Source organism: Mustela erminea, chromosome 6 (assembly GCF_009829155.1).
Source record: "Mustela erminea isolate mMusErm1 chromosome 6, mMusErm1.Pri, whole genome shotgun sequence".
Classification (NCBI taxonomy): domain Eukaryota; kingdom Metazoa; phylum Chordata; class Mammalia; order Carnivora; family Mustelidae; genus Mustela; species Mustela erminea.
The window spans coordinates 113,588,978-113,652,571 of NC_045619.1; the positions used below are offsets into that span (position 1 = coordinate 113,588,978).

Here is a 63,594-nt window from a genome sequence, read left to right on the forward strand (position 1 = left end):
TCTTTTGTATATATTTTTCTCCCTACTGGTGAAATTGAAGTATCTCATTTCCATAGCCACTGAGCTGATTGTACAAGAAAAACAGTTTGGTTGACATTTTAGGCATGTGGCAGCCATAAGCAGTTCTAAATAGGGAATTCTTGTGATCATAGAGCAAAAAGCCTATGACATCAGCCAACAACAATGCAGAAATCCTAAAGTAGAAAAGCCACAGGGCTTGTTCTTCTGAATGCTATACGGAAAATATCCCTAGGAAATAGAATTAAAATTTGTTTAGGAATTGTTCTCAGTCTAATTAAAAATATACATTTTAAAAAATATTTTATTTATTTGACAGACAGAGATCACAAGTAGGCAGAGAGGCAGGCGGAGACAGAGAGAGGGGGAAGCAGGCTCCCTGCTGAGCAGAGAGGCAGAGAGCCCAGGACCCTGGGATCATGACCTGGCGGAAGGCAGAGGCTTTAACCCACTGAGCCCCTCAGGAGCCCTGACATTTTTCTTACCAAGAAAATTTTTAGATATAAGTGAAGGCACTTAAATTCCAGTATGTAAATTGGAGGTTGAAATAAACAGCTCTAGGGGCTCCTGGGTGGCTCAGTTAGTTCAACATCTGCATTCAGTCTTAGGTCATGGTCCTGGAGTTCTGGGATTGAGGGACAGAAACCTGAATTGGGCTTCCCAATCAGCGGGAAGTCTGCTTCTCCCTCTCCCTCTGATGCCCACACATATTCTCTCTCTCTCAAATAAATAAAATCTTTTTTAAAAATTAAAATTAAAAAAAAGAAATAAAAAGTTTTAGTTTCTCTTTGAAGTTTATTTTACCTTGAAAATTAAATACATACACTCTAGTTGTGAGGTTTGATTACAAATTATTGTACTTTCTGTTCTACTTCCTACAGGCTAGATAGCATTGCAGTGAATATCTTGTTATAACAAAATATTGGACCTTTATTTGATGCTTAAAAATATGTTTTAGGGGCACCTGGGTAGTTCAGTTATTAAGCATCTGCCTTCGGATCGGGCCATGATCCCAGCGTCCTGGGATTGAGCCCCACATCGGGCTCCCTGCTTGGCAGGAAGCCTGCTTCTCCCTCTCCACTTCCCCTGCCTGTGTTCCCTTTCTCACTGTATCTCTCTGTGTCAAATAAATAAATAAAATATTAAAAAAAAAAGTTTTAGATAAGACTAATCAGTATTCAACTCAAAAATCCAGGGCAACAACAGAAAGTTCTTGTTTAGGCTCTTGGTCTATAAAAGGGACTGATCATATCTGGGCTTAAAATACTGATTCTTAATGTTTTGGGATTAAGATTCCATTAAAACCAGAAATACCTGCAAAAATACAGATCTATACGTATAAGGGAAATCCTGTCTACAACTTTAGGGGTTCATGTATTTGCGGTTTCCCATACAGAGGTGCACAAGCCTATCTCTGGCAGTTTGTTATGGGGGTTCATCTGGAGGAGGAGGGCACTTTTACTAACCAAACAAACATACCTTCTGCCTAAACTGGCCTTCCCCACTCCCTAATGAAACCAGCCTAAATCAAGCTACTCTTAACCCAAACTAGCAAATTTTCTCAATACTCGAAAGAAGTTAAGTGAGAAAAAGAGATAATGTTTTCTAATCACTTGCCATAGCTCATGGGTAGCACCATCATTTCCCGAACTGAATGACCCTGGTTCCCAAAAATAACTCCAGGGCTATTCAACTGCTTATACTTGGCATAGTCTTCATTCTTATTTGGGAAAGCACATTCCCTTCTCCAGCTGAAGAAACTCAGTGTCTGAAAAGAGCTGCCTAAAAACACTTCTCCCTCTGGGCTCTTAAAAATGTTCAGCATCTGAATGCTGGCAGGGAGAGCTCACACCCAGTGGAGGCCATACTCTGTGGACTGAGCAACAGAAAAATGGGGATGCTATATATGGAAAACAGGAAGCAGAACTCTTTGAGGCAGCCTCACTTCTAAGTGACCCTTATTTAAAGCCATAATCCAGCAACTGTTATCTAGAAAAGGGAAAGACTTAATAGCTTAGCCTGAGTTATAAGGGACACAGTGCAAATCAGGCCAGACCGTTCTGACATTTTCTACTTTACTTTTAAATAAGCAAAAGAGTTAAGTTCCAACTAAAGACTCAGGACAAGCTAGTCAAATACATGGACACATACGATGTATACAGAGTTGGTAGCTGCCTTGCAGCAAACTGAATTTTTCACGGTGGCTCTGGCAATTAGGGTATTAAGGACTGTTCATGAAATCAAAGTCTCCAAGCCAAAAAAACAAGTTGCAAAATAAAAGCACTTCCAGTTTCTCTGCATTATAGAATTATTTGCATGTTATTTGTCTATTTGGAGACAGAAAAAGAAGGAACTGGAAGGACTGTCTCACTCTTTCTTGTTTTTCTAAAAGTCAGTTAATTCCCAGGGCCACTGCTATTTCTTTAACCAAAGCACACAGATTCACATCTTAATAGAGTGATTTTAGTTTCTTTTTATCTTTTCTTAGGAAAGAAGGTGGGTTATTTATGATTAAGAAGCTCTTCATAAGATTCATAAGATTTATGATTAAGAAGCTCGTCTACATTAGTATTATAAGACAAATCACCAGTGACTTTTATTCCTTCTCTCCCCGTCTGCTCATCTTTGTCCCTTTTTTAATATTTAAAGAGGAATTATCTTCTAATTCACTGGAGGTGGCAGGTGAGGAAAACATATCTAGGTCTCTGCAGAAATAGTTCTTAGAAAAGTTGCTGTTGACTTAGCCACTGTCAATCAATTTGTTCCAGAACCCATCACATACATTTATAATGATATTTAAAACACAAGTCTTGGGAAGCCTGAGTGGCTCAGTCAGTTAAGCGTCTTCCTTCAGCTCCTGTCATGATCCCAGGGTCCTGCAATCTAGCCCCGTGCTGGCTTTTCCCTCCTCTCCCCCGACCTCCCTATCTCTGTCTCTCTCTCTCTTTCTCTCTCAAATAAATAAACAAATAAAATCTTAAAAATAAATAAAACACAAGTCTTGTTGACCGACCAGCCTACTTTTCAAAGATTTTCCTCAATTAAAACTCCATTGGGGCACTTTCATTATTAGGAACCCCTTCATTTAGCACACTCGTCCCCACAGTTTTCCCCCATCATTGATGTTAGAATTGGTTTTCACCTATAATTCTGGAACTTGATTTTTAATGTGTCCCCATGGATTCCCTATGAGTTTGTAAAATTATTTCTCATTCCTTATTATCTGGATGCTCTTATGTATTGGATGACCATAGAATCTACCATTCATATCCGGATGTAATTTTGGGAACGAAAGGGGTGCTATTAATAATTATGCTTGGACAACAAACTCTGAATATCTTGGGCATATCAGGACAGAGAGTCTCCCTGCTTATTTAAAAGCGATCTGGTGTGGATTGTGCCAGAGTGTGCCAGTCAACAGCCAACACCAAGAAACATTTGGTCTTAGGTATACTCCTGTTCTTACAATGCAAGTATTTATCCTTTGTTCTAACCACACAGGATCCTCTGATGCTTATTGCACTTTGAAAATGATTTATAACTGAACACATACTAAACTATTTGCCCATAAATGTTTATACTGTTTAAGGTTGTTTCCCCTGCCAAAGATTGAAAAGCCTTCAAGTAATCATGGGGTGATTTGTGGCTTACTGAACAGGGTCATGTTGAGAGGGTAAGTCCCAAGACTGCTCAAAGTGCAAAAGAAACACAGCTATCCACTCTTGAAGCCAAAATCGACTTACTCACTCCCCATCTTGGATTTCATAATCATGGGATTAAATATAACCTGCTAGATCTAAAGGTCAGTAATCAAACTGTGATCCCACTGTTTAAAAGAGATAATCGAGCTCCTAAGCACCTTTAGTTTGTTTTGTGCCTCACTAAATATTAGTGGTTCCTTTCATTTTTGTAAGCCTATCCTTTAATCATACATGGAAGTAGGGATTAAAGGTAGATTGAAGGGAAGCTTTGTATCCAACTGTCTTTGCCGGTGAGCAACATTGAAACTTCGCTTTGGAAAACAGTAGGTGAATAAAGATAATAAAGATACATGGCTTTCCTTTTAAGATTTATTTATTCTAGAGGGAGAGAGAGGGGTAGGTGAAGAGAAGAGGGAGTGGGAGGGAGAAACCCAAGCAGACCTGACACTGAGTGCAGAGCCCAACATGGGGCTCAATCTCATGACCCTGACATCAGGGCCTGAGCTGAAACCAAGAGTCGGATCCTTAACCCAACTGTGCCACCCAGGTGTCCCGAATAGAGAGGTACATTTCAAGGAACATATAGTAGTATGGTGACAAAACTAAAGGAAAGACCAACTTTTAATTATCAGACATAACAACTTATGAGATGGAAGAAGACAACTGATAACTGGGAGACAGTATAGCTACAATGTAATTTGTTTGCAAGTTATGGTACCAATAGATATCCTATCATGATACGATCTAGCAGTGTGACTTACACTATTCCTACTTACTAGGACTTCCTGTTCAGCATAGTAAAACAGACCAATCCTTTTTTTTAAGTAGTCAGAAATTTCATAGTTAGCCAACTATTCATGAATAGTTATATGAAATCACCTGTATAGCATACTCCTGACCAATTACTGTTTTTCTCAGATAACATGTTTTTTTTTTTTTTAATTTCTCTTTTTTTCAAGGTTCAGGAGTTCTGTACATAAATTGCTACTCATTCTTCAGTTTAGCCAAATGTTCTAACCTGGCCCCAAGGGAGCAAAAGGACCTTTTATGCATTTATCAAATATTAGCTGAGCCCTTACCATGTGCCCTGGAACAGTGTTTGATACTGGGATTAGAGAAATGATTCAACTGCCCTTGAACTAATTTAGTTTAGGGTTGTACAAATCTAAACCTCATAATATTGTTTTGGCAAAGATTGCCTCCTCAAATCACACATAAGGAAAAAAATTCTGGGAAATGTAGAGCAAATCAATTCTGTTTTATCTTTGAACTTCAGTCTCCCATGTTGAGACCAGGCTACTTCTGATTAATTTTGAACAGTGGTGTAACCAACAATCCAAGAATCCCAGATTCTTTAAATCCAAGAATGTTAAGGTCTTGTGGCAGCTTTACTATTGGAATAGTAATACAGAAACATCATTTACCCTCAAGTCCTCCATTAAGTGGGAAAAATCATGTTCATTTCTTCTTTAATCGCTTTAGAGATTATCTAACAGATTTGTTTTTCTGATGAGCAAAATGCAAACTTTCCATAGGCAGGATTATTTTATTTTCTCTTATTTAAAATTGGCAGCCAAATGGGCATCTCCGCTTCTAATTTCCTCCACGTGAAACACTACTTCTCGGTTTCACAAATCTTATTTGAACTCTATTCCCAGCAGGGTGCTGCAAGCTGGCCAGGTGGCAGGGCACAACATATTCTGTTCAGGGGATGGCAGCTTGCCAGCAGCATATTCTGAATTACTGGGTTTCAGTATGATGTTGGGTGGTACAAGTTTCAATCCTCTTATCAAAATGTGTCCTGCCTGTCTCATAATGAATGTTTCCCTTCTCTTTCAACTGTTCTTTCTCCCGCACTCATCTCCACCTACTAAAAAAAAAAGAGAGAGAGAGAGAGAGAACAGACACTCCATTCTTATGGAAGAAACTTTTCCTCCTATCGCTGTTCCCCATAAATGGACCTCCAGATTAATCCAACAAAAGCAGATCCCTCACTCACCAGTTTTTTTCTTTTTTCTCTAAAACTTTCCTAAAAACCCATCTTCCTTGGCATCGCCCTCCTTCCTGTCTTCACCACTTCATAGACTCAAGTCAAGCAAACGATCGCTCCAGAACACAGGGTTAACTTCAGCGAATTCCCTTCCGGAAGTGAAACGTTTTGGGCCCCACGAAGCCCTGTAGGGTAGGTGGCTGTCTCGGCTCCCGGGACAATCCCGGGCTAAAGGGACCTTTGGGTGTGGCTTTGGGGAAGTAGAATGTAAGCCCGGAAAGGAGTCCCGCCCCAGGTTCCCTGCGGCCCATCCAGTCTTCCCTCACAGGGGCCTGAGAGCTTGCCGGGGCCGTGCGGAGCCCTGGGGCTCACCCCGACGCTTCCGTCCTTGGCAGGAAAGGAAACTGAGGCACGGCGAAGGCCGGCCCAGTCCCACGCCCCGCCCCCCGCGACTGCCCCAGGCCCTCTCGCCCCACTCCTTTGTCCGGGCCGCGGTCTTCCTGCCTCCTCCTCCGCCCCGCCGCCACCTCCTCGCCTCCGGCGCGGCTGACGCGTCCAGGCAGGAATGCGTTTCCGGAGGGAGAGCGCGGCGGCAGCGGCCTGAGGAGCAGGATCGGCCGCGCGGAGGAGGCGGTGCCGCGGGGGTCGTTTCCTGCCGGGAGGCGGCTCCGGGCCGCCGAGTCTCCTCCTCCCACCCCCGAGGAGGAGGTGGAGGAGGAGGAGCCGCCGCAGCAGCCCGCCGCGCCCGAGAGCCTGGAGGCCGCGCCTGCCCACGGGAGAGAGCGAGCGGGAGCCGCGGAGCAGCAGGCCCGGACCGAGCGCACCGGGGCCTGGACGCCGCCCGGAGAAAGTAGGCGCCTTGGGGGGGGCGGGGCGGGCGGCGGCCGCGGGGCTCCGGAGTGCCGCGGGACCTCGGGCGGTCCGCCGCGGGCCGGGCCCCGCGTGGGGGGGACGTCGGGGCCGGGTCGGCCGCCCGGGCCGGGGCGTGGGTGGGGGCGGAATGCTTGCCCTGGGGCGGCAGAGGAAGTCCGGGCGGGCGGCCGCGCTCCCGGCTTTTCCCGCGGCCCCTCTTGCCCTCCCCAGGCGCGGGCGGCCCGAAGGCGCGGAGCCAGCCCCGCCGCGTTGCGAGGGGGGAGGGTCGCGGGCCTGGGCGCTGTCACGTCGGGGCCGGGGTCGGCGGGGGACCCGGGCGCTCGAGCAGCCCCTCGGACACCTGCCATTCGCAGCGAGCCTTCCCGGCTGGAGGCCTGGGCTCCGTGGCGCGGGCTGAGCCCGCGCGGCGCCCAGGTTTTCGTCCTCGCCTCCGCCGCGCGCAGGTGAGAAGGCGAGCGGAGGCCTCCCCGGGACTCGACGCTGTAGGACTTTGAACGAACCTTGACGGTTTCCCTTTGTTTCCATTCCTGTCGCCGGCTGCTTTTCTCTGAGCGGTGTGGAGTTGAGCAATTCGCTTCCAACTTCCAGAAGTTGGGCCCAGCCTTCAGGGCCTGTGGCCTGGGACGAATTGTAGGGTGGGCCCTGACAAAAGTTGGCACCCTGGAGCCGCTAGGCAAGGAAGGCGCGGTGTTGGCATACATATATATATATATATATATTCCCCCCCCCTTAATGTTTATGAGGCCGCACTTGAGTGTGAGGTCCCTCAGCAGTGCGAGTTCCAGGCGCTCCGCAAGATTCAGTGCCCGACCCGCTCCTGGTGCCATCTTACTACGTGTCAATTCTTGGGCTTCCTAACAAGTTGTGGTTTTAAGAACGCTAGTATTTTATGCCGAAGTCATTTTTACTTCACCAGATTTGTGCTTGGGAGTCGAAATCTTGCACAGTAAACTACCCTCTTGAGGCTTCCATTTCCTCATCTGTAAAATGGGAACAAGAATATCCACACTAATAATAAAAGTAGCTATTATAGTAAGGGCAGTGTGGGTCATGCTTAGCTTTAGGCACTTTACCTGTATTTTCTCATTTTATCCTGGGACCGATACAATGAGGTAGGTGCCATTTTTATCCCTGTTTTACAAATGAAGAAACTGAGGCACAGGAAGCCTAAGTAATTTGCCTGTGATCGTCCAGCTAGCGAGTAGAGAACCCATGGGGTCTAGCGGCTGAGCCCATGTTTGCACCTTCCATAACTACAGTATACTTGTGAAAATCCAATGTAATACATAAAACAGTTCAGAGTTGAGTAGGTGTTCAATAAATATGACTTCTTTTCATCTCTTCTTGATATATTAAAAAGATTTTTAGAAAAAAACTCAGGATGTAATTGAACATCATTAGCAAGGTTTCTTTGGGGCTCAGTCCACATAGATATTTATGTGGGTAGAATTACTGGGTTGTTATTTTTTGTTGTTTTGATGGTGCAAAAATAATGTGAAATGAATTTTGATTAGGCATCTTTTTTAATGTATACCCTTAGGTTATATTAATAGACCACATTTAGAAATGATTAAGAAATTTTTTTAAATTTTTTTATTTTTTTATATATATTTTTTAAAGATTTTATTTACTTATTTGACAGAGAGAAATCACAAGTAGATGGAGAGGCAGGCAGAGAGAGAGAGAGAGAGAGAGGGAAGCAGGCTCCCTGCGGAGCAGAGAGCCCGATGCGGGACTCGATCCCAGGACCCTGAGATCATGACCTGAGCCGAAGGCAGCGGCTTAACCCACTGAGCCACTCAGGCGCCCCGATTAAGAAATTTTAGATGAAGTTTAGCTTATTCTATATTTGGGGACATCTACATTCAGAGGGGTTAGGACATAAGAATTCCACTACAGTGTTCATATTTTTAAATAGTTTTTGTTCATTGATCAATATTAAATGAGTGACTTAAGATAATGAAGTGATACACAGGAAATGGAAGAAACAAATCAGTAGTTTGGAGACAGGTCTCTGAGGAAAGAGCCATTAATTTATCCTAAAATTCGGTATAAAATGGAAGATGTTCTGAGAATGTTAGCTAAAAAGACAGGGGATGTGGTTAATATTTCTGTAAATAGAAAGCAAGTCAACTCCAAATTAAGGCATCTATGTTGGCTTCACACACCTGAAATACTGTTTTTGTAATGTTAATGCTTTTTAAAAGAATGCTAAATTCTATATTATGATTATTTTATGTTATTATAATACCTTCAATAATCTGTATATGAAAAAGTATAGAATCAACAATATTGAAAACTGCTACATTTAGTAATTTTAACAATCATGTAGTTTTCCCTTAACTTTCTAGTCAGTATAATTAAAATCTGGCCCCAGTTTCCATCACTGAATGAAAATGGAGTTCTTTATTGTTAACGATAACTTCCTAACTCCGGGAGCTTCTCTGGGGACATCTGGTCACTTTGTAATAGAATTAATCAGTTTAATGTGCTAGTTTTAATGGAATGCTTGCCACATAATAGCTTTATTGTTCGGATTCTTGCCAAATAAATAGTGGCGTACAGCATGGGGGGAGTAGTATAATAGTCTACCTCAGAAAAATATTTTTCTTTAATATTCGGTTGGTGCACTGGTTTGCTCTTAACTACACTCCTGGAATGATGAGATGAAACATCTTCTGCCTGTTCAAAGTTGCAGAACTTCTGAGTGCTGAGATTTTCAGTTTCTGAATGTGTAACAAGCCGAAAGTGTCTGAGGATTTATATGGACTCTTGTTAAATTTAGAAGATTTCCCCACTATGCATGGAAAGTTAGGATGCATTAGGTTGTAGGTAGAACTCTATAGGACTGTATTGTGCAAATGTGTAAATGTCTCTTGTTGTATTAGCAGGTCTGTTCTAACTTTGGTTGTATATTGTGGGATTTTTGTCTTTTTTTGTTGTAGTGGGAGTCTTGGGGAAGGGCGATGGGTTGACAGGGATAGGAGTAAGGAAGAGTACATTAGTCTTCAGCATCCTGAAATGGTAGCAGTATATAGATGTAGAAAGCTGAAAAAATACTATGGTATGTACTTGGGTTAAAGGAGGTGCAGTCCACAAAACCCAGAAGATTAGCAACCTTAGTGGGTAGGTGAAAAAAATGCGGTATCTCTTCTTTAGGTACCGTGTGCAAAAGGAGCCAAACTGTACTCTTAAATTTCTCTTCTTCACAGAGATGGCTAATTGTAAGACTTACAGAGTTACGTTTATAAAATAATACAGAGTGAGTTTTTAGAAGTCAGCTACCTTTAAACTTAATTTTTCGTTTGTGGACTTTGATGGTAAGGTTAACTGTATTTAGCAATATGCTAAATTGTGTATATCATCTTGAAATATGTGTGTATGAGTAAAAAGAAATGGCTTCAAATATCCATGCTACATACCTAAATAAACACCCCCCCCCATAGAGATGTATATGTATATATGTTTTACTGCCTGGACTAGTGTCATTATACATCTCTAAAGTACAGGTTCCTAGACCCCAGGGATGTATAAAATGACTGATTGAAATATAGGAAGAAAATACAAGGCTTAATATCATATATACATATATATATACACACACATATATATACATATGCATACATATATATACACATATATACATATTTTTAGTCTTATTTAAAGTTTAAAATTTTTGTTATTTTTAATATCTTACTATATTGCTATAAAAATACATGTATTTTAACTTATAAATAAACATATACATATGTTTATAAATAAACATATAAATAAACATATACTTACAGAAATTTTTTCAATGATACAAGTGAGTGATCAAAAAGCTTTGGAAATCATTGATGTAGGGGGTGCTTTGGGTGTGGATACAAGCACTACTGTATTCAGGAGGGAGAACTGATGAGACTTGATGTCTCAAGTAAGAGAGGCGAAAGATACCCAGAGTGACACAGGTTTCTGGTTAGGTGGTGTCATTTCCCAGGACAGGCAGTATGATCGCAACGGGGTGGTACTGGTTGACTCGAAGGAAGGGAAATGATGTATTTATAACGCCCAGTGTTTTTAAAAGTGACATTGGTAGAGATGTCCAGGAGCTCAGTTGAATACAGAGATAATGAGCTCAGAACAAGAAGTCTGGTTGGGAGATTCAGATTCTGGGATTCTTAATCTGTAAGTGCTAGTTGAAGCTCTGGGCTGCTGCTGAAAACACCAAAGGAGAGTATGCAGAGTGAAAGGGGGCCAGGCAGAAGGCCTGGGAACACTTATAAACAGTCTAGGGCTGGTTGGAGGAAAAGGAATCCAGGAAAGCATTTCCTGCCCCCGTTTCTTTGAATTCCTAATTCCTTTGTGTGACAGTTTAGTGAGTGATTTGGGTCTTCGGGAGTTTTTTCTGTGATTGACATGTTTGAGGTAAAGACAAAAAGACTTACTAGTCATTTTAGACTCATCATTAGAAGAGCCGTTTGATGTACTAAAGGCTTTGTGATTGGGAGGTGGTAAACCTGGGTTTCGATGTAAGCTGTGCAGCTGAGTTCCTCTATGACCTTGGCTGGAATACTTTGCCTTCTGGGGCTTTGGTTTCTGCAGCTACACCATCAAGAAGTGGTCTGTAGTTTCCTTCTGTCATTCTGTGAGTTCAAGGATAGCTAGCACTCACCCCAGGCAGTGTGGAGTACCCCTCTTCTCCCACGATCATCCATTTTCTTGTGTCACCAGAGAGGAGGGGTGCTGTGGCAGATTGTTGCTTTAAGAAAACCTGCCCGCGTTGACCAGCCACATCTATTATTGTGAGCTCTCGTCCGATGTAACTCTGCTGTGTGTTACCTTTTAATCCGTCAGTGTACTGAGTGCCAGTTATTTGAAAAATGCTGTGCTCAGTGGTTGTAGATCAAGCGGTTGACATGGTCTTTGCTGTTGAGTATGTCATCTAGTTAGGATAAGTTGTGTTTAATCTAGGAAAACATAACAAGTACCAAAGAATATTTTACACAAGGTACTATACCAGATAATTTTCTGTAGTACATTTTGAGAAAAAGATCAGCCTTTGGCTTAAGTGGTTTTGGAATGCTTTATAAAGGAGCCTGGAATGGTATGAACAAAGATATGCACAATAGATGGGTGCCCTATTCCAAGGACAGTATAAGTAGAAGGCAGAATTCAGTCTAATTTAGCAAATACTGTTTGACAACTCGACGTGTGTGTGCTCATGCACACATGTGTACATGTGCACACAACTATCTGTGGAAGACCTGGATTTTGTCCTCCCTCTAGTCTTGAAGTGGTTCACAGACATGAGTACAATTAGTTATGATAGAAGTTTGTATTATTGAGCATCACTGAAACTGAGGGTTTGTCATTTACTATCCTAGACACTTAAGAAGATGTTTTAGTACCATAAAGAAAGGAGTAGTTAATTCTGCTTATTGTGGTTGGTAAAGAGATGAAGAGCCAGTGAAAGCCAAAAAAAAAAAAAAAAAAAAAAAAGAAGAAGAAGAAAAGTTAGCATTTTTATTTTATGGTAGGGAATGTAGTTTCAGTGGATGAGGAAGGTATTTACATGAAAAATTTATTAGGAACATTCAGTGTATAAATGTTTATTGGGTGAATATATGAGTAAACTTTCTTACTCTTTGTGAAACTCAGAATAGTAATTTAGTGGTGCTCAAATATTTTATAGTTAATGTATGATTTTTTTCATATTATTATAGTGCTTCTCAGGAGGAGGTCATGGTAGGTCATACTTCATTGCTGGAGGAGGAGGTTTTAGTTTGAAAAAGTACATTTGTTATATTAAGGAAAAAACCCCCAAAATACAATAGGGAATAGATTTGTACTTGTTAAAGGAGCACGGGTTTAAAATGATTGAAAACCGTTTATTAAGTAGTCACTCAGGTTCTTATCATTGGAAGCCTATGACTAGTGAATGAGTTGGAAAGCAGGAAGCAAATTCAGTAATTAAGTAAAATGTGACCAGCAGATCACCATAAAAATATGTATTGCTAAGAGCTTTTACACTGATGATCATATTTTACTTTTGGAACAGTTCTGAGGTAGGTATTATTTCCAGCTTTGTGCTGACTACAATGAGAGATTTGTTTCTCCCTATGTTTAGTTTTTAAAACATTTGTTATATATTTAAAATAGACCTAGCGCTGTGCTTGTTCCACTCTACAGGGCAGAGAGGAGCTGTGGCAAAAGGTATAGTCAAAAGTTATTAAGCTTTTGATCAAGTAAGAATTTTGGAGTGATCCACCTAAAAGTAGGTAAAATCACACAATTTGGGAACATACTTTACAGTTCTTCTTAATTAAAATAATGTAGAACAGATGGTAAACAAGTGCTTTTTTGATACCATTACCAGGATGGTTAACGTGTTTTGCTAGCTCCATTTACAATTATCTTTATAAACTTAACCCAAAGTAAAATTTCTCAAACAAAACCATTACTAACCTACTCTTTTCTCCATTCAGGGAAGGGCAAAATCTGTAGCTGTAGCAGGTGTAGAGAAGAACAGCTCACTAGGCTGGTTTGAAAAATATCAGTTGCTAGGTAATGTCCAGCGCAAGGGAGCTTGGAAGAATTAATTTCAGGCAACTTTCCATGCTCATTTTGAATCAGGCTTTAAAATATTATGTATGACTTGATAGTTTTGTTTCAAGTGTCTTCTTGTATTTTAAGTCTGCCCTTTAGATTTGAGTTTATTAATGCCCCCTCACTGAGTTTTTAGTTTAATACTTTTTTTTTTAAAAAAAACCAGGTTAGCAGTTTATTGTAAAAGGATGTATTTCGCTTCTGACGGCAGCCAGATGGAGGGGAGGCATAGGGCAGCCACCGGAAGTGCCACTCTCCCCAAATCTCCTCAGTTCACTGGCTGGGAAGCTCCCAATTCTTTTTTTTCCTCCCATTTTTCATGTAGGTTCTCCTTTTTGAGGGGTGGTGGTAGTATACCAGTGACCTGCTTATGAGATCACTGTTGGCTCCATCGTGTTTCTGACTGGCCTGAATTACTTTGAATTCTGTGTGGTTTTTCTCAAGCATGCTCGTTGTGTTGTGTTGTTCCTGTTCCTGGTATTTATGAGTTCTGTAAAGGATTTCAACTTAAGTTTCCTCCCTGAGTTCTGTACGCTTTTCCTCTAGTTCTATGATCTTACTGTTTTTGACTGATCCCTGTGACACCTATTTGAGATTTTTTACATTCCTTCAAGAGTATAATACATTCATCTCAGTTTTCTCCTATTTGCAGATAAGATTCTTCACTTCCCTTCATTTTTTCTTCTGTAGAAGTTTTTCCTAATTAAGTTCTGCACCCTCCCCCCCAACCGATTTATCTTTGAGGCGTTTTATGTGCCAACATGCAGTATATCCGTTCTTTATCTTTCCTGTGCACTTGTGGGCTGGATGGTGGGTGACGGTGATTGATCTTCCATATTCATGTTTCCTCGGAGAAGGTGGGTAGACCAGTTCCTAGTGATGAATTTTGCTTCAGTCTGTTATTGTCATTTTCTTAAAGTATCTAGTCCTGTTATGGGCTGTTCTCAGGTTTCAGATTGTTTTGTGAGCCTGTTGCTTTGGAGCAGCTTACTCTTTGCCTTTGAGTTCATTAGCTTCAGGTGGAGGTTGCTGTTGGGTAAGAAAGAGTTGGTGCTCTTAAAAAGAACGTTTTTTTCTTCTGGCAGGAGTAGTGAATTGTTGAAAGGTTTCTAGTTCAGATTGCTGTTCTATAAGTTGTATCTTTGCCTTGGAGAACTTGGCCTCTTTCTTATTTCCTCTTGTTTTTTCTTTCTTCTTCATCCTTTCTAAGTTTTGTTAATCATTAATTCTGCCTTCATATTTGGGTCATAAACACTTTCATGGTCATCAGCGCATACCTCTTCCTGCCAGAGAGAGGGAAATAAAATGCTGAGTTCTAATTGTTCTTCCTCTAGGGGAAAGATGCTCTTGCCCTAGAGGAATGCATCCCCACACTCACCCTCAAATTTGATGGACTAGAGATAAGTGGGATTTCTGAGCACCTTCCATTTGGGCTCCCCCATCTGACTGCCCGCCCTATGGGGAGAAGTGGGAAATGCTGCATGTAAATTCTCTGAGGCTTTCAGTTTGGTTCTGTGTTGTTTTTATGCTCTGTATTGATTTTTTTTTAAAGATTATATTTATGTATTTGAGAGAGAATGAGTGAGAGAGAGCATGAGTGAGGAGAAGGTCAGAGGGAGAAGCCGACTCCCCAAGGAGCTGGGAGCCTGATGCGGGACTCGATCCTGGAAGTTCGGGATCATGACCTGAGCCGAAGGCAGTTGCTCAACCAACTGAGCCACCCAGGCGCCCTGTATTGATTTTTAAATGTTATTCTTTTATAGGACTGTTTTTTCCCTTTTAAGAGCAGATATAGAAAATAATGATGGTGGGACAGGCTTGGGATGAATACAGCTTTGTTATATTTTTAGGAGAGATTTGTGATATACCTCAATGTAGTTATCCTAATCTTTTCTACTTTTAGGTGAAAAGATTTTAAAATGTTATGACATGAAAAAGGAAGCAAATTCTGTTGTCTAAAAGAGAGTATTTGAAAGGTAAAAACCATTAACCTTTTTTATTAGAAACCTACTTCTATTGAAAGCTTGAGCTCAGACCTAGGTTCATATCCTAGCTTTGTCACTTAGTCTGGCTTTGTCTGCACAGTAGATTTGCGATAGGTATTTGCTGACTTAAATTTAATAAGTTGTGTTAAATAAAAATATACCGTTTTGCAAGAATTTGATAGGAAGAAATTTTTTGTGGATGACTTCTTTTTATACTGGTTGGGTTTTGGGGAACTTATTTAAAAACTTGAAATAAATTTAACTCACCACATCTTTTAAAGTAATTTTTCTCTAAACTGTAATTGTTCAATTTCTACAAATACAGTACTTTAAAGTTTCTAAAGATTTTATCTGTAAATGTAAAAGGAAATGCCACATGAGTTACTTGTGGCAGTGTTAAAAATATTAAATACGTGTGTATTTAGAAGTTTGAGTAGTACATAAAACCACACTTTGGTGAATAAAGGTGAGTTTAGAGTGGAGATTAAAATAATTCTGTACAGTTTTTGACAATGGGAACAATGCACAAAGTTAGGCTGTTAACCACTAAAACGAAATTGTTTGGAGGAGGTGCTTAAGATGATTTATTGTTTAAGGAATGAATTATGACCCTATAGGTTAACTTGAATACGGTAAAAAGTAATACTAGGGTAAAACACCTCTGTAGAAATTGAGGCACAAAACCTATGGGTACACTCAATATTGTACTCAGTATTGAAATTTGCCAGCTAAATTAACTTTTCTTGGCCTCCATTCAGTTTGAAGGACTAAAAAATAAACTCACAGAACATTATAAACCCTTTCTACTTTTATGCTGTGAGTCTATTCTCACACTGGAAGGATGTTCTTTTTTTTTTTTTAAATAGTGACTTGAATAGGCCTTCAAAAAATTAGAGTTTAATGAAGCACAGACCAGGTGATAGCTTGTATGTAATTCAGATGGTCTGATTTCCCTTCCACCAGTGTGACCCTGGAGAGGTTATTTTACCTCTCAGTAATTTGGTTTCCTCATTTGTAAGCCAAAGGTAATATCATTTCTAGCTGCACAGATAATTATTTTTATCATTATTGCTACTATTGTAGTCATTTGAAAGTGCTGAAATAAAAATGAGATAACTTTCTGTTACAAATGACCCTAAATCCTCAAAACTCAGTGTACTGTGTTATTCTTGTCTGTGCCTGCTGTATGCCTACTGGATCTTTAAGCATACCACTCTTCCTCTTTTTCTTTGTAGTCTTCAGTGGGCAGCCACCCATGGCTGGAATCCCACTGGTACACAGTATTGGGATTCACCTTTTTAGTAGTAAGAGGTCTTTTCAGGGAAGTTTCCTTTCTTTTAGCCTCTCCTCTTTACTTCCCCTAGACAGAAGAAGCCTCGAGTCATTCTCCCTATATTTCTATTAGGTATGTCATCTCCTACCATGATCTCTTTTTTTAAGGTAGTCTCTCATACTCAGGTTCAGAATTATCTGTATTTTGTCTAATGTAGTAATAGAAAACACTGAGATTCTGCTCTTCTTATTATTTTACATACAAATTGTTAGAAAGCACATTAATTAGAATAATCCTTCCTAGATGTAGAACCTAAAATAAGACTCTAATTATATTATTAATATAATTGGTGTCTAATATGATAGTATCTCATTAAACCTTATTGTCATACAGTATAATGACCTTTTGATACTGTATCTAGATAAGTTTCTGAGTGACTATAACAATGAATGTTAACCTTGTTTACAGTTGTTTTATTTCTAACACATATCCTTTCTTCTAGATCTTGTTTATCCCCGAAGTGCATTAATCCAAAATTTTCTGGTTACGATTATAGTTGAAAAAAAGCAAAACCTTCAAATTAAGTTACTTCAGAGATTTGCATCCAGGCATTCTGGCTCCAAGTTGGTGCCCTCGGCTCTATGTTACCATGTTATGGTATACTGCTTGCCCTCCTTAAGCTTCCTGGTTTTGTTTTTGTTTTTTTTTGGATACCTTGGAATATTTTTAGTCATCTTTATCTTTAGTGTCTTTATTAAATAGTAAGATAATGTGCTCAATATAGAGAGAACACCGAGCACTGACTTCTAGGGGAGATGGCAATTCATAAGACAAGTCAGCCTCATGCATCTGTAGTCGATGGATAAGAGCTCCTTGTATCTTAAACACTAAATTTTGAAAACAAAGATTGTTTATATTTGATTTAGTTTATGTATCTGACTTAAATCACCTCCCCAGTTCTTGCCATCATTAGGAGTCTTCAAGAATACAGGCAGGTAATACCTCTCATATTCTGGTCTAGCAGTTTTCTTGACTTTTTCAACTCTGGTTGCCTTCGAGCACTGCGCTAGAGACCTCTGCTGTCCTTCTCACCTCCTCCTGGCTGCTTCTCTGATTCCAGCCACTGCCGCTGGGAGCAGTTAGTGTTATGACTCACTTTGGCTAACTGCATCTTGCCTCAGGCTCCTCCTGGGCATTCTTTTGGGTGATGGTCAGGCGAGAAGCTGGTGCAGACTTCTGGGCAGATGCCCCGTAGTTCTTGGAAGTGTGGAGGAAGTGAGTGCCCCTCGGGCAGACTTACCTGTGGGGACTGGAATTAGTAAATGTACTTCTCCACATAGACCCTCCTCGGAACAGACTCTCTGGGCACTTCTCAAAACTCAGCCAGGTCAAGCCCCCAGGGACCCACATGGCAAAGAAGTCTCCTGAATTGGCAGTCTGGGTTCACTCTCTTCAGTATCTATGTCTTTCCCTGGGGTCACCTTTGTATAAAAATCGCCTGCAGGCCTGTTTTTGTCTCAGCCTCTGCTTTCGGAAGGAACTCTGGCTCAAGTAATTGCCCATAGCTTATCCTTGCTTAGAACTTTTTACCTGTCTCTGCAATGTTAAATCCGTCCTTCCTTTTTGGCTCTGCCCTCCCCTGTGTGCAGGAGCCCCTTTTTCGCTCACCTACCTCTCCTGATCTCTAGTCCTTTGCCTTTGTCCTCTTCTGTGTTGTTAACTGTCCGCACAGCCTGTCCTCCTCCCCGCCCACCCACGCTTGCCTTGGAAACCAATGGATTAATTCAGTGAGTTCCAGTGGGAGTCTGAGGATCTGTGGGAGGTGTCTCAGCGATTTGAGCTACAGAGCTGATAAAAAATTTTGTGCTTTTGTGCTAATAATTATGGTAATAAGCGGCCAACATCTGGATTATCTGGTTGACTACCTTGTAACTGAGTTGTCATTATTTTGGTGCCGAGTTTTATTTGTATGTGTAAGTTAATCTTGGTTCATAACGTATAAGAGCCAGGACCATGAAGCATTTTACGTCTGGTTTTAAGTTGGCTGTATATACCTAAATTAATTGAAAATTGGTATTACTAGGGTGTCTATAGTAACTGTTTTCTATTTAAAGAGAGTCTGCAAAATAATTCTGAGAAACTCTTCTTTGCTGGGCTTCTGAGTAATGTTGGGAAAAAACATCATACAGTTTAATACAGTTCAGCAAAAATTTCTGAACATTGACTTTGTGCCAAGTGGTTCTGGTGCTTGCTGTCTCAGAATAAGACACACCAAGGCCCAGTCTTCTTGAAGCCTGGAACCCATCAGGAAAGATGGGGGTGAACACGTCATTCCCAGTGAGAGGAGTGGTGGTGCCTTTGTTAAGTCCGGGCCCTGAGTGCCGCTCTGCAATGCCGCCACCTGTACCCAGGACCTCCCCCCTGGAACCCTACCTCCTCCCCGCCCTGCAGTCGTCCTGGCTCTGCTTTCAGAACAAACCTAGGCTGTTTTGGCCTGCACCGACTGAGAGAAGCACCTCTCTTCAGGCTCACGCACTCCCTTGCGGGCTGGATGCTGTCCTCTCTGCTCCGAGGATGCCCCGGGCTCCATCCAGGTACCCTCTCCTGGGTCCTCACCTCGTGAGCCCGCCTCTTTTCCCGAGTATTCTTTCCTTCACGGCCTCCTACTTTCATAGTTTCAGTTGCTGCCTCTGTGGCAGCCATTCTGGGGTAATCTGTCATCTCTAACCCTGACTTATCTCCTGAGATCAAGACATATGTCTTACCTTCCTGTAGGTAACCTTCCTAGAAGTCCATCAAGCATCTCACCTTCCTGGGTTCTAAAACAAAGGCATTATATGCTCCTCTGACATCATTCTCCTTCTGCCTTCTTTGTTTGAAAGGGATGATTCCTTTTCTAAGCTGTGCTGCCTCCTAATCCCACAGTTGTCTACTCATCCTTGTCCACTGCTGCTCTGAGCCTTCAGATGTTTGCTGAGCCCCGGCAGGGAAAGCAGGCCTTGTTTTGCAGCTCTTAGCTTGATGCTCATCCTCTGCCTCGCGGAGTTCTGTCATGTCTGTATCGTGTGCTACCCTGGCCCATTTGTTCCATGGTTTCCTTGCTATTTACAAAGTAGAATCTAACCCTTTGAGCAGGGGTGGCCTTGAAGGCTCTCTGTGACCCAACTGCTCCAACCTCGCTTACAATTTTAGTCTCAGAAATGCTTAAGTATCTTAAGATTCTTTTCAGCCTTCATGACTTTAAGATTCTTAAAATTTATTTTAAGATTATAATGTAATTTTTACTTACTGTAGAAAATTACAGGGACAGGGGCGCCTGGGTGGCTCGGTGGGTTAAAGTCTCTGCCTTTGGCTCAGGTCATGATCCCAGGGTCCTGGGATCGAGCTCTCTGCTCAGCAGGGAGCCTGCTTCCTACTCTCTCTCTGCCCACCTCTCTGTCTACTTGTGATCTTTGTCAAATAAATAAATAAAATCTTTAAAAAAGAAAAAAGAAAATTACAGGGACAAAATAATCATCCCACAGACCAGCTTAAACTATAACGTGTGTGTGTGTGTGTGTGTGTGTATAATATAGATACATTTTTTTTTTAAAGATTTTATTTATTTATTTATTTGACAGAGAGAGAGAGATCACAAGTAGGCAGAGAGGCAGGCAGAGTGGGTGGGGGGGGAGCAGGCTCACCGCTGAGCAGAGAGCCCCATGTGGGGCTCGATCCCAGGACCTTGGGATCACGACCCGAGCTGAAGGCAGAGGCTTTAACCCACTGAGCCACCCAGGCGCCCCATACATACATATTTTTAAAAGTATTTACTTATTTGACAGAAAGGAGACAGTGAGGGAGCACAAGCAGGCGGAGGGGGTGAGGGAGTGGGAGAAGCAGCTTTCCACTGAGCCGGGAGCTTAACATGTAGCTCCATCCCAGGAGCCTGAGATCATGACCTGAGGCAAAGGCAGACGCCCAACCGACTGAGCCACCCAACGCCCTTAAATATATTTTTTCTAACCTTTTTTTCTGTGCAGATAAAGTGAGACAGTCCCAGTTGGGTTGGGGGTGGGAGTGGGGGTCACCAAACATGTATGTTTAGAAATGAGATTGGAAAGAAGTTACTGTAATTCTTCCTAGGACTCCACAGCTTTGCATTTATAAACCTCTTGCCTGGAACATTTCTCTTCATCTGCCTGCCTGTTTTGCCAAATCCATGAAGCCACTGAACTTGGCCAGGCCAATTTTGGTGTCCTCAGTGTACTTTTTCCTTATTTTCATTACAGAAACCATCACATCATATTGTAATCATTTGTATTTTTGCCTGAATGGAAAATTCCTTGAGACTGATTTTTGTTTTTCCAGATTGGGCACAGAACCTGACAAAGTTGGCTGAGGAAGGACTTCCAGAGAGGTGGGGGAGAAACCAGGAAAGCCCGAGAGAACAGAGTGGGTTAAGAAGAATGGTGAAATGGATTAAGTGCTGTGTGTAGATTCTGTGCATGGGAAATGGATGTATCTCCCCAGGCGACCTATTGTAGGCAGTCACGGCATTTTTGCCTGAATGAATGAATGCAGAGAGTAGTGGAAGGCCTGGAATGTTATTTTTTTGCACGAGCAGTTTCACATGCATGGTAGGAAGTGGACATCAATTACAGCCAGTTGGGGAGGGAGTAGGAGATTACAAAGTGGAGAATAGTGTAGATAACTACAACAGTGTAGACAACCTTTGAAGATAGGATCAGGATAATGCCTTGGAGGCACCTCTCGCTGCCAGCCCCTCAGGTTCTTCGAGGAATGCCCATGGTAGGAAACTGCTAAGCTGGGGAATCAGAGGAGAATAGATTCCGCCTACTGAGCCTGTGGGTTTTAGGTGCCCGGGTAGATCTGGCATCCAGGTAGACCTGAAGCAGATGTTGCCTAGATCACGCTTGGAGAAGAGCTGCCATAGGAGGAAAGGCTGCAGGGAGCTCTTGGTGCGTCCTTCTTCCCGCCCCACGTGCAGGAGGAGCATCCAGTACCTTCAGGGACTGTCCTCGTTGACAGGGAGGCTGCTGTCTCCTGTGCCGCGTCTTCTGCACAGCCTGCTGTCCTCTCCTCGGCCTCTGCTAACCCAGTTTCTTCCCAGCCTCGTCCTCGCTGCTCTTTATTCTTCTTTGCTGTCTTCTTCTGTCTCCAGTGGCCTCTCTGCTTCCCAGAGGGAAAGCCTGGCCTTTTATAGGCGTCACCAGCCAATGATGGTGCCTGTCTGTCTCTTGCCAGTGTGCTGACCAGTCCCAGGAGAGTTGACAAGTGTCTTTGAACTGTTCTTTGCGGCCGTCTTGTTCTTTCAGCTGCTCTTCCACACTAAAGCCTTGTTTTGCCTGCCTCTGGGTTTGGCAAGGGAGCTTCCAGAGCAAGGGAGTTTCAGAAGGCTAATCTTCGACTTGTCAAGGTTTACAGGAGGAGGAGAAGACGGGGCATTTAAAGTCTGTTTTAAAGGTGGGTGGCCTAAGGTTGTGAGGCTGCCTGAAACAGTGCTGCTCCTATCTCCTAACTCTGTCTTCATGGTAATTCTCTGAGTTGTGTAATATTTTAAAACGTTTTTCAGAGCAGTCTAGGGCCCTTGAAGTAGCCCGAGGAGTGTCCTGAAGAACCGTACTAGCCCATATATGGGACGGATATTTATTCTGTTTTTTTGTGTGTGAAACTGCCCGGATGATTCATTCATCACAGTCTTCATGTTCCAGGACCTTTTTGTCATAACTTTGGAATTGGTAATTTTATTTGAATTGCTTAGAATTTGAGTCTAATGGATTTATTGCATATAAACCTGTTGGAGAGGCCATACAAGGCAAACTGTAGGCATGTCCCACTTCTATGACACTCTGCACAGTTACGGTCTTTTGGGTGCAGTTACAAGTGGTGCGTAAACAAAACTAGGCTTGCTGCATAGTGGGACTTGCTGCTCTGAGCAAGTGTAGAGCGTGTGGTTACGTAAGTTACTCTCACTCCCCTTCTCTGGGAAGCCCCCAGAGAAAGCTTAAACATTTGACAGCAGAAGAGGCACAGGAATCTGGGATGCTCTGAGCACAGCTTTGAAGCACTCTTTGGGGGTTGTGGGAATAGCATCTTAGAATGGAAGTTTTTTTTTTTATGATTTTTTTTTATTTTGACAGAGAGCACAGGCAGGCAGAGCAGCAGGGAGAGGGAGAAGCAGGCTCCCCGCTGAGCAAGGAGCCTGATGTGGGGCTCGATCCATCGCAGAATCCTGGGCTCATGCTCTGAGTGGGAAGGCAGCCACTAAACCACTGAGCCACCCGTGCGTCCCTGTCTTCTTCTTTTTTTTTTTTTAAATTTAGTGAGAGAGCAGTGGGGAGGGGCAGAGGGAGAGAGACGGCAGATTCCCTGCTGAGCATGGAGCCCCACCCATGCAGGGCTGAATCCCAGGACCCTGAGATCAGGACCTGAGCTGAAATTGTCAGATTCTTCAGTGACTGAGCCACCCCGGCACCCCCACCATTGTCTTTATATTATGCATATAAGTCTCTGTCATCTCTAGGACTCCTTGGTTACTTTATATGTTCATGTACTGTTATTTTCACATACTTGTCATCTAAATATGTACTTTGCATTCAAAATTATTCTAACAACCTTTTGTTGTTACTACATTTTATTTTTATGACTCTACTAGTCCCATCTGGTTGATGCAGTTAGCTGTTTTCTTGTTACTGGGTAGAAGACATTTGTGTTTATGCCTGTTGTAAATAAATGAGTTGTGTGTGTATATCACCTTTTACATTTTTAACTATTTCCTTAGGATGAATAATAGCTAGATTGCAAGGTCAGAAGGTAGAAACATTTTTTTTTATCGCTTTTGATACAGGTTAAATTATTTCCCTAAAAATTATACCAGTTTATAGAGCCATCTCTGGTTTCTGTCAGCTATCTGCAGTAGTTTTGTTGGGTTAAACACCCCCCCCCCACCCGCTTTTTTCTCTTGCTGGTTTACCTCGTATTGCTTTAATTTGTATGTCTTTGATAACTAGTAAGCTAACTTTTTTGGGATTTTATCATATTTCTCTTTGTTTTTTTGTGTTCTTGTGGAAGAGGCAGATATTTATACGTGATTGGCTGCTAGTCCAAGAACAGTAAACAGTGAAAGGATAGGGTTCGTGAGCTATAGCTGGAGCCGTAGCTGAAGTAAGTATAGATCAATATTGTGAAAAACTGATTCACAGGAAATTGTCCTATACCTAATGGCTGCAGGTTGGGGTGATTCTCGATAATAGACAGATTACTTAATTTTTCTTTAGAGATTCTAGAAGACAACTCAAACCCCTGTCAGTCTTTTTAGGTGTGTCGGTCTTTTTAGGTTCCCCTCCTGTACTTTTTCTTTTTCCTTCTTTCTTTTTTTTCTTTTTAGTCTAGTTTGTAGATCTAGAGATGACAGGGGATTGAACTAAATGTTTTACTAATCCCATGCATAGACGTTATTTTATTAAAAAAAGATAACTAATTATAGGAGCTCAACCTCAAAAATTAAGTCAGGCCTTGGGCAGGATGTTGGCCTTAGCCCGAGGAGAAATAGACATTATTGAAAAGTTGTAAGCAGGGGGTTGAGCCATCTGGATTTTGACAAGTTCACCCAGACTGACCTGCAGTATTTAATGTGACTGCAGCATCTGGATGGCTGTGTGGCTCCTGGGAGCCACAGGAGGTAATAGACATAGCGATTCCATGCAACAAAGACTGTTTATGGCTCTTATAGTGTTTGGGAATACGTGACACGTTTTGAGCATTGTTAATTAGACATTAAAATCTATTTGACATGGAGAAAGGTGAGAATGGATTCTAGGGATCTGGTGTGGACATTAATTTAATGTAATTGACAGGTGAGGTAACTGGGGAGGGGAGGGGGAGGATAAAAGAGTTATAGAGAGGGATTGGAGAAGAAATGGTTTGAGAGGGATTATATTTATAAAATCAACAGAAGATAAGGTGAGTGGGAATGTTTTGTGTTTAATGTATTACTGTTTTTTGTTATTTTCTTAATATTTAGCAATGTACATTTTGTATTTCAGATGAATTTACAGCTGATTTTCTGGATTGGGCTGATTGGTTCAGTTTGCTGTGTGTTTGGCCAAGCAGGTAAAAAAAAAAAAGTTTTCAGTTGTCTTTTCATTTTAGTGTTTTGTATTACTTTTTGACCAATTAGATTCTTGAGCAAGTTTAAGCCGCAAAATACTGCTCCTTCTGAAAGCTGTGCAAGGGACGAATTTCACTTGGGGTAAAGGTTCTTAGAGTGGCCTGCGAGACCCTTCAACATCCAGCCCCTCACTGCTGCCACCCAGAACAGCGACAGGGCGACAGGGCAGGCCGGCTAAAGAAATGCTGAAGTGGTAGTAATACAGAACACAACAGAAAGGTCTTTTAAGACTGTAATAGAGTGTTGAAGTGAGCATAGAGAAAGCAAAGGTGTGTAACACATTTAGAAGAAAATAAAGTGAGTGTGTAAAATGGTGGATTATAAATAAACCGTTACTATCTAAAAAAATGAAACCAGGAACAACTCACTTTCTAGAAGATGTTCTTACTCTTGATCAGAAAGTCTTGCAAAGGGGTGCCTGGGTAGCTCAGTCATTAAGTGTCTGCCTTCGGCTCAGGTCAGGGTCCTGGGATCACCAGTATCGGGCTCCCTGCTCAGCAGGAAGCCTGCTTCTCCTCCCACTCCCCCTGCGTGTGTTCCCTCTCTTGCTATATCTCTCTCTGTCAAATAAGTATAAAATCTTTAAAAAAAAAAAGTCTTGCCAAATGTTGGCGTGATCTAGAAGAGGAATGAAACAAAGCCAAAAAAGATATTTAATCCTCTTACAAACCATGGTACATCCACATCTGGAATAATGGATTTGCAGTTCTCTTCTCCAAATTTCAGAAAATACATTGCAGAGAACACTTATTTAATCTTAGAATAAGAAGGACTTAACTACATGGAAAAGTGAAGAAAAACCTTAAAGGAAATTATTGATAAAGTTGATGATCTAAAACCAACAACATAAAAACCCAAAGTGTCTGGATGTCAGAACACCATCAACAAGATGAGAAACTAAGCAGAGTTTTAATTTGATTAGCATGTGTTGATATCCAGTAAAAATAGATGAGCATGACAGAAAAACAAAATTTGCTAAAGATACAAACAAAATGTATAAAAGATATGGTCAGTAAAATCTGGTAAAAATGAAACTTAAATAACTGACAATAGAATTGATATTCTAATTTATATTCATTAAATGAGTAAAAGATTTTTTATATTAAAAAAGTACTTTCGGGCGCCTGGGTGGCTCAGTGGGTTAAGCCGCTGCCTTCGGCTCAGGTCATGATCTCAGGGTCCTGGGATCGAGTCCCGCATCGGGCTCTCTGCTCAGCAGGGAGCCTGCTTCCCTTCCTCTCTCTCTGCCTGCCTCTCCGTCTACTTGTGATTTCTCTCTGTCAAATAAATAAATAAAATCTTAAAAAAAAAAAATTTAAAAATAAAAAAGTACTTTGTGTTTGTTGAAGGTTTGGTGAAAATGGTATTTGTATACTGCTTGTAGGATTATAAATTTGAATATTTCTTCTGGATAGAAATTAGTGTATACTGAGAATATTAAAAACATGAATACTCTCCAACTCAAGTATTCTCCTTTTTAGTTTGTGCTAAGGAAAGGATCAGAGTTTTCCACTGTGAGAATGGTCCTTAGAAGGGTGCATGTATGTGCACATATGTGTATACATGTATTTGGAAGGTTCGTGCGTGCATTGTGAGCAAATGTGTGGAAACTACGCATGCATGCAATGGAAACAATCTAAATTTGTCCAAGATCAAATAGGACACATTAAGATAATGAAATATATAATCATCAAGAGCCATTTTTTAAAGAATCTGTAATGAAACACTTAGGATTAAGTATAAAAATAGTATGCAAAATGTATATTCTCAATTTATTTAAATAATGTCTATATGTGTACTTTCTTGCTATTTTTTTTTTTTTTAATCTACATAGAAAAAGGACTGGAAAGAAATATACAAAAATGTTAGCTATTTTTGTAGTTATCCCTTAGTGAGTAGATTATGGGTGATTTTGAGTTTGTTCTTTATGTTTTTATGTATTTTGCAAATTTTCTTATTTTGAATATATGTTAGATTTATAATCAGAGCAGACACATTGGAGACAGTCCATGTTAGTGCTTTTACCACATGAAAGGCATGCTGATCTTTAGGTGGCTTCAAAGAAATGTGAGACATTCTTACCACATAGAGCCTGAAAAATCATGGGATTGTGGACTGGATGAATATGGGCTTTTTAAGTATTTACCTTCTTAAAAATGAAGGCAAGTCTTTTGCAGATGCTTTTGTGGGTATGGGTGTGGTAGTATGACTTAAATTAAAGGAAATAATATTATATGCAGTTGTAAGAAAACTCCAGATAGTTATGACTGTCCAACATAGTAGATCCTAAAATTATGCCTTTGAAGAAAGGAAGAATGTATAGATTACTAGTACCAGTACCTAGCCTTTGCTATAGAAGACAAGAAAGCTAACTATCTTTTCATGGCTCTCTATGCCAAGGTAATGTAACATCACCTCTTTGGGGTAGGTCTGGATCAGTGTATTAACAATTTTTATACGTTATTAATAAAATGTAATACATATATAATTGTAACAATACATGACATATGTTGTGTTATTCATACTTAAGGTTTATATGTATTGTATTTTGTCATTTTAATCATTTTTCATTATTTTCTTTCTTGAAACTTCAAGTAAAGTTGTCTATTCTTCGTCCTAACAGATGAAAATAGATGTTTAAAAGCAAATGCCAAATCATGTGGAGAATGTATACAAGCAGGGCCAAATTGTGGATGGTGTACAAATTCAGTAAGTAAAATTGTTCAAGGCCTTTCCATTTATTCTCTGGTCATTTACTATGATTCAATATTGTATCCCTGGGAAATGTTAGATAAGAATTTTCACTGAATGTTTATTGAGTAGGTATCAACTATGTGATGGTGTAGAGGTGTGCTGTTTAATTCAGTAGCCGCTAGGCCCGTGTCACTGTCGGGCACTTGAAACGTGTTCCACGTTGGTCCAAATTGAGAATTGCTATAAGCCTCAGATGTATCCTGGAGTTTGAAGACTTAATGATGAAAAAACAATCATTAATAATGTTGAAATAGTAATATTTTATATATATTGTTAAAATTAATTTCCTGTTTCTTTTTTCTTTTAATGTGGCTACTAGATAATTTTAAAATACATATATAGCTCACCCTTGTGGCATGCATTATGTTTCTATTATAAATGCATTATATTTCTATTATAATAGCTTCTCCAAATCCCTAGCCATTTAATTTGATTGTTTTTAGAGGGTTTTTTTTTTTTTTCAGGAGAGGTGTAAGCTAATCTTACTAATTATATCTGAGTTAGAACTAATATAGGATTGATTTGCATCCCAAATAAAAACCTGTTCAGGTTATGGTTTAACCTGCTTAACTTGATTCCTTTCACAAAGCCTACTAAATGTTAAATAAATAAACGTGTGAATGAGTGTCAACAGGAAGTACTGGGAAGTCATTCGAGGAAATATAATTTATTTTTAGAGTGAATAATATCAGAAGCTCAAAGGTTTATTGTTGATTTTTACTCAGGCATTGGACTTTATACATTTCAGCTGTTTTGTAGGTGTAACTAAACTGGTTAAATACCAGATACTTAGTATGGTTTGACCATACAAAAGACAAAATCAGAGGTTTTTCATTTGTTACTTCAAAATTTTTCCAGTGATACTTTTGTTCTCCTAAAAATGGTATTCTGGAATTCAGTTTGTCTCAGGAAGGGCTTAACTTGCCAAACTGTTCTTTAAATAATTTAGTCTTTGAAATTTGTGGCATGATTTTGGAATGTGTTTAGTGAAATTTTATTTGAGTTACAGTCTTGAAGGTTTCTACGCTAGGCTCCTGTGCTTTGGTGTTGTATTTTAGGTTTGATGATATGTAAAAGTTGTTCAGCTTTGAACTATCTGACCCTTTGTATTCCCTTCTAGTTGTTTTTCTGATTCCATAAATGCTCTCATTAGTGTTGTGTCCCTTCAAAATAACTGATTCAAACCATTGTGTATTCTTGTGTTTAAATATCCTCACTTAGGCATGAAAAAAATAGCATATAAAATTGAACACAAAGTGACCTCAGAGAAAAGACATTTCCTCATTTTTCCCAATGTCAAGATTAAAAAGAAAAAAAAAAAGAAATCTTTGGCTTAGTATAACTACATACAAAATTTATAGGGATATATGTGAAATAATCACATGTCTATTATGATAATTGATTACTATAGGTACTTGTTTAAAAGTGACACATACCCACACACTAATGCCATTGTTTTTCTCCACTCTCACATTTCATGAAAAACTTTTATTCAAAGGTTTTGCATCCATCTTAACAGCAGTGTTTTTGCTTTCACTAAGATACTTCTTCAGTCATCTGATAAAATTTTTATTTCCATCAAAGTTGGAGCTATAACACATTTTGAAATCATATCACTACTGGAAATTTTACCCCAAGCTACAAGTAGCATTTATATAGCACTCAGACTTTTTTATTTTTATACTAAAATGCACTCTATGGAAATATACTCATGACCTTTTCATGTGATCAGATTTTATTGATTACTGTTTCATATTGTCATGTAATCACCACTGTGATTATTGTTTTTCAAAATGAATTTTAAAAGCCTTATTTAAAGTAATAACCAACACTTGAAATTTTTTCATGTCTCCAGGAATACTTACTACCTCTGTGTTAAATTTCTCAGTCTCCTTTATAAAAATTGCGTCATTCACTGAAACACCTTCAGGGTAATATGTTTTCCCTAAACACTGAGTTGTTCAAAATAATGTGAGGAGAATGCTACATAATATGAGAGAATTATATAGGACTTTTTGGGTATATACATTATTTATTAGTGGCCATTAAGCATGCTGACTGTGTGATTTTCACTGCAGAATTTCTTTGATTTAGATACTTTGAATTTGAAGGTGGGACAGTTAAAATGTACACTTAGATCAACCCTATAGTACTAAAGTAATTCATTACTAGTAATATAGTAATTATAAAGGAATTACTCTTCTAGAGAATGAGTTCATTTTTTTAAAAATAAGAGCATATGATTGGGGTGAAGGGAGCATTTTGTTTAAAAACCAGAAATGAAGTATGTTAGTTGTGTCACTTGATTTTTTTTTTGCATTCTAATTGCACATATGCAATTATGATTACTCAGAATGTTGGACCATTATACTTATTGTTTATACCTATATTTTGTGTGTCACTTAGACATTTTTACAAGAAGGAATGCCTACTTCTGCACGGTGTGATGATTTAGAAGCTTTAAAAAAGAAGGGTTGCCATCCAGATGACATAGAAAATCCCAGAGGCTCCAAAGATATAAAGAAAAATAAAAATGTAACCAACCGTAGCAAAGGAACAGCAGAGAAGCTCCAGCCAGAAGATATTACTCAGATCCAACCTCAGCAGTTGGTTTTGCAATTACGATCAGGTACAGAAATCATGTATGACAACTTTTATTTCAGCTTGAGATTTTGACGACTATGTAAGCCTCTTTTGAGTTTTCCTTATAGGGCTCATTTTCACATATGGACCAGCACTCAAACAGAAATGTGGAATATGTCAAATTTTGGAAGTTTTTTGCAGACATAACAATTTGTTAGACACATATACTTGAAATAATGAAGGTTGCCTAATGTCTGAAGGAAATTCTGTGAAAGAGAAAGTATTATATTTAATGGGTTTTAAAAATAAAAGTGTCCATCCTGTGGTACAATTACCTGATATAAACACACTGTTCTAACTCGTGTTTTTCCTTTGTATATGTTTAATGTCATTAACATATTAAACTATTACAAGAGTCTCTGACAGTCTTGCATTGAAAAAAGAAAAGAAAAAAGAAAACAAACTCTTTTCCTACTCTTTCCAGTGTCCATCCCTTTTCTCTGAAAAGAATGGTACACAGTCATTGTCTCCATGAGTTCCCCTCTTGACCGCTGTTCAGCCTGCTTCTCAACCTCTTCTGACAAAGCTCTGCCTTCACCTTGAACCACCAAACCTCGTAGACTCTTGTCAGGCCCTTCCCCCCCGCCCTTCCCTTAACCTTCTTGTACCAAGTAACACCTTTGAACTTCTTGAAATGCTCCCTCTTGGCTCTTACATCACTCCTGGTTTTTCTTCTTCTCTCTTAACATTGCTTTCCAGTCTCATTCCCGTGTCTTTCTACTTCCTGCTTCTTTGCAGTCCACTTCATTGTTGGTTTTTCTCTCATGGCATTAAAACCATCTGTGTGCTGTAACATAGCCTTTTCTATTAAGCCCCAAACCCATTCACCCAGCTGCGTACTAGAAATCTGTATAGAGAATATCTGCAAGTTAACATGCAATGGTTTTTTTCACCCAAACATTCTCTTTCTCCTCTGTTTCCTGAGCAAATTCTACCTTAACGCCTCTTGTGTCTCTCTCCCCTTCTTATTCCTTATGGTTTTGGTTCGGATCTTCCTGTCTTCCCCTAAAGAGTTTTGCAGTAGTTTCTCAACAAATCTCTTGTCTCTGTCATTCATTTTTAAAACTTTTTAATTTTTTTTTGCCATGTTTTTGAAAGTAAAAATCAGATGATCTTGTTCACTTACGTATATAAACAGGGAACAGACTGTTTTTAGAACTTTTGGTCTCTAAAAGGTCAGGTGCACGCTGTAGTGTGCCCTGCCTCACCCAGCCCAGTCTGATGCGTGCTCTCCCATCTATTTGTTGTCCTTGGTCATAGTTCTAAGTCAGCTGTCTGTCTGTCTTGCCCACGTGGAGTGTTGTCCTTTTCATCTTGCATGCCCAGGGTTGGCATGGTAAGTGTTTGTTGAGATTGAGTTTAGTTAGCCAGTGGACTTCCCAGGGTCTTGTAAAAATTATGGCAGTAATACAGTCTGTAAATCCAGTTTGCTTTTCCTCATTTGTTTTTGATTGCTGGGAACTAAACTTCATTTTCTAATCTCTGCTTAATTAGGGGAGCCACAGATATTTACGTTAAAATTTAAGAGAGCTGAAGACTATCCTATTGATCTCTACTACCTTATGGACCTCTCCTACTCTATGAAAGATGATTTGGAGAATGTTAAAAGTCTCGGAACAGATCTCATGAATGAAATGAGAAGGATTACTTCAGACTTCCGAATTGGTAGGATTATTGGGAACATTCGTAATTTTCATTTGTATAGGTCCTGGCAGTTTTGTTCTTCATTGTATACTTGTGAAATAAATAGGCCAGTTTTTAGCCTTTTCTTTCAGAGGGGAAACTGATATTCCTGTCACATATCTGCAATTTTTGTGCCTCCTTGTTCCTCTTTTACTTTATGCTGTCATATTAACACAGATTATATCACGTAGATAATGAAATGCATGCTTGTTTTCATAGGAGCGTATTCATTCATTTGTGAATTAGCATGTTGAGTATTCCAGTTCTGTTCCATTACTAATTAATATGACCACACCTGTCTGTACAGCCTAATAATAATCTAATAATCTCTAATAATAATGTAATAATCTCTCTTCAGCCCTGGATTTTTCATATTATAATGATCTCCTTTCCAAACTTTATTATTAAAATCTTATTTCTTATGGAAGATTGATGTACATGTGGTAACATAACTTTATTCTTTTTAACGCAAGTTTGTCTGCCCATCCATCTATCCATCTCTCTGTATGCATTTTTTTCTTCACAGGATTTGGCTCATTTGTGGAGAAAACCGTGATGCCTTATATTAGTACAACACCAGCCAAGCTGAGGAACCCTTGCACAAGTGAACAGAACTGCACCAGCCCATTTAGCTACAAAAATGTGCTCAGTCTTACTGATAAAGGGGAAGTATTTAATGAACTTGTTGGTAAACAGCACATATCTGGAAATTTGGATTCTCCCGAAGGTGGCTTTGATGCCATCATGCAAGTTGCGGTTTGTGGAGTAAGTGCATTCATTACTTATATGAATTGTAAGTGTGGTTTTACTATCGGTGAGGATGGAAGAACTTACCTGCTTACCAAATCATACTTCATGATCTCAGAGGAGTTCAGAATTTGATCCCTTAAATTCCTTCTAGCTACACAGGTGCTTTGTAAAAGCTTATTTAATCATTATGTCCCCTGTTTCAACTGGGCAGCTACTTCATTTCCATAGGATCTTAAAAGCCAGCATGCTCACCATTTGAAACAGTGCGGCGGTGTAGTTGTACTTTGGCTGGTGTTCTAGGTTTTTAGAAGAGGTGCAGGTGTCCTGACTCCGGCTTGTGCCAGACAAAGGTGGAGCTATGCTTGGCCAAGCACCAAGAGAGCCCAGCTAGAACAGCGTCTCAGGTGCCATTTCCTTTCGATGGGCTCTAATCTGCCTGTCACCTCTGAAGGATGTCTTCCCTGTGTCTTAGTGACTCAAAAAGCAGGAACTTTTTGCATCCTACTTTGTAAACTATATGAGAACTAGATTTTGAGAAGTCATAGCTTAGTAATCATTTTAATTGGAAGATTTTTAGTAGTGGCATGTTCATCTCCATTAGACTAGTGGTAGTATTTTATGACACATTTAACAGCTGAAGATTTTGAGGTGACGTTTTCATGACACAGCTGCAGCTCAAACTAGAGAGCACTGTGAGGTAAATAAGGTTTGTCTTAAGTATCTACTTCTGTCTCATTCCCCCCCTTTTTTTTCCTTGTGGTATCCCTGTTCCCTAGAAGACCTTCTCTGCTTCCAGGTGCTTTTTAATGATTATTCCTCAACCAGTTTTTGCTAAGGTACAGCTACATCCAAGATAATGATGTGGTTTAACAATACGGTTGTGGTGGTTGAGAGAACCATTTTTAGACTGTTAGGACACTGTTTCACATTGTCCCATTGCCGCCGAGTCTGGACAATGTACTTAGTCCCACTGGAGGGCGGTTTCCTTCTCCATGAGAAGGGATAGTTTTAGGTAGACCTGATGGGACTGTTAGGAAGCTTAAATACTAATTAATATGCAGAGCCTGGCACTCTGCAAATACCAAGTACTGTATTAGTTAATTTTTTTTTTTTTAAAGATTTTATTTGACAGAGATCACAAATAGGCAGAGGGCAGGAAGAGAGAGAGGAGGAAGCAGGCTCCCTGCTGAGCAGAGAGCCTGATGCGGGGCTCCATCCCAGGACCCTGGGATCATGACCTGAACTGAAGGTAGAGGCTTTAACCCATTGAGGGTTAACCCACCCAGGCACCCCTGTATTAGTTTTGATTTCTCCCTGGGACAGTTGTCAAAGGGTAGCCTCTGCTTTTAATGGGGAAGAAAGACTAATATTCCTGGTACTGCCTCGCCTTCCACCCTTCTCTTGGAGCTATTGATTCATGATCCTGTTAGCAGCTCAGTGTGGAGAGAACATTGTCTGGGCTGCTCCATCTGTGCCTCAGTCTGTGGGATTAAAACAAGCCATAGCACCCACGGCCGTTGCCGTCCTTCTGTGTTTACCATGCTGACTGAGAGCAACCGTTCCGCCTGCTTCTCTAGACGCACCGTCCTAATGCTTGGATCGCCGGCATCAGCGCCCTCCATTCTTGCCTTCAAGGAATTTACAGTATTATGGGGCTATACACAGACGTATTGAGTAAATTTAGACAAATACAATTATAAATTTACCATAGAGAGAGAAGGATTTTTTTGCTACTTCATTGGGTTTTTTAAGTAATCCTTCATTTTATTTTTTAAGTAATCTCAACACCCAAAGTGGGGCTTACAACCCCTACATCAGGAGATACATGTTCCACCAGCTGAGCCAGCCAGGTGCCCCTTTATTGCTACCTTAAATCCTTTGTTGAATGAGTAGGAGAATAAAGTACGAGAACAAATAGTACCGATGAGGCATGGTGGGTGGAATTAAGCAGGGCAGGTCTTGGGAGAAGATCATTTCTTCTGAAGTTAAAAAAAAAAAGAAGGCCTAATGTGGAGTCTTGATAAAGGAGGTATATACTTTTGAAGCTAAAAGCAGGGTGAAGGATGGATGAGAACATGAGAGTAGCAGTAAGGTGAAGTGCGGAATGGCTGAGACATTTTTATGCACCCATTAAACACCTGCTGTGTGTGAAGCCCTATGCTGGCTCCTGGAGGTATGATGATGAGCAGAGCCAGATGTGGTCCCTGCCGCACATGCAGTGAGCTTACCCTGTGCTCGGGGAGGGAGATACTGATTTTAAAAGATACAGTTTTTTAAAATGAGCTGAGAGAAATGGACAAACAGGCAAGACACAGTTTTCCTGGGGGATGGAGGAGCCCTCTGTCATGGTCTCTGTGCAGGTATCAGTACGAATGTTAGCACCGCAAAAAGACAAGCTACGGGGAAGGTCTAGAATGAGGTTAAAAGTGCAGTGGGAGCCTATGTGAGGATGACAGCTTCATGCCCAGTGATTGTGGATAGGATATATAAACTGAAATCTTTTTCTTTTCAAGTCCTTGATCGGCTGGAGGAATGTTACACGGCTGCTGGTGTTTTCCACGGACGCTGGGTTTCACTTTGCTGGAGATGGCAAACTTGGTGGCATTGTTTTACCAAATGATGGACAGTGTCACCTGGAAAATGATATGTACACAATGAGCCATTATTATGTGAGTGCTGAATTCCTTACATATTAAATGGATTTATGTGGGATTTTGGTGTTTAATACTAAATATAGTGTGGGCGACTGGCTTGTGGGTTTGTTATTTTGGTAAGTACAGGCCCTAACCTAATGTGCAAGGAAGCTAGTGCCTGTGTCTGAAGATGTGGTTTTGTGCTTGTTTCCTGCTGCGTAGACAAGGGCCTCATTAGGTGAAAGCAGCTGCTTGGACACTCTCACTCCATGCCTCCGCTCATCGCTATGTGTCTTTTCCCTCGCACACATCATTTCATAGCAAATTTAGTACTATGTCCGTACAGATGATTGTATAGTCCAATACTCCTCCTCTTACTTATATAAGATTTTTGGAAGTAGGCACTCTGCTTTTACCAAAAACAAAGATTGGCAAATTATTCAAATTCTAGAAGCAGTCTAAACCTGGTGAATTTTGGTGATTCATGATATAACCTATAGTTATTGGCAGTTCTTTAATTTTATTGTTCTAACATTTAATAAGCATAGATCTTGCTTTTTAACACCTTTTTATTGTGGAAGTTGATTTATGTGTGTGTGTGTGTGTGTGTATATATATGAAGATAGAAGATTAGAAACCCACATGTACACACCTCCCACTTCAGCAATTATTTGTGTTATTTCAAGCAGGCTTGTATAAGCAATGCAGTTAAATATGCAAATCATCATTTTGAAAAAGTATTGAAAAACTTGGAATACATTGGATGTAATTACATACTAAATTTTATTTCATTTTGTAGGATTATCCTTCTATTGCTCACCTTGTCCAGAAATTAAGTGAAAATAACATTCAGACAATTTTTGCAGTTACAGAAGAATTTCAGCCTGTTTACAAGGTAAGTATATGTGTGTGGAAGCAAAATATGTCTGATTGAAATATGGGAAGGTGTTATTAGCCAGACAGACTGGATTTTATAGTAGTGCTTTCTATTTTTAATTACATCTAAGACTAGTTTTTTTCAGGTTTGACTCCTTAAGTTATTTAGAGACTGTCTAGGGCGCTTATACTTCAGTATTTTACATATTCAGTCTGTGCTTATTGGTTGAATGAATACTGTTTGTATTCACAGTTTTTATCTTTTAATTTCAGGAACTGAAAAATTTGATCCCTAAGTCAGCAGTAGGAACATTATCTGCAAATTCCAGCAACGTAATTCAGTTGATTATTGATGCCTACAATGTAAGTACATTCTGCATAAGATCTCTTTTAAACAATACCCTGTTGAATGTACTTTGCCCAGAGAAAGTAAATGTCCCTTCATACATGATTTAGCAACCCAGAGGACAACGTAAAACTAACATGTTGTGTATCTGGAGCAAAAACCACTTACATTTTGTTACAGAAGCAGAATTATGTACGTAACCTAAACAAAGCAAAAATACATTAAAGGCATGTTGGGGAGGTTTCTAAATGTCTGTTTGATGTTATTAAGTAGGTTTCCTTGTTGGAAAACAAGTGAAACATAACTTATATTTAGACTTAAAAGATTACCTCTGTCTCCTCCCCCCTCCCCCCAGTTTAGATTCATCTCTTTTGAGGAATTGTTCTGAAAAAGCTTTTTTGCCAGTTCTTCTCTTGCCACGGATTCAGAGATACAGTTTTCTATTCTTAAGAGATACAGAGGCACTCATATATACATTTGCCATAAAATATGTACATAGCTAATATGTGTGTGTGTGTGTGTGTGTGTGTGAGAGAGAGAGAGAGAGAGAGAGAGAGAGAGAGACTTGGCAATTTTAGAAAGATTGATACGATTTTTTTTTCTTCCCTCACACATGGAAGAAAGTCGAATTGTCTAGAGCTCTAATCCAGAATACGTTTAGTGATTCTCATTAAGCATTGGTGAATAATCATTTTAAGTAGTCAAAAGATATTTGTAATATTGTACCCATTATGTTTCTACCCCTCAACCTTTTGACAGGTTGAATTTTAGATACTTTTTACCTTATGCTGAGGACGGTTTCCCAAAATGTTTTGGAAAGACCCTACTCAAAGAGATCCTACTCAGGGAGGGTTTTTTATTACAAAGATTTTCAAGACTCTAAATTGTTCCATGTCTTCCCTATAGTTGTTCTCCAACTCAACAGAATATCGCATTATTTTCCTAACTCAACATGCATGTAGGTGTGTGAATGAGAGACAGCTTGCCGCCTGGTCTGTAATGGCTCCTAAACAGATTTGTTCCTAGACTATATAGTCAGTTGTTTACCTGTGTCCTTAGTTGGCTGGAAGTGGTAGGGCCAGAGGAGAGCCATATTGCCAATGGGGCAATATGTTCGGAGTTCTTAGGATTCCTCGTATTTAATCTGAAAACTTTTCTGTACTGTATGATCAGCAATAATTAAGCACAAATACTCCCTTTTTTTTTTTTTTTTTTTTAAGATTTTATTTAAGAGCGAGAGAGCAGGAGCAGGGGTGAGGGGCTGAAGGAGAGGGAGAAGCAGACTCCTCGCTGAGCAGGGAGCCTGATGCAGGGCTTGATCCCAGGACCCTGAGATCATGACCTGAGCAGAAGGCAGACGCTTACAGTTAAGGGTCTGAGCCTTCGAGTTAAGATTGAGCCACCCAAACCCTCCATCTTACTTTCTTTTCTTTCTTTTTAAATATTTTATTTATTTGTCAGAGAGAGGGAGAGCACACACAGGGAGAGTAGCAGGTGGAGGGAGAAGCAGGTTCTCCATTGTGCAGGAAGCCCAATGCTGGATTGGATTCCAGGATTCTGGGATTATTACTGGATCCAAAGTCAGATACCCAACATCTGAGCCACCCAGACATCCTGAAGTGTAGTTTTTATGTGGATATGTTTTCATGTGTTGTGGGCTGCTGAACTGCATGGTTAAGATAAGTTTATTTTATTAAGAAACTGTCAAAGTATCTTCCAAAGTGGTTGTGTCATTTTGCAATCCTACCAGTAAAAAATGATCACTTCTGCTGTGCCACATCATTATCAGCATTTAGTCCTGTTGTTGCCTGGACCATTCAATAGATATATAGTAATGTCTTATTCATGTTTTAAATTGCATAGAACTGATGACATGTAATGTGAAACATTGTATGCTATGCTTATTTGCCATCTGTCTTCTTTAGTGATGGGTTTTTGGGACTCCTTTGTTTTCTTTTTTTTTTTTTTTTTTGTCCTAGTGTTTAATTTGCTTGATCTTTTGTAAAAACACAAATGACATAAGAGTTGACATAAAACTTACACTTGTTAGCACAATCTGTGATTTTTGGACTTATCTAGCCCTGATACCTTAATGCAGTATCCATATTAAAAGAGGCAACTGTCCTTGTGCTTAAGGCTCAAGAGAAAGACAGATGTCTAAAGGAGACCCTCCAAAGAAGGTTCATAAGAATAAAAGTCTTAACCTAAAGGAACGTATTACATTTTGCCTTTACTACTGAATTTTAAAATTTTGGTTTCCATGGTGATATATATTTTAAAGAAATGACAAAATGAATACGTGTGTTATAAGGGGATTGTTTTTTTTTTTTTCATGAAATGGTATTTTTTTTTTAATTTATTTTTTATTTTCAGCATAACAGTATTCATTATTTTTGCACTACACCCAGTGCTCCATGCAATCCATGCCCTCTATAATACCCACCACCGGGTACCCCGACCACCCCCTGCCCCTTCAAAACCCTCAGATTGTTTTTCAGAGTCCATAGTCTCTCATGGTTCACCTCCCCTTCCAATTTCCCCCAACTCCCTTCTCCTATCTCCCCATGTCCTCCATGCTATTTGTTATGCTCCACAAATAAGTGAAACCATACGATAATTGACTCTCTCTGCTTGACTTATTTCACTCAACATAATCTCTTCCAGTCCCCTCCATGTTGCTACAAAAGTTGGGTATTCATCCTTTCTGATGGAGGCATAATACTCCATAGTGTATATGGACCATCATGTACAGTATTTTGAAGAATTTTGATTTGAGCCTGTTTCTCTGTAGTCATGTGTTTTCTGGTCATTCAGGATTTGGTTCCAAATCTTTTATTTAAATAATAACATTTCTTAGTAGTTCATTTTGCCTGTTGGTTTTATGCATTCAGTATACTTTATAGTTGTCTTTCTTTCAGTCCCTATCCTCAGAAGTCATTTTGGAAAATAGCAAGTTACCAGAAGGAGTAACAATAAATTACAAATCTTACTGTAAGAATGGAGTAAACGGAACTGGGGAGAATGGAAGAAAATGTTCGAATATTTCCATTGGAGATGAGGTAAGTTATATAAGCATTTTTCTGAAGAAAAAAAATTGCTTGTTTATAAGCAAATCTAGTTTATAGTTTGAGAAATAGTAAAATAAATGAGCATTTTGAAATATTTTTTAACAGATTTAAATTGCCTAGTGGTTAATTTAATTGTTCTTTTCCTTCAAGGTTCAATTTGAAATTAGCATAACTTCAAATAAATGTCCAAATAAGAATTCTGAAACCATTAAAATTAAGCCTCTAGGCTTTACTGAAGAAGTAGAAGTTATTCTTGAGTTCATCTGTGAATGTGAATGCCAAAGCGAAGGCATCCCTAGCAGTCCAAAGTGTCATGAAGGAAATGGCACGTTCGAGTGTGGAGCTTGCAGGTGAGCTGAGGTTGATGGAGAATGACAGAGAGAGAGCTACATTAGGTTTAGAAAGTTGTGGGCAGGCTCTTTTGAGAAATCCAGAAAAAAGTCTGTTTAGAGCAAGTAAATTCTTTGTTTCAACCAGTGCTGCTCACCATGAGGTCAGTTTGAGGATCTTGTGTGGTATTTATAGAAAGTTCTTCCCTGCCTTCTTTTTTGTCAAGAAGATGTTCTTTGAAATAAAAGATTTTATAGCCATCTAAGACATACATTTAACAAATTGTTAAGGTAGCTTTTGGGTTTTTCCCCTCATATAGTAGCAATCTGAATTTTCTAGTGCTAAATAAGCTTATATAAAATACATTTACAGAAAGGGTTTTAGGAAGATATTTCAAACTTCCAGTGGTTTTATCGGGGAAGTGGAACCAGGAAGCAGTAAAGGGTGTTCACCTTGTGCATGTACTTCTGCATTGTTGGAATAATTTTTTAAAAACAAATATATTTTGTGAAAGTAAAAAGAGAAACTATTTTCTGAACATGGAATCTACTAATAAAACTACAATCGAATCATTTAAAAAAAATTTTTTTTACACTGTGGTGGTTACCTTTTAATTAAAAATTAAGATTGAATAGATTCTGAATATAGCTTTCTCCTTGAAAGATAGGAGGAAGATGAGAGTATTTTGATCTAAAGGTCAGCCCCAAATGACTAGGCGTTGAAGGGTTTTTAATCATGAGAAAAATAAATGGCTGATTTCACCATCTGTTACTAGTTGTCTATTCTAAATAACAATTTAAATATTACATTTTACTTTTTTATGTTATATGTGTCCTGATGGAGTCATGTAGATCCATTTTTAGTAAAATTCATTAACTAAAGAATCTTAAAAATGTCTTGTCTTCCTGGGACTCCTGATGGTTCAGTCTCTTGATTTCAACTCCAGTCATGGTCTCAGGTTGTGGGATTGAGGCCTAGGAGCATTGGATCCAAACTCAGTGGGGAGTCTGCTTAAGGATTCCCTCTTTCTCTCTCTCTTCCCCCGCCCCCAGCCTGCGGGCCTGCGTCCATGCTCACTCTCTCTAAAATAAATAAATCTTTAAAAAAACAATATTTTGCCTTCCTCCCCTTTACATATTCTCCAGATACAGAATTAGTATATTTCCAGTGTCCTTAACCCTTGGGTGTTCAAAAAATACAGTGTGTCCAAAAAGTCTGGACCCATAGGATGTACCTGTTTTTAAATAGTATATTTTTAAATGCTATGGTCAGTATGTTTTTCTTTAACTTCTATGCACTTTTTGGGGCGTGTTTATTGTACTTTTTTAGATTAATGGTTGGACCATTGCTTTAAATTTAGAGATGCTTCATCTATAATACCAAATGTGATAGCATATCATTTGAGAACAGAACTAACATACTCTTTTAAAGTAAGTTGTTCCTATATTTCCAAATGTTTTGTTTACCTGTTCAGTGCTAGATGATATTTTCATCTTGATCAAAATGGTTATTTTCCCGAATACATTTTTTTCCCCTAGTCTCTTTCCTGTATTCCATGTGAACTTAGCTGGTGCATGCACACATACCTGTGTGCACATATGAACACTTTCATACATGTCTGTGACATGTGGTGTGAATACTTCCATTAATATAATTGTATTTTGAAGATACCATTCACAGTCTTGTTTCCTCTCCCCATCTTTCTCACAGTATGACTTGTTATTTAAATTTTTATTTTATGTGATTGAAATTTTGGGTTCTTTCTTTAGGTGCAACGAGGGCCGAGTTGGTAGACATTGCGAATGTAGCACGGATGAAGTGAACAGTGAGGATATGGATGCTTACTGCAGGAAAGAAAACAGTTCGGAAATCTGTAGCAACAATGGAGAGTGTGTCTGTGGACAGTGTGTTTGTAGGAAGAGGGATAACACAAATGAAATTTATTCCGGAAAATTCTGCGAGTGTGATAATTTCAACTGCGATAGATCCAATGGCTTAATTTGTGGAGGTGAGAAAAGGGTCTGAAAATCGTTCTAAAGTGTGATTTCATCTAATACAGTAAAAAAGCATTAGGAGTTTTCTTGGTGAATAAGTAGAAAAAGGGCAGCACTGTAGGGTCCGTGTATCCTTAGCTACGTGTTCTTCTACATCACTGCTTATTTTGACTTTGAAGTCGGTGCCATGGTTGATATCTTTACCACTGTTGTGAGAAATGATATTCTTAATCCCAGGAAATGGTGTTTGCAAGTGTCGCGTGTGTGAGTGCAACCCCAACTACACTGGCAGTGCCTGTGACTGTTCTCTGGACACAACTTCTTGCCTGGCCACGAACGGACAGATCTGCAACGGCCGGGGCGTCTGCGAGTGTGGCGCCTGTAAGTGCACTGACCCCAAGTTCCAAGGGCCGACCTGTGAGATGTGTCAGACCTGCCTCGGTGTCTGTGCGGAACATAAGTAAGTCCTTCCCAGGTGCCGGAAACAGTTGGTATTTGCTGTCTGTTGACCTGTGTAGTATTAGACTAGAACCAGAATAGTACTGATATTCGGTCACACTGGAAATAAAATCTCTGACACACGGTGGCCCGCTCTGCGTCTTAAAAATCCTTTCTCAGTCGCTCGTGTTTGTTGTATGATACTTAAGTTTGTTATAGGAGAGTAGTTGGTGCCATCGTTTTGGTCCGAATTGGCTATGTCTTTGACTCCACATGGTAACCTTTGTGAATTAGTATTACCACTTGTTTAATTACTATCTCTTGACTAAACTAAGCAAAATTGAACGTTTTGCCTTTTGAAGAACTGTTGTATCAACAACGCATTGTTGAAATCATTTTGGTTTTGTGCTGTGCATTTATAATGTCTGTTAAGATTAGTCTTATTTTACTACTTTTTTACTTCTCTTTTTGGATTTTAGTTTGAACTGTACTATGTAATTTCACTGGGGAAACGAGCATTTTTATATTTAATTTTTCCATCTAGAAGTGTCCTGTGTCTCTCCATTTATTCACAGGAAATAGTCTTTCAGCAAATACTCATTTTAAATTTTAAATGCTTTTTTAATATAATTTGTATTTTCACAGAGAATGTGTTCAGTGCAGAGCCTTCAATAAAGGAGAAAAGAAAGACACATGTGCACAGGAATGTTCACATTTCAACATCACCAAGGTTGAAAATCGGGACAAATTACCGCAGCCAGGCCAGGTTGATCCCCTGTCCCACTGTAAGGAGAAGGATGTTGACGACTGCTGGTTCTATTTCACGTACTCGGTCAATGGGAACAATGAGGCCATCGTTCATGTTGTAGAGACTCCGGGTAAAAATCTGATCATTGTACATTCTTTTCTTTTTCTTTTTTCTTCTTTCTGCTACTACTTAGGCCTCTTGGCATTTTCCCTAACACCCAATGATAGCCTCCAGCTGGATTATTTTAGGTTCAAGTTAAGGCAGTTTAAATCTCAAAGCTTAAAATAGTATTGTTAACTATATAAGAAATAAGGAAAAGAGAAAGCAGGTCTTGAGTGTTAGGAGTGGAGAGTTTGAAGACTAAATGCGTGAATCCACATAAAACAGTTGGCATACACTCAGCATACTGCCGGACTCTTCTTTAACCAGGAACTTACTAGGACTTAGATCATTATTGATGACGCTTAAGTTTGAGGTTGATTTAGGTTTAGGTACTACTGGGAAAGATAATTTGTTAAAGGATATTGTAAAGCATGAATTTTTTCAGCTTCTCAGAAGATGAAACATTTTTAATTTTGATTTTTATAGACACTTTTTTGTATATTCTTTCTACATTTATACACAGGTTTTTGTGAAATGTAAATTTTCATTTCTTTTGGAAGTGTAGTAGGAATGAATTTCAGAGCATATGGTGAGCATATGTTTAACTTTGTAAGAAATAGGCAAACTGTGTTTTTGGAAGTTTCTGTATTGTTTTGCATTTCCAGGTATGTGTTTGACAGATATTGTTTACCAGTTAATGCTTCCTTCTCTTTTCACCTTTTTAACAGTGTTTTTTAAAAGAAGCTTTAATTTTGATGAACTACAGTTTGTCAAGTTTTTCTTTATGGATCTTGCTTTTACTATTACATTAGCACTCTTTTCCTAACTCAGGATCAAAAGGACTTCTCTCCTGTGTTTTCTTCTAGAAGGTTTATAGTTTCTGGTTTTCCATTTAGGTCTATAACTCATTTTGAGTTATTCTTAGTATATGGAGTGAGGTTCACTTTTTTGCATGTGGATGTCTAGTCTTTCTAGCACTGTGTGTTGGAAAGATTGACCCTTCTCTGTCTTTGTTGAAAAATCAGATGATCTTATGTATGTTGGCCTATTTCTAATTATTTATTCTGTTCCATTAATCTGAGCATCTGACCTTTAGCCAATATACCACACTATCTCAATTAGTGCTACTTCATAGTCTTGTAATCTGGTGATAGGAGATATCCAACTTTGTTCTTTTCCAGAGTGTTTTTGAAACACTTGTAGTTCTCTGCCTTCCTTGTGCATGTAGAATTAGCTTGCTGATATCTATAAAATTCCCGCCAGGATTTTGATTGGGATTGCACTGAGTTTATGTAGATCAAATTGGGGGAGAATTGACATCTTAGCATTTATTCAGGTCTTTGATTTCTTTCATTGGTGCTTAGTAATTTTTGCATGCAAATCTTGCCCATATTTTGTTGGATGTGCACATAAGTACTTCATGATTTTCGATGCTATTGTAGAACATATTATTTTCTAAATTTCAATTTCCAGTATGTAGAAATGAACTTCTGTATAATATAAATACATATAGTTTTTATTTATTGATCATGTATCCTATGGCTTTATAAAGTCACTTGTTAGTTCTAGAGTCTTTTTTATAGATTCTACAGAATTCTTTTCATTTACTTATTTTGGGTTTTTATTCCTATATATTTTGGATACGAGACTAATGAGGTCTTTGTAGTTTGGGCCGTACTTTGCCTATATCATCCCTTGTGGGCTCACTCTTTCCTTTTGATTTTACAGAGTGTCCTACTGGTCCAGACATCATTCCAATTGTAGCTGGCGTGGTTGCTGGCATTGTTCTTATTGGGCTTGCATTGCTACTGATTTGGAAGCTTTTAATGATAATTCATGACAGAAGGGAATTTGCAAAATTCGAAAAGGAGAAAATGAATGCCAAATGGGACACGGTAAGTTGCAGAACATCTAAAATGTAAGGAGGTTTACAAAGTCAATGTAACACTTCTAAGGCTTGTCTGTTAACTCTAAAACTGATTATTAAAGTCCTCTTTAAGTATTTTTATTTCTCCGGAAGTTCGTCCCTCAGAGAACTTGTATTTAGTGAAAAGCAGAAAACATCTTAAATATATCCCCTTAAAACAAGACATTTTAAGAAAGGATCTTCTGAATACTGTGGTCATTGTTTTTATTTCCTAATTGTGATCTTAAATCTGTTCTTCTGCCTTTTCTCATCTCATGTAAAGTAGAATTCTAAATAATGTTACCTGTGTAAAAAGATAATCAGTGGAAAGCTTCTCTCTCTCCCCTTTCTAATGAAGAACCTTAATCAAAAGCAGCCAGACTCAAAAGGCTACACATTTTATGGTTCTACTTATATGACATTGTGGAAAAGGCAGAACTATAGGGGCAGAACTAAATCAGTGGTTTCCAGAGGCTGGAGTTGGGGGGAGAGGGCACAAGGGAACTTCTTGGGATGATCTTGATTGTGGGTATGTATGTACAACTCTGTACTTAAAAGGGGTATATTTAACATTCTGCAAATTATAACTTAATAAAATTTGTAAAAATTTTTAAAAGCTGTGAGTGGAATGTTGTGCTAGCATATAATGTATTTTGAAATATGAAGTCCAAGGGTGGGGTGGCCAAATGTTGGCCTTCATGTATTTATCTTTTGACACAACAAGGCAGTCTTTGGTAATTTTAAAGTATAAATGAATTTTAGTCATTTGCATTTTACTGCAGTTTGTTTTTTTATATATAATGATATTTGGAAGTATAAAAGTAAAATTTATAACATAGTGAAAATTCTCTTATAGTGGTTAAACACTATACATGTCAATTTTTTTTTCTGATGAAATCATTAGAAACTATTTCTTTTACTTTAGCAAGAAAATCCGATTTACAAGAGTCCTATTAATAATTTCAAGAATCCAAACTATGGACGTAAAGCTGGTCTCTAAGTTGCCGTTCGTATTTTCTTTCATTTTCTGTCTTTGCATGTGAACTCGTATTATTTTTTACTGCACTGTGTGTGCTTTATCACTGGTGCTGTTTTTTTAAAGTCTGGCTTTATTTATACGGCTATATTGTGGCTTTTTTTGGTGTGTGTGTTAATTTAGAGTTAGTGTTTCAAAGGGCTTTAAAATCAGCTCTCTGGTGCAGGAGCAGCAGCTGGGTTGTAGTAAAAAGAGGACGTGCTTTGTGGTCAGACCGACCGGGGGTCAGAGCCCAGCCCTTCGACAGCACTGAGCCGCGTGGCTGTTCAGAGCTTAGCTGTCACATCTTTAACGGGGAGCTGTTAATAACCTCTGTTGTGTGGGTGTGGGTGTCTGGCTAATGAACTGCGTTATGTGATACCAGCCTGTCACTTATAATTTTCACGATGCTTCTGCGCTTCAGGTGGCATTATCCTTACATATGAGTCACTATATGGAGATTTCAGGGTGAAATAGTGAAAAATAAAAGTGAAATCTAAATTGCAAGATAGTAAAATAAATGTGACCTGGCGAAACATTGGTATAATATGCAACGACAGTATCATTGGTTCTAGAACTATTTGGAGATTCTCTAGTTCTTGATTTAAGTTGAAATTCCATTAAAAACCAGAAGACCTTTTATTTATGTTTTTTTTTTTCTGGTTATTGAATGGTTCTAATATTCAAATCTAACACTGAACTTCTTAAAAAAAAAAAAACAAGACTTTAAAGAGAAAGTCCCATTTACAGTTTTAAATAAAAATTTAGTTGAAAATTCAAAGTTGTAATAAGTGAGAAAAACAGCGTGCGGGGAACAAAAGCGCAGCGCCTACGCCCGTTTCAGTTAGGGTTAGACAGAAAATGACCGTCACCCCTCCCGAGCCCACCCTCCACAACCCTCAAAGTTGTAATAAGGCTTGCTTTTCCTATTCACTGAGCTAGGGTCATCTGTTTTAGTGAATGTACATTTTATATGAATGACAAATTTATTATTTTTTCTTTTGTTGTTTTATTATTTTATTTTATAAAATATTATTAAAATTTTATTTTATTTATTATTTATTATTTTCTTTTAGTGGTCAGGATTTCCTTTTATCTGAATTTTCATGAAATGCTTCTAGCATATTTTGATACAATTATGTAAGTCCCCAAAACACATTTAAAAGGTTATAATAAGAACAGATTCTCCTGGTTGGTGATCCAGAATTCCTCTTTGCTTTCCCAAGGACTTTTTTTTAAAATTTCACATATTAGAAAATGGAGACACAGAAGGGTTAGGTAACTTGACCAGGCTCACACAAGATTGGTTAGTGGAAGAGCTCAGAATCAGACCCAGGCAGTTTGGACTCCAGGGTCTGTGTTCTTACCCACTACAATGTACTAGCAGCAGTCATTCACCTTCAGGAGACTCTGTTACCTGGTAAGAAGAGGTAGATCATTCTTTATAGAGAATTTCAGCTTTTTAACGTTTGTAGTAACTTAGAGTAACATTGTAATATTAATGCATTGGACAAACATTGTAACAGACATACCACTTAATGACACTTTTTTGCTTATTTACTGAGAGTATACTTTAAATACAGGATTGCTCAGTGTTTTTAAGACTGTTGGAAACCATTACTTGTCAGATTTTTCTTTTATTTCTAAGCAGATTTTAAGACTTATTCAATGGCAAAATTAAATTTGATGGCAGAAGATTACTGTTACATTCATATATGGGCAGGCTGGTACATTTTTGTAGTAGTCTAGACTTGGTGTGTTCTCTTTCCTTAATCCTTTCCATGGAGTATTTTTAGAAGGAAACAGATTTGCTCAATTTTCTTCCTTCTTTCCATCCATCCTTCCTATCCTCCTTCCCTCCTTCCTTCCTTTTTTTTTTTTTTTTTTTTTTGGTAGGTCAAATATTGACAATTCTATATGGTTACTTCTCAAATGAGTTAAATTTCTGTGTATTCTATTAAAAGGTGTAATTTCTACCTTTACTACACATGAAATTTTACACTGAAGGAAATTAATCAATAATAGTGAAACTTAAGTTTTATATCATTAATTTTGGCTAAAATTACTTCTTCAGCCAACATAAGCCTTTTGGATAACTCAAGAAGTAAAAGTTTCATTAAAATTTTATTATTCATTATGGAAATCCAGTAAATTAATGGCTACAGGTTATTCTGAGATGTTTTCTCACAAAAAATTAAAGTAGAAATAAACAATAGAAATTAATGTGCATTAAGAAATGAAAATAAATTTTGATTGTGAAACACTTTTCTGATATGGGACCAGCGTTTACCAATCAATGAATTATGTCGTTAACATATTTCAGGTAATGAACAGACATTGTAATTACTTTATGTCGTAAGACTATTATGTAGGTAAAGTCAAATTTATTAACTTTATAATTTTAAAGTGGATTAAAAAATTGTCTATCCTCCTTGCTGTTATGCAAATTTAAATGCAGTTTCCTAATCTCTCACAGTTGTGTGTTGTCTGTCTAGTATGTTATCTTATAATCCGTAATGATTCTGTAGCCATTGCTCTCAGTCATTCCAGTATAAACATAAAGATGACATTTTACTGAGTGCAGAAAACTTCACTGCTGAATATAAGCCTTTTCTCTTGATTTAAATATGCTTTTAATTTTTTTTTTTTTCCAAGATAGGGATGGGGTTGCACTCTGAACGATGGAAACTAATCTGGTTTACTTTAGTTTACCTCCATTTAAAAATGATGCCTAACACAGATAGTTTAATTTTACCTCTAACCTTGCATGTTAAACTTTTGTTTGGATGTAATAATAAATATATAAACATTTGTATATATGAAAAGGCACTTTTCTCCAAAGGTAAGTTTCTGCCTTATGTACTTTGGACTCATCAGTAATTTGGGTGTTTTTTTGTTTTGTTTTGTTTTCTGGTTTTTTTTATTTTTGGTTTTTTTTTTTTTTTGTTTGGTTTGGTTTATATATGAGTTTACCCCCCTTACAATTCTTAAGTAGGAAATATTTGATCTAATGTATTGTTTTAAAGAAAAATCATGATTTGTTTTTGTCAGTATATTTGGAAGAATCTAGTTTTAGCATCATGGAAATAGAATGGAAATAGAGAGTTTAACTTATTTGTACTATATAACTTGCTAAGAATGTAGTTGCCAGGATCTAGTTTCCTGTCTCCGTTATGAAGTGTCAGTTGTAATGTCTGTATAATAATGTATTAGCTTCAGTTGGATAAGAGATAAGAAGTTGATATCCTCCTGTATTTTTTTTAATCATCCAGATTATATAATGTTTGTCTCTGAGGGATCCTGAGTTCCATGCTTCTGAAATGACTGGTCAAGTTGTATTTTGTGGGGTGGGATTGGGGTTGGGCTAAAATATAGTGTCCTGTCTTAATAGGGATTCAGACTAACTGCTGAGCTGAAGTGGTAGTGGTTTATTTGATGTGTTTCAGGACCACCCAACTTTACACGCTATACTTTCCTCAATGATTTCCTATCTGTGCAATAAAATTCAGTCTTTTCAGGTGGCCTACAGGACCTTTAGGATTTGGCACTGTCCTTCTCTCTTATCTCTTCTCCCTTGCTGACACCTCAGGACATACACTTACACGCACACTGTTAAAACTTCTAAACTCTATGTATTTCTACACAAATGTGACATTTTTTTCCCCTAGACCTTGACTTTGCCTATGAACTTCGATTTTCCTTGTGTTTCTATTTATCTTTTAATATTTTATCTATAATCAATTTCTCTGAAAATACCTTTAATCTTCTCTAAGTCCCTTTTTTCTTTTACTGCTCCCATATTGTGTACGTAGTTGTATTTTGTACTGTATCAAAGTGCCTTAACTTATTTGCATGTGTGTCATCCACCAGATTGTACCCTAGTAGAGGGCAAAAATTGCAGCAATAAAAGCCGTATCCAAATATAATCTGCAGTGAAGTATAAATAAATTTTAAAAGCAAAAATCACTATTTAGATGCTTTCTACAAATATTTTAAAAAGTCACCACAAATGGCTCTATGGTACAATACAAAACCAAACAGCATTTCAAAGTCTTAATTTTTACCTAAAAATTAATACCTTAAGTTTTTATTTAACATTTATTGATTTGTGCTCACTGTAATTTCCTCTGATAGAGGATTATGGCCATACTTCTCAGTTGGCTTTTAAGGATAGGAGAAAGAAACTGCTATAGTAGATATTGAAATGTATCACTCTTAGCATAAGGGTTTTGTAAGGGTTTTTTTTTTTTTTTAAAGAATTTTATTTATTTATTTGACAGACAGAGATCACAAGTAGGCAGAGAGGCAGGCAGAGAGAGCGAGAGAGGGAAGCAGGCTTCCTGTGGAGCAGGGAGCCCAATGCGAGGCTCGATCCCAGGACCCTGAGATCATGACCCGAGCCGAAGGCAGCAGCCCAAACCACTGAGCCACCCAGGCGCCCCTTGTTTTTGTTTTTTAAGAAAATGGTAGTGTGGGAGTGTATGTTGTTTGCCTGCTTAAAACATCAGTGCCTGCATATTTTTGGATCTTGGAAGAGCTCTTGTATTGATGGCTTGGAGTCATTCGCTAGGCTTGATTTCAGTACTCTTTAACACAATTTAGTATTGCAATAAAGATAAAACATTTTACCAGTGTGATACCAAAGGTTAACAATTATTTCATGAAGAATGGTATTATTTGTGTTAACATTTTAAGCAAATTTGGCAATGTGACAACTTGTGGAGGCACGGGACCCTCAGCAATCCTGTGACAGACAGCCTTGTCGCAGGACTGTCTCTATCAGTAAGTTCTGTGGTGGAAGAGCCTCAGGAGAACGCTTCCCTCACAGAGATGACAGTACAGGATTCCCAGGAATTATCAAGAACCTTCTTACCCACAATGAAGGGTTAAGAATCAGGCAGTTAATGGCAGAGGGGTTAATTCTTCTTTAAGACAGGCATTCAAAACTATAGTTGAGAGGAGAGAAGCCTTAATAAATAGCACATTCTCTGCCATGGAGGACATTCTTAATCCTGCTGTGTAGGAAGGACTCTGGAATGAAATGATGCCAGATTACAGGGTCACCTTTCCACTTCAAGAGCCAAGCTTTCAGGTTTCATTTCTGTGTAAACTTTTATGAATGCCTTTTTATTTTTTTTTTAAGATTTTTTATTTATTTATTTGTTAGAGGGAGAGAGAGAGCACGAGCACAGGCAGGCGGAATTGTAGGCAGAGGCAGAGGGAGAAGCAGGCTCTCTGCCAAGCAAGGAGCCTGATGTGGGACTCGATCCCAGGACGCTGGGATCATGACCTGAACCGAAGGCAGCCACTTAACCAACTGAGCCACCTAGGCGTCCCATGAATGCCTTTTTAAAAATTGAGTGTGATATCTGGACAGATAAGAATGGAAAGAATGTCCAAAAATGACCATTCACTTTCAATATTGTTTAATAATACTACACGATTTTAGTAAACCGATTGTTTTTCTTACTTTTTTTTTTTTTAGGGTGAAAATCCGATTTATAAGAGTGCTGTGACAACTGTTGTCAATCCAAAGTACGAGGGCAAATGAGCGTGACCTGTGCAGACTGACGACACTGAGTGCAGAGTGGTAATTTTCACAGTCACAGTGAGGTAGCTTTAGGGCAGTAGCACTATGATTTCTCTCATGTGCAGTTTTTGGAAATGTACAATATGTATAATTTAAAAAGGTTTTTATTATTTTGAAAATAATGTTATAACCAATGCCAGGGACTGACAAAAAAAACTTGAGACACGAGCCTTATCCTCCTCAGCGAAGGTCACTTTGTGCCTTTTTGACCTTTTCCTCCTGGACTGTTGAAATCAGGCTCTTACTGGGGATTAAGTGATATTGCTAGAGTGATTGAAAGGACAGTAGTTAAAGTAACGAGTATGCTGAGAGTTTCCATTAATCAAGTATTAAAATTGATTTTTAGCTTTACAGATATGTCAGGTTTTAGTTTTACAGAATCCAAAGTAAATGTCCGACGTAGCTAGTTTAGAATTGTTTTAAATTTGTTATTTTGCTCTTTGCCTAGTAGATAAGACTGATAACATATCTGAAAGACTGAGCATATTGGGAATTACTGGTGTAAAATAGTTGAAATATTTGATCTACAGAGGCCACGGGAGAAAGAGAGTTAGGAAGGGAAAACATAGCTTTAAAACCTGTGTGCCATTTTAAGAGTTACTTAGTCTTGGTAACTCGTTGCCTTTACTTTAGGAAGTCAAGCCTTGGATAAAAGTAATGGGAAATTTTCTGCAAAAAAGTCCTTAATTTAGCATCATTTACATAATGGCCTTAATTTACAAAATATTTGCTGAATTGAGGACCTTTGGGTGAATTTATTTTATTCATTGTATTTCTTTTAAAGCCTGGTGCTTTTTATCACCTCACCTCTTCTAATCATTTAATGTATTTGTTTGCAATTTGGGGGTTAGACTTTTTTTTTTTACCAGTACTTTTTCTTTGACATTTCAGCTGTAAATTTGCCTTTTTAATGAACATGTGAAGTTCTCAGTCCTCACTTACTCACATCCCCCCTTCGGCCCACGCTGTAACAGACCACTGTATATTTCCTTCTCACCATTTGCCCGTTTTGTTTCATCCTAGTCACATTCTTGTGTTAAGTGCCTTTTAATTTTAACAGTTCACTTTTTACATGCTGTTTACTGAAGTTATTTATTAAATAAATATGCCTAAAATATGTAAGTTGGATGTTTTGCTGTTTTGTCAGTTTCTGTGCATGACATTTTTATAGCTTAGGCTGACAAAAAGTATTTCTGGTTAATGGATATTTCACTTAAGAAGATAAAATATATTTCTTAAAAAAAGAAAAGATGTGCCAACGACACAAGGAAAGTGGTGTGATCAAAGAGATTTTTCAGACTGTCTCTGGGCTCTTTAAATAATAGTGGTTAAATCCTCAGCCCTCTCCGGGCCACTCGCTCCCTGCTCCCTGCACCCTGCGGCAGGAGATGGCTTTCATCCCTGCATCAAGCAGGATTAACTCTGTGAGTATCTTAGAACTGGTAACTAGAAGCTGGAAATTGTTGTTTAAGATCCAGACAGGATTGTTACTTTTTTTCCTTTTTTTTTTTTTAAATATTTATTTATTTATTTAAGGGGAGAGGAAGAAAGAGTAGAGCAAGAGGGGCAGAGGGGGAGAGAGTCTCAAGCAGACTCCTGGCCAAGCCCAGGGCTCAATCCCACAAGTCAGTTCACGACCTGAGTTGAAACCAAGAGTGGAGCCCTCAACTGACAGCACCATAGGTGTCCCTGTTACTTTTCTGATAAGGAAATTTTATTTTCATTTGGTTTTGTTTTATTTGTGAGAAAGTATGTACACCTATAAAACATACTTGTGTAAAGTATATTAGAAGACATAATTCTTCCTAGAGCATACAACAAGTGTCAGAAACACTTGGGGGGAGGACTGTGTTAAAACTTTCAACTTTACATTTGCGGTATCCTCCCATTTTTAAAAACTGGTGTCCTTTTGTACTTATTCCACTTAATTGTATTTCCTAGCTTAGACTAAATCATTTTTAATATTATAGGAACAAAGGCACTGTTGTATACATACATGGTTTTTTTTCCTGACATATATGTCCTTGAGGCTGAAATATGGTGAATTTTTAGGTTTTATATTACAACTTACAAAGATGGAAATTCTTTTATTTGGAAGCTGGTGGAACTGTTTAGAGTTTATTTCTCATACTGACTGTAAGAGCATTGACATTTGAATAATTTTAGGTTGTAAAACTTGTAATTCCAAAATACAATTTCAAGAGATGGGAAATTAGCTTTGATTGAAGTCACATAGAACTTTCTCACTGAAATATTTATTTTCCTAGTGACAGTATATTTTGACCTCCAATGAAACATTTTCTAAAAAATAAGTACCCTGAAATAAAAAAATAGTTAAAAGTTTTTTGTTTTTATTCAAACTCTGTTATGAAAATTTACAAAATGTAAGTATCATTAATGAATGCTTTGGTGAGTGTCAAATGTCAGTAGTGGCATTTGTTGCAGAGATGCCCAGATAAAACCTAGAGTCACAGGAATGGATCATCATACTACTTTAAAAAGTCACGATGGTCAACTTTTTAAACCTGAAATTGGCCCTTTGTCCTTCTGTTGCTACTAGAATTTGAGGGACAACCTTGACTGGAGGCCATTTGTCTTTTGTTTATTGCCGGTCTCCTTGAAGCCTTGGATGTTTCTGACCTAATGTACTCAAAGGAGTTCGGAGACAGTATCTTCAGGACCCTTTTCGAGCCCATGAGACTGGGTCTTTAGAATCTCTCGTGTTTTAGGATTCTTCTGAGAATCAAAGTGGCTTTTGACTGATCAGACTGATCAGTAGGAGCAGATTTAGGGGCTGAATTAGATCAAGATTGAAGAGCCCATTAAGCCTCTACCACTGTAAGGATGACCTGTCTTCTCAACTAGAACCTCTGAGGCACAAAAATGCTAGGATGATGCATGAAACAAATACTCCCTTAAGCCTATGATAAAGACAGTGCTTATGTTCATTTCCTTCCGTAACACCTCTAAGTGTTCATTGGGTTTATCCTCTGTGAATTTTTTTCTTTTTTTTTTTCCTTTTTTTTTTTTTTTTTTTAAATTTATTTGACAGACAGAGATCCCAAGTAGGCAGAGGCAGGCAGAGAGAGAGAGGAGGAAGCAGGCTCACTGCTGAGCAGAGAGCCCGATGCGGGGCTCGATGCCAGGACCCTGGGATCATGACCTGAGCTGAAGGCAGCGGCTTTAACCCACTGAGCCACCCAGGCGCCCCTCTTCTGTGAATTTTTAAAGGGTATAGAGTTCCCATAAAAGGTTACTAGTGATATTTCATACAATTTTATTGGATTTTTTATTTACTCCGGGTTTATTATTGAGACTAATTCTAAAGTAGACTGGTATATTAAGCAGAGTTAATTATGAATCACTGAGTGAAAACACTATTCAGAATATTTAAATTCCATTATTTAACCCATCTTTATTGTAATAATTTATAGAAGACAAAGTTGCCTTCATTTTATGTGTAGTATTTGATATGTTCCTGAATTTACTTAGAGGTAGCAATGTTATATTAATATTGCTTGCTGATCAAGATTATTCCTGGGAGATAATCAGCATCCAGGTCTCCTTAAATAGTTAAGTGACCTCTCAGCAACCATTTAAAATGTACTGTCTCAGTGTCCCCATTTCAACTCCACTTTCAGATCCTCGAGCTTTTCTACATGTCCCTTGTACTTTATGTTTCTGTCTTATCCCTAGATTTACTAGGTCTCCGCCTCACACCATGTACAAAAACTATCTCACAATGGATCAGTAATCTAGGAGCTAAAGCCATAAAACTCTTAGAGGAAAACATGGTAATTCTTCATGATCTTGGATTTATCTATGTATTCTTAGACATGACACCAAAGCATGAGCAACAGAAGAAAAAATATGATTTGGAGTTCATCAGCATTGGAAACTTTTGTTCATTAAAGGATGTTATCAAGAAAGTGACAAGGGGCATCTGGCTCACTCAGTTGGAAGAGCATCCAACCCTTGATCTCAGGGTTGTGAATTCAAGTTGGATGTGGAGTCTACTTATAAAAAAAGTAATAAGAACAGGAGAAAGTATTTGTAAATCACATATCTGATAAAGGGTGGATATATAAAGAGTTACAACTCAACAGAAAGACAACCAAATTAAAGATGAGGGACAAAGGACTTGAATAAACATTTCTCCAAAGAAGAAACAAATGGTCAATAATCACACGAAAAGATGTACAACAGAGAAATGCAAATTAAAACCACTGTTAAATATCACATCACACCTACTCGGATGGCAATAATTTTAAAAAGTGGAGAGGAGAAGGGAGTTGAGGGAAATTGGAAGGGGAGGTGAACCATGAGAGACTATGGGCTCTGAAAAACAATCTGAGGGTTTTGAAGGGGCGGGGGCTGGGAGGTTGGGGAAACCAGGTGGTGGGTATTAGTGAGGGCACGGATTGCATGGAGCACTGGGTGTGGTGCAAAAACAATACTGTTACGCTAAAAAGAAATTAAAAATTAAAAAAAAAAAGTGGAAAACAGCAAGTGTTGGTTGAGGATGTGGAAAATTTTAGAAAACTTGTGTGCTTTGCTGGGAGGAATGTAAAATAGTGCAACAGCTTTGGGAAATAGATTGGCAGTTTCTGAAATAGCTAAACCTAAAATTACCATAGGACCCAGCAATTCTAGTTTAGTAGAAGAATTGAAAGCAGTCACTCAGATGCTTGTGTGCCAGTATTCGCTGCAGCAGCATTTATAACGGCCAAAAGGCAGAAACAATCCAAGTGGTTTTGCTAATAGCTAAACAACCAGATGAGGAGTTAGGTTGCCCCCACCCATGAAGATCCCTCTTGCAGAAAGCCCTGGGCAACCTAGATAACTGTTCAGGGAACCCCACCTTGACCTTCCTGAGCCACAGCTCGCCACTCTGGTGCTTTAGATTGGCCAATATAAGAGCAAATGCAGAAAACATGAGACCCTGATGATGGCAGGGACCCATCTCGCTGTGCTTTGTCTCTCTTTACCTCGCTGTGTGACCCTTAGGCATTTCATGTACCCACTGAGAACTGTGAGTAAGAAATCCTGTTTTTTCAAGTTCCCTGATGATTTGTTCCTTATATGTATCCTGCCCTTATAGTAAGAACCACAATGGTCCATCCAGCCACAACATTGGCCCTGGTGGGGGACATGTCTGGGAGCTCACAAGGAGTTCTATGGGGCTGGACATGTGCCTTGGGCATTCCTAGCCCAGAGTGTCAATATCAACAGGTTGGGGCCCACCCAACAAAGAACCAGACCAGTGTTTAATCCAGGGCTTAGCCACTAAATCCTTGGATTTAGTGAAGCAAGAGCCTTCTGGGTAGCCTACACAAGGCTTTTGGGATTAAGGAGGTTTTCCAGTCTGGTAGGAATAGTCATCATTCCTGGCTATTTGCAAGCTTCTGACCATTTAGGGTAGATAACTTTCCTCAACCTTAGGTCATTTCCTCACACAAACATAGTTGCCAGTGTTCTCAATACTTACGGGGACCCTCAGCAGGGTTTCTTCCTTTCACTCTGCCCTGCATCTTCTACCCTGCTTGCTGTCCTTGGACTCCCTGGAGCTGAGGTTGCTAAACTGTGCCTTGGTGCACCTTCCCTGAGTCCTGTCCTGGCAAGGCTTTAAAGACTGTAACTTGGGATGATTCTAGAGATCATTTCCATTTCCCATCTCTCGGGGATGTCCCAAGTGCTGAAAACTGTCTCATTTGATTTGTTTTAAATCTGGTATCTTGGCTTGGAACAGAATTATTGGGAAGATGAAATTAAAAATTTTTTGAGGTCTAAATTATTAACTTTTATGAAGTTAAAAATTTTATGAAGTCATCAGTTTATTAACATAAAATTATAAATCAAGAGATTTATGCCTACTTGAAAACAAAACAAAAATAAAAGGCTTTTTTCTATGTTTTACTTTACTTTTTTTGTTTTTTTTGTATTTATGAGTTGGAATTTATTTTTTGGAATTTAAATTTTTGATTTTTTTTTGCATATGTACATTGGTATTTCCAGCACTAGTTGTTGAAAAATTCATTTTTCATTTAATTGCCTTTGCATTTTTACAGAAAAATCAATTGAACAAGTATGTGAGGATGCATTTCTTGATTTTGCATTCTGCTCTTACAATCTGTTTCTGCTTTTTCATCAATATCACATTTCTTTATTACTGCATATATTACAGTAAAACCTAAAACCAGATAAAGTGTATCCTGTAATTCTTTTTCAAAATCACTATGTTTTTCCAGTTCCTTTGCCATTGCATGTAAATACATCTGCTTGAAAATTTCTACAGAAATCATTACTTTTTTTTTTTAAGATTTTTATTTGACAGAGATTTTATTTGACAAATAGGCAGAGAGGCAGGTGGGGTGGGGGTGAGTAGTCTCCCTGCTGAGCAGAGAGCCTGATGTGGGGCTCAATCCTGGGACCCTGAGATCATGACCTGAGCCGAAGACACTGAGCCACCCAGGTGCCCCATTTACATGGTTTTACATGTGATGGCTAGATCTATAGATCAGTCTGGGGAGAACTGAAATCTTAACAACTTTGAGTCTTTTTTTTTTTTTTTCCCCATGGTCATTATCTCTCTACCCATTAACATCATCGTGGATTTCTTTTATCAGTGTTTTGTAATTCTCAGCATGCACACAGCATAAATTCCACTATTTTTAAAGATATAAGCCCATGTTTTAAAAAAATTTTTTAGTGCTTCTTTAAATGGTACTATTTTTAAATACCAGTTTTCGGTAGGGGGGGTTGCTAGTATATAGAACACAAATGGTGTTTTGAAATATTTTATGAATTTGTTAATCTCACTTATTCGTTCTATAGCTTTTTATGTATTTGTTGGGATTTACTATGTTTACACTACGTGGTCTATGAATCTAAGCAGGCTTATTTCTTCGCAATCATCTGCCTTTCCACTTTTTTCCTTGCCTTACTACAGTGGCAGGACTTCCATTATGATATTGAGTAGGAGTGCTGTTATCAATATGCATTTAGTAGATGCCATTTATCGGGGAGGGGGGAGTTCCTTTCCATTCCTAGTTTGTTTTGTGTGTGTGTGTGTGTTTATTTTAATCATGACTGCATGTTGAATTTTGTTACAGATTTTTCCCTGTATCTGTTGAGATGGTTCTTCTTACTTAACGAATGGTGCTTTATTATAATTGATTTTCAAGTATTTGACCTTCCCTGCGTTTTTGGCAAAAATCCACTTTTGGTTATAATGTATTAATTTTCTATCTGTTGTTGGATTCAATATTTTGGAGAGGATTTTTGTGTCTGTGTTCATGAGGAGATACTGACTAGTTTTCTTATAATGTACTTGTCAGGTTTGGTATTAGTATAATTCTTCTTTCATTAAATAATTATCAAATGTACCTTCTATTTCTTTTAGAAAAAGTTTGTGTAGAACTGGTATTATTTTTTCCTTAATGTTTATTAGAATTTATTATTAAAGCCATCTGTGCCTGGATTTTTCTTTGGGAGATGTTCTTTCCTCTGAATTCATTTTCTTTAATAGAGCTAGGACAATCCAGATTATTATTTCTTGCATGATCTTTGGTAGCTTGTGTTTTTTATTTTATTTTTATATTTATTTTTTTGAATTCTACCGTTTTTTTTAAATTTTATTTTTTCAGTGTTTTAAGATTGTTTATGCACCACACCCACAGTTCCATGCAATATCTGCTCACCCATCCCTCTACCTCTCTCTCCTCCAGAACCCTCCATTTGTTTCTCAGAGTCCATAGTCTCTCATGCTTCATCTCCCCCTCTGATTTACCCCAATTCACTTTTCCTTTCCTTTTCCTAATGTCCTTCATGTTATTCCTTATGTTCCACAAGTAAGTGAAACCATATGATAAAGGATTTTCTCTGCTTGACTTATTTCACTCAGCATAATCTCTTCCAGTCCCATCCATGTTGAGACAAAAGTTGGGTTATTCATCCTTTCTGATGGAGGCATAATACTCCATTGTATATATGAACCGTATCTTTATCCATTTGTCTATTGAAGGGCATCTTGGCTCTTTCAACAGTTTGGTGACTGTGGACATTGCTGCTATGAACTTTGAGGTACATATGGCCCTTCTTTTCACTGCATCTGTATCTTTGGGGTTAATACCCAGTAGTGGTAGCTTGTTTTTAAGATTGTCCAATATATCTGATTTGTCACATTTATTGGCATATAGTAGTTTGTAAGATTTCTGATTATTTGCATTATTTGTGGGACATGTAGAGCTGTCCACTCTTTCAGTCCTAATCTTTGTCTGTCTTCTTGGTCTCGCTGGAGTTTTATTGATTTTACTGGTGTTTTCAAATATGGGTACCAGCTTTCAAATTTTTTAAAAAAATATTTGAGAGAGAGCTCACGCTGGAATGGGGGGAGAAGCAGAGGGAGAGGGAGAAGCAGACTCCCTGCTAAGCAGGGAGCCCAGTGTGGGGCTTACTTCCAGGACCCTGGGATCATGACCTGAGCCCAGGGCAGATGCTTAACCCACTGAGTCACCCAAGAGCCCTTGTATTTTTGCTTTCATTTCATTGATTTCTGCTCTTTATTGTTTCAGTTCTTTACCTTGCCCTGGGTTTGATTTGTTCTTATTTTACTATTCTCTTAAGTTAGAAGTTTGTGTTATTGACTTTAGACCTCTTTCCCTGCTAATATAAGCATTTAATTGTATAATTTTCCCTCCTACTAGTGCTTTGGCCGAAACTAAATGTTTTGATACATTTTTTTAGTTCTTTGAATTTTTTTGTGGAGATAAAAATTTGTCTGGTATTATGTCCCTTCTTTCTGAATAACTTCCCTTAACATTTCTTATATAGTGCAGGTCTTTCCTGTTTTGCCTGAAAATGACTTCACCTTCTCCCTTTTCTTCTCTTACATAGTGTCCAAATCGTTTGCCCATTTTAAAATTGATTTTGCTTATTATGAATTGTTTATAATGTTTGCTTATTTTGAATTGTAGTACTTGTTTATATATCTTAGAAGTTCTGTGTTAGATATATGTATTATGTATTATGCATTTTCTTCAGTCTCTGGGTTGCCTTTTTTTTTTGGTAGTGGTTCTTTCAAAGATCAGAAGACATATATTGATGAAACCTATTTTATTATATTTGTAAAATTTTACATCTAGTGTTGCTTGAGTTTAAGAAAATTTTTGCCTTACCCTAAGGTTATCAAGATTTTTTTTTTCTGTTCTGATTTAGTTTTATAATTGTTCCACTTTTATGTTTGGATGTATAATTCATTTTCAGTTTATTTTTTTTCTTAAAAATTTTAACTGTAAGGGGAAAGGCAAGATAGCAGAGTAGGGGACCCTATTTCAGCTGATCGCCTGATTTAGCTGGATATCTACCAAACCATTCTCAACACCCATGAAATCAGTCTGAGATGTAAGAATATATATCTAAATTTCTACAAGCAGAAAATCTCTGGCAGTATTGAGGTATAAGGGTGGAGCCATGATTCTGCAGTCAGATATTGGAAGATAAACAGAAAGAGGAGGGAGCCACCATAAGGTGGTGCTGAGAAGGTGATTTAACACCAGAGCATAAATGCATCCAGAGCTGGGGACCAGGTACAGACTTGCAGACCAGTAGCAGTGGTGAAAGGGCATTAGAGCAGACCCCAGCCAGGATCCAGGAGCTGCAGGAGCAGAGGTGCAAACTCGGGGTAGTTTGAAGTTTTAGAAGCACAAAGGTCAGAAACGTACCCAGCCCTAGGATCAAACTCTGGGATCCCAGGGTTGCTGTGGGCTATACCACTGTGGGAGGCTGTGGTTTTTAGAGTACAGACAGAGACTTCGTACCCTGGAGAGCTCAGTGAAGAGCAGAAGATTTGTCTGCTCTGGGCCTGAGGTTTGGGTGTGGTTATTTCTGCTTTGACTTGGAAGAGAGGGCAGAGATGTGGAAAGCCGCCAGAGAACAAAAGCTTAAAGATGTGGATTCCATTGAGCCCACCACCCCACAGGGGGCAGGGCAACTCTGCCTAAGCAGGGTTGCCTGAGTGACAGCCTAGCAGGCCTCTCCCCCAGAAGAAGGCTGAAGGAACAATACGTAATTTCAAGAAGGAAATAAGCATTCATGTCGAAGAGGTAGAGAGGTAGAGGTATGATCAATAAAAATAGATCAAAACCCCAACATATAAAAGTGAAGATTACAAATTTCAGAGATAGAAAATCCTGAAAGCAGCTCACAATGAGGTTCCTAACCAAGAGAGGTAGGAATATTAGATTTACATCAGACCTATCCACAGAGCCCAGGGAGACTAGAAAGGGCTGACACGATATATTCAGGGTACTAAATGAGAACAACATGCAGCCAAGAATACTTTATCCAGCAAAACTGTCATTCAGAATGGAAGGGAGAGAGAAAGAATTCCAGGATGGACAGAAACTGAAAGAATATGTGACCACCACGCCAGTCCTGCAAGATATATTAAAGGGGATCCTATAAACGAAGAGAGAGCCCAAAAGTAATATAAACCAGGTAGAAACAGAGACAATCTACAGAAATAGATATTTCGCAGGTAATACAGTAGCACTAAATTCATATCTTTGAATAGTTACTCTGAATGTAAATGGGTTAAATGCTCCAATCTAAGGACATAGGGTATCAGATTGGATAAAAAAGCAAGAACCATCCATTTGCTGTCTACAAGAGACTCATTTTTGACCTAGAGACCCCTCCAGACTGAAAGTGAGGGGATGGAGAATTTATTATGCTAACGGAGCTCAAAAGAAAGCTGGGGTAGCAATTCTCATATCAGACAACTTATATTTTAAAACAAAGACTAGTAAGGGAGGCAGAGGGACACTGTATCGTCTTTAAAGTGTCTACCCAATAAGATCTAACAATTTTAAGTATGCCCCTAATTTGGGAGCAGTCAATTATATCAACAAATTTATACCCAAATTAAAGAAACATAGATAATATTACAATTAGTAGGAGACTTCAACATCTCACTCCAGCAATAGATCATCTAAGCAGAAGATCAACAAAGAAATAATAGTTATGAGTGACACTTTGGACCAGATGGACTTCATAGATACATACAGAACATTCTACCCTAAAACAACAGAATACTCATTCTTGAGTGCACATGGAGCTTTCTCCAGAATAGATCACATACTGGGTTGCAAATCAAGTCTCAATACCAAAAAATTGAGATCATTCCCTGCATATTTTTAGACCACAGTGTTTTGAAACTGGAACTCAACCACAAGAAAAAACTCGGAAGGAACTCAAATACTTGGAAGTTAAAGAGTGTCCTGCTAAAGAATGATTAGGTCAACAAGGAAATTAAAGAAAACTTAATCCACTGAAACTACTGAGAATGAAAATATATGGGATCAAAATCTATGGGATACTGCAAAGGCAGTCCTAAGAGAGAAATACATAGCCATCTAAGCCTCTCTCAAAAATTAGAAAAATACCAAATGCATGAGCTAACCTTACATCTAAAGGACCTGGAGAAAGGAGAGCGAACAGAGCTGAAACCAAGCAGGGGAAGAGAAATAATAATGATTAGAGCAGAAAGCAATGAAATAAAAACCAGAAAAACAGAATAGATCAACAAACTAGAAGGTGGTTCTTTGAAAGAATTAATAAGATTAATAAACATCTGGCCACACTTAACCAAAGGAAAAGAGAAAGGACCCAAATTAATAAAATCATGAAGGAAGGGAAGAGTCAAGATGGTGGGGGAGTAGCAGGCTGGGATGACATCAGGTAGCAGGAGGTCAGCTAGATAGTTTATAAAACCATTCCAAACACCTACAAATCCAACAGGAGATCAAAGAGAAGAGCAGAAATTCTAGAAACAAAATCAACCACTTTCTGAAAGGTAGGACCTGCGGAGAAGTGAATCCAGGCGATGGGAAGATAGATCACGGGGGGAGGGGCTGGCTCCCAGCAAGTGATGGAGCAACGGAGCACAAAATCAGAACTTTTAAAAGTATGCTCCACTGAGGGACATCACTCCAGAGGCTAAGCCGGGGTGAAGCCCATGTGGGGACAGCGTGGTCTCAGGTCCCACAGGGTCACAGAAGGATCAGGGGTGTCTGAGTGTCATGGAGCTCAGAGGTATTAGAGTGGAGAAGCCGGCTA

The 63,594-nt window shown here is 38.7% G+C and overlaps 1 protein-coding gene across 3 annotated transcripts; it reads left to right on the top strand.

The window, feature by feature from the left end:
* Positions 1 to 6,347: 6,347 nt before the first annotated feature.
* Positions 6,348 to 52,599, top strand: ITGB1 (integrin subunit beta 1). 3 transcript variants are annotated; one of them, XM_032349331.1, is made up of 17 exons: positions 6,348 to 6,559; positions 24,477 to 24,543; positions 27,225 to 27,310; positions 29,762 to 29,984; positions 31,493 to 31,663; positions 32,208 to 32,446; positions 34,945 to 35,100; positions 35,864 to 35,959; positions 36,214 to 36,303; positions 39,205 to 39,345; positions 39,505 to 39,704; positions 41,454 to 41,692; positions 41,916 to 42,138; positions 42,762 to 42,994; positions 44,695 to 44,861; positions 45,798 to 45,878; positions 51,373 to 51,462. In XM_032349331.1, the coding sequence occupies exons 2-16, from the start codon at positions 24,477 to 24,479 to the stop codon at positions 45,870 to 45,872; spliced, it is 2,406 nt and encodes an 801-aa protein (XP_032205222.1). In that variant the 5' UTR covers positions 6,348 to 6,559; the 3' UTR covers positions 45,873 to 45,878; positions 51,373 to 51,462. The 3 variants fall into 3 exon arrangements, with proteins under 3 accessions (XP_032205222.1, XP_032205223.1, XP_032205221.1); XM_032349330.1 differs by lacking the exon at positions 6,348 to 6,559 and adding an exon at positions 6,920 to 7,025; XM_032349332.1 differs by lacking the exon at positions 45,798 to 45,878 and having other exon boundaries at positions 6,350 to 6,559; positions 51,373 to 52,599.
* Positions 52,600 to 63,594: the final 10,995 nt, after the last annotated feature.

Excerpts from the sequence above, each read along its gene's own strand:
- ITGB1 (XM_032349331.1), top strand. The coding sequence starts at position 24,477 with ATGAATTTACAGCTGATTTTCTGGATTGGGCTGATTGGTTCAGTTTGC. Across the intron at positions 41,693-41,915 it reads CAATGGCTTAATTTGTGGAG|GAAATGGTGTTTGCAAGTGT; the intron begins GTGAGAAAAGGG and ends TCTTAATCCCAG. Across the intron at positions 42,995-44,694 it reads TCATGTTGTAGAGACTCCGG|AGTGTCCTACTGGTCCAGAC; the intron begins GTAAAAATCTGA and ends TTGATTTTACAG.